Genomic DNA, 72089 nt, shown 5'->3' on the forward strand with positions numbered 1-72089 from the left:
TCTTCCCCTTGCTATCGGGGTTCCTCAGGGATCAGTCCTAGGTCTGCTTCTCTTTTCTCTCTACACAGCCCCTATTGGACAAACCATCAGCAGATTTGGCTTCCAGTACCATCTCTACGCTGATGACACCCAATTACATACCTCTGCCCATGACATCACCCCTGCTCTAATACAAAACACCAGTGATTGTCCGGTGTCTCTAACATCATGTCCTCTCTCTATCTGAAACGGAATCTTTCTAAGGCTAGATTCACGCGAACATATTAATTTTGCATCCACAAAGACCTTAGCATTTTCCCTGCGTTGCAGTTCTGTGTGGCATCAGTGTGTGTTCCATGTGGCATCCATTTTTTATGTCAGTGTTGGTGAACATTTTTTATTTATTTATTTATTTCTCTGCATTTCTTTAGCAACTAATGCGTGAATCACGGACAGCACACGGAAATATTGACTTCGATGGGTGCGTGATCTGCAAAAACGCAGCAAAATAGGACATGCAGTAAGTTTCACGCAACAGAAACACGCTGCGTGAAAAATCACGCATGGCTGAATAGCCCCATTGAGTTGCATAATATACAACGTTTGTTTGAATAAGGCCTAAAACTGAGCTCCTTGTGTTCCCACTAACATCTACTAACGGACCTAAACCTGATGTCTCCATCTCAGTGTGGCACTGCCATAACTCCTAGGCAGCATGCCCGCTGTCTTGGGGTTATTTTTGACTCAGATCTTTCCTTTACTTCACACGTCCAATCAATTACACGCTCCTGTCACTTTCACCTCAAAAATATCTCCAGAATCCGCTTTATTCTTACTTACTGACTGATTCACTCTCGTCTTGACTACTGTAACTCATTACTAATCCGTCTTCCACTCACTAAACTCTGCCCTCTCCAATCTATCCTTAAGTCAGCAGCAAGGCTCATCTCTCTGAACATCCGCTATACCAACGCCTATACCCTCTGCCAGTCACTGCACTGGATGCCCATACTCTTCATAATTAAATTCAATCTTATTACTCTCACCCACAAAGCTCTCCACAGTGCTGCACCACCTTATATCTCCGCCCTCATCTCTGTCTACCATCCTACTCGCGCCTTACGTTCTGCCAACGACCTTTGATTAACATCCACCATAATCCGAACCTCCCACTCCCGTCTCTTAGATTTTTCTCAAGTGGCAACAGTCCTCTGGAATTTGCTACCCCAGACAATCAGATTAATTCCCAACATCTACAGTGTTAAACGTGCCCTGAAAACACATCTTTTTAGACCGGCCTATAACATTCCCTAATCTGACTACTTTCACTGGCCCCCCTTTTACATTAGTCCTGAGAATTTGAACCCCTTCATTCAGCAGTATCCCCCAGACTCCTTGCACCCTAATGCACTTCATGTCTATCATACACGGCTGGTGACTGGCTCATGCAGCTTTATGTGCACTACCCTATATGTATAAAAGATGGCTGGACCATTGTACTTTTTTACATTTTGTGTCTCCCTTATTTCATCATGGATTGTAAGCTCTTGTGAACAGGGTCCTCACTCGTCTTGTTTATTTTGTATATTCGTTTTGTCACTATGTAATGTCTGATATTGTCTGTACATGAACTCTCTAAATTGTAAACTGCTGCGGAATATGTTGGAGCTATATCAATAAAGATTATTATTAATATTATTTTATGCATTTTACAAATGCATATAATAATAATGTTTTGGGGAAAACAATTCTTGTCCATGGGCTGTGTCTGGTATTGCAGCTCAGCCCCTTTCAAGTGACATGCAATACCAGACATAGTCTAAGAACAAGAATGGCGCTGTGACTGTCTTCTTCCCAGAAAACTTATTTTATATAAAGGAATGTGCAGTTGTGTTCCAAGGATGATGGGGGTAATAAAATACAAAGTTTATTCCTAGGAGTTTATGTTATACCTGTTTCTGTCCTACAACTTCTACCATTGACATGAATAAAAACCCTGAGAAGAGGTGATAGAATTTCTAGCTCTCAGGATCTCATGCGGGCATTCTATCAGTGTATATGTTCCTTCAGCTTGAAACTCATTCAGACAAGCAAAGAAGGCACATGTAAGTTTCTACCAGAGTAACATATACAAGACTGACAAACAAAAAGGGGAAAAAAGATAGGAGACCGGGTGACTAAAGACTCCTCTCCATTTCCTCCAAAACAGCCTACAATGTGCGAACCTTCCTGCTACCAATGACAGAGTGTGGTTCTAGAGGACAAACTGCCTCCCTAATAGGTTAACAGGAACATTCATAACATTTTATGACAAATGCCCTGATGATCTATAAAGACATTAAATATTTTCTTGAAAAGTACTAACCTAAAAAAATATTTTTATGAATGCATAAACGGGTTTGCCCATCACGGACATTTATGGCATATCCACAGTATATGCCATAAATAAATGTCATATAGATGCAGGTCCCATCTCTAGTATCCGTACCTATCTCTAGAACGGGGGCCCCCTAAACCCCGTTCTACCTTTCTCGGCTCCCGCTGCCTCCTGGCCACTTCCTGATTAGATGGCCAGGAGTTACGAAAACAGCGTAGCTTGCTGAGATATACTGTTTCTGTAACTCCAATAGAAGTGAATGGTAGTTATGGAAGCAGCGTAGCACACAAGCTACACTGTTTGCATAACTCCCGACCATATAATCAGGAAGTGGCCGGGAGGCAGTGGGAGCAGAGAAAGGTAGATCGGGGATTAAGGGGGTCCACGTTCTATCTGACATTTATGGCATATCCTGTGGATATGCCATAAATGTCCGTTATGTGCAAACCCCTTTAAATAATGGTTTATGCACATGGTAAAGCTGTGTATGGAGACCCTGTATGTTGGCAGATAGAATCTATCCATTGCAAACCAATAGGCAGAGACAGTATGAGCCCCTAGCAGGCTATAGACACTCTATTTTGGACTAATAATAACACAGTGTGAGGACTAACTCAGGAATTTATAGAACAACAATATACATTCTAGAATTGAAGGGTCTAAAACAAAACACAAAATGCTAAAAAAATAAATAAATAAATAGGTAAGGGCCTGTTCACATCTGTTTTGGAGGCTCAGTTGAATCGATGGACACCACAACAGAAACCTGACGGAACCCGTCGGGCGCCAGTTCTCTCTGTTGTTCAATGGATCTGGCGCTTCCGCTATTAACTTGCTCTGCTCTTCTGACAGAGCAGAACAATGGAATGGCCCAACGCAGATGTCAACAAAGCCTAACACTCCAATAATTCTCCCTACTCTTTTGACATGGTATATTTTATAGTGATGCTGTTATCATGTCTGCTCTTGAGGATGCTAATGCTGAATCTATTCACCCCAACTCTAAAATAAAATAATTAGAATGCCGGCTGCTGATGTTTTTATTTGACCATTTTGTAATGAACCTTCTTGCACCATTGAAGTTATGAACAAAGTAAAACTAAATAACTTAATAAACATGCAAATAAATAAATAAAAGATCCTAAATAATAAAGCCCTTTACAGTCTCTAGCACTGCTACAGTATGTTAGTGTTTTGGACATCACCTGACAATCTCTCCGTTTTTTAGCTACTGTCTCCCATAGGGATGCACGATGCATCGAAACTTTGATTCTGTTTCGATACTTTGCATCCCCCAACGGTTCGATACCGTTTCATGTATTTCGATACTAAGCTGCGCCACCGCACAGCTCAGTATAGTAACACATGAATGTATGAGAGAGTGGCTGCAGCTGTGTGATACAGTCATTGCCGCGCTCCTGAGTCCTGGCAAGTGCGCGCCGTCAGCATGAGGTAATGCTGCCGGCGCTGCACTAATGATTGCCGGCACTGAAGACAGAACATGGCGGCCGCACTGCAAAACACCCCTGTGTTCTGTCTTCAGTGCCTGTGCCGCCGCTCATTAGTTTAGCGCCAGCCGCATCACCTCATGCTGACCACACGCGCACGTACTGTCAGGAGCGGGGAAATGGCTGTATTACAGAGCTGCAGCCCCACTCTATAACGGCGGAGATCTGAGAAACCTCATCTCTGCTGCTATTCCCCAGAATGCTGCGATCACAGCGGACTGCAGCATTCAGGGGAAAGTGAGAAGGGGGGATGCCCCTGGATCACGTCACAGGGAATTCCTGTGACGCGATCGAGTGCCACACCATATATGTGCAGACAGCCCAGGGTCTATTGTAGGACCCCAGGGCTGTCTTACCATATTTCCTGTTGTTAGGGCATACTTAGGTATGTCCTAACAACTGCCTGTGTGCTATCCGTCCACAGGCTAATGTACTGTAATATAGATATATGACAGTACATTAAAGTTTAAAAATAAAGTAAAAACATAAAGTAATATTACATTTTAAAAAATACACATACGCCTTTTTTTTTACAATAAACATTAAAATAAGTCTCAATACATAAAACATACATATTCGGTATTGGCGCGACCGTAATAACCTGCACAACAATTTGTTTGCGTTATTTATGATGTGTACGCTATAAAAAAATAAAATAAAAACTTTTCACTTCTTAATGTAAGGCATGCGATGAATTTAACCTCCATGCGCCTCACATTAAGGCTGGATTCACACGAGCGTGTGCATTTTGCGCGTGCAAAAATGCAGTGTTTTGCGAGCATAAAAGGTACATAACAGCTCCATGTGTCATCACCATATAATGCGTGGCTGCATGATTTTCGTGCAGCCGCCATCATTATGACACTATGTTTGTAAACAGAAAAGCACGTGGTGCTTTTCTGTTTTCATTCATACTTTTTACTGCTGTTGCGCGAATCACGCGCGTCACACGGAAGTGCTTCTGTGTGCTGCGCGTGATTTTCACGCACCCATTGACTTCAATGGGTGCGTGATGCGCGAACAACGCACAAATATAGGACCTGTCGTGAGTTTTATGCAGTGGACACACGCTGCGTGAAACTCACGGACAGTCTGCACGGCCCCATTGACTAACATATGTCCGTATGAGGAGCGTGAAAATCACACGCGTTGCACGGACGTATTAGACGTTCGTCTGAATAAGCCCTAATAGTAATTAACCCCATCATGTACCTTACACATTAACCCATTATGACTGAGAAACATGATGGGGTTAATTACTATTAATGTGAGGCACGTGGAGGTTAAATTCATCATCACACCTCGCGCCTCACATCAGAAAATGGAAGAACTTTTTTTTTTTTATTACTGTTGGCAAAGTATCGGATTGGTATCGAAATCGCAATACTAAACGAAGTATCGGTATCGAAGTCCAAATTCTGGTATCGTGACATCCCTAGTCTCCCATATGCATAAAACGTATGCTAACACAAAGTGCCAGTGTTGTTGTAGCAACCAATCAGAACAGTGTATTCATTTTCACATCTGATCTAGAAAAATGAATGGTTGTAATGAGCATCACTAAAGGATTTTTTTTGCAAGACGCAACGCCCCTTTTTATGCATGAGGGCTTATGTTTGCGTGTAGACATGCAATTTGTGTGAGACTAAGTTCACATATGCGTTGGAGGCTACGTTCGGAACCTCCATCACAAATTCTGTAAATTTTAATAGGATAAAAACCAGTGCATGCAGCACTTTTTTGCCTTCAAAAGGACAGACACCTTGACAGAACCCAACAGCCCCGTAGTAAGTCAATGGGGTCTCTCTGGTGCCGCTAGTATCCGTCATCTGACGGATCTGGCACTGCATCGTGACTTCTGTTATAAGCGCAAGCCACAATGCAGATGTGAACAAAGCCTAAATCATTCCCATCTGTTAGGCTCACTGATACTTAACACTCCAGAATCATTGAGGTCATGTGACGTTTTTTAATGTTAATGCAAGGCAAAAGTGTAGCAGTTGCCCATGGCAACCAATCAGGTATGTACTTTAATTCTCCAAAGGGTCTCTGAAAAAGAACAGCTGCAATCTGATTGGTTGCTATAGTTTATTGCTTTCCTTTGCATTAGCTTAGCTAAATCTCCCCCACAGTCTCCAGGGAGAAAAAAACTACTCTATATATGGGCCTTATTTATCAACACTGCGTAACAGAAAAACTGACCTTGTTGCCCATAGCAACTAATCAGAAATGTGCATTTTTTTCTTAAACTGAATTGAAAAATGAAGGCTGTGATCAGAATCTTGAATTGGCAAAGCAAGCGCTTTCCAGAAATTAATGATTTTTTCCATGTTACCTAAATTTTCAATGTAAAGCTAGACACAGCTATTCTCAGGTCTTTTCAGAAATGTTCCATGAGTATAAAGTCTGGGCTCAGGCTAGGCCACGCCAGAACATTCACAGACTTGTCCGGGAGCCACTCCTGCATTGTCTTAGCTCGGTGCACAGGAGCGATATATTGATCAATCTCCGGAGCAGGTTTTCATCAGGAATTTCTCTGAACTTTGCTTCATTTATCTTAGCTCCAATTTTTACTAGTCTCCCAGTTCCTGCATCTGAAAAACACCCTAACAGCATGATGCTGCCACTATCAAACTTCATTCTATGGGTGGTATGGGCGAGGTGATGAGCGCTGCCTGCTTTACTCCAGACATGACATTTGGTATTTTGGCCAAAAAAGTTCAAGCTTGGTAACTTGAAGCTACTAGGCCCCAATGCCACATTTCTAACAGAGCCCCCCACCCACCATGCACCATTAAAAATACTTCTTATGTGGCAGATCAACCTCAGGGCCGCCTAGGCACCAGGGCCTGGGTGCGACTGCTATCTCTACAGCCCATATAGCTACGCCCTGATCACACCTTTAATACATTTTCACAAATTTTGACAATCCTGATTTTGATGTCATTGCGGTTTTTTTTCTGTGTCAATTAATAATTAAAAAAAAGAATTTCATCCATTTTAGACTGTAACATAACAAAATGTGGAAGTGAAGAAGGTCATAACGGTAGTGTAAACGGAGTCTTAGGCTGGGTTCACACAGAGTTTTTTGCAGGCAGAAAATCTGCCTCAAAATTCCGTTTGAGCGCCGCAGGCAAAAAACGTCGCAAAATACTTTCTCTGTCTCCCATTGATGTCAATGGGAAGTCAGAGGCGTAAGCACCCGAACATAGGGCATGTCCCTTTCTTTTCTCGTGAGCCGGTTTTTCCACTCGCGGGAAAAAAACGCCTCCGCCTCCCATTGAAATCAATGGGAGGCATTTTCGGACATTTTTTGACGCAGTTTCCGCATCAAAAAACATGTAAAAAAAACTGTGTGAACTGGCCCTTACCTTTTTCTGACGTTTTCTGTTTAATTGTTATAAAGAAAATATTTTCAATGTAAATCATTGAACATGAATGTACAGCAAAACTTCTCAGAAAGACCCTTTCTTTTAGAAGAGCTCCCCTTTATCTAGACTAGATTTTCTGTGACAGATTTTCCATTCCATCATATCCTATAAATACTGGCCATCTTCCTTGAGAGGATCACCGCTCTAGAAAACCATTTTATAATACAATTTACGGTCGGTTACAAGATTTCAGATTGTTATGTATCCAGATAGTAATGTTGATAATTTAGTCATTTAATGTAAATAATAAAAATACTTTCCTTCCTCTAAGCCAATCTCAGTTTATGTTCCAAGAACTCTGTCGCAACAAAATGTCTTTGTCTCCAATAACTACTTACTAAGCGTCTCTGGTAGAGTGTCATTTCTACTCTCTGTTTCCCAAAATAGTGGATGTTACGGAGATTTTTTTTTCCCCCTCTTTTCTGCTAAAAGTTAGTAAGATGAAGAAATCAGAATGGGTCTACCATGATATGATGCATTTTGACAAGACATGACTATCTCCCCTGTGGGAAAATGGACTTCCGGTTGATACAAGCTGACATAAAATCTTACAGGGCTTTGTGTAGCACATCACATCAGCTCTTAAAGTTTATATGAGTCACAGTTGCAAATTAAGGACCTACCAAATACTACATTTTGTTAAATATCATTAATGTGTATACAGATTATTGAATTTTAATAAATGTTATTCATTTATCCGCTGTATATCTGTAGGGCTTTCAAACATTGTTTGACTTGAAAAGGTAAGGATTTCGGGTTGTAAAGGTCAGCATTGCCTATAATACATGGAAAGCCATTCTTTTTATGATCATAAAAATTTACATATGGATGAATTTGTCAGCAGAGTAAGGGCCTGTTCACATCAGCGTATGGTTTCCGTTCGTTGGTTCTGTTCAACCTTTCCTTCGGTGGAACCAATAAACAGAAAGCCGAATGGAAACTATAGCTTCCGTTTGCATTACCATTGATGTCAATGGTAATGCTTCCGTTGCAGTTTGTTTCCGTTTGTTTCTGTTCCGTAAAGTTGAATTTTTTTTTTGCGGAAACAATAGTGTAGTCGACTATGTTATTGTTTCCATGAAAAAACAGAACGTAAACAAACGGAAACAAACTGCAACAGAAGCATTACCATTGCAAATGGAAGCTATAGTTTCCACTCGGCTGTCCGTTCATCTGTTCCGCTGACCGAAGAGATGAATAGAAACCCCAATGGAACCCAATGCTGATGTGAACAGGCCCTAAGGCCACTTTCACATGACAGTGTTTTAGTAAGTATTTCTTATCAGTATTTGTAAGCCAAAACTAGGAGTGGATCATAAACAGAGAAAAATTATATTAGAAATATTTATACCTCTGCCGTGTTTTAGATCTACTGATGCAAAATACTAACCAAAATATGCAATTGTGAATGAGGCCTAACTGCGCCCAAACATATTATATGTAAGTCGTTTGAACCTAGTGATTTCTGCAGGGCGGCTGACTATCTAATGTGTGGAGGAATGGCAGATTTTGGGGAAAGAAGGATCGGGTATGTTGGATTTCAATTAGCCTGATGCTTTGTTCCCGTAGGAGATGTCCCTCTCCCCATTGAAAACAGGGTTGAACTAAGCGTGTATGGGGTAGTCAAGTTGGGAGCAATAGCTGCCAGCTGACTGCTATTGTAAGTTTATGAACATCTTAGTAAGTGTATGGGCAATTTACAGGTGAAATAAGGCTGCATGTTAGGATCGGTATTAATGCTGCAACCGCTGGATGTGCATGGTTCTACTGAGATGAACTGTGTATAGTCTGATCCAACAGTACCTTCTGTCCCCTATATCTCACTAACCTATGAATGTGGGGAATAAGAAGTAGGAGATAAATAGCAGAGAGCATAATCTGATAATAACGGATTTGCTTGTAGTCTGTTACCATGGAGACATATAAGTCTCCAGAGAAGCTGTATACACAAAACAGTAGGATATTTCTAATCAAGACTATTTGCAAAGTTACTTAATTTTCTTTTTTTGATGAATTGGAACAATAAAACATATTGGTTGAAAAGGTGGACATATACTGGAGGATCTGCCACATTTCCTAACATGCCTGTTATAGTAAATACTTATAATCGAACAATTGAGTGTTACCATTCCCCTAGTCAATAGGTCAATATGGTGTGCCCCTACACAGTCTGACAATGTTATCAGTGATTAGGTAGTGCCAGACTGTGTAGGGACATGCCTCATTGGCAAAGGGAAATGGTGAAACAGAGTTGTTAATTTAGGCATACATCTCCAGTAGAAACAATAGAGGAACAGCACAACACAGTGTTCTAAGGAAAGATGATTCAGAATTGCTAGTTTATCAAGAATTGAAGTATTTACTAAAACAGACATGTCAGAGGAGTGGGCTCTTTAGCCCCTTTCCGACCACCCCACGTAGATTAACGGGCTGCAGCACTGGTCCTTGTACCTGCAGCCCATTAATCTACGTGTGCTCCTAACAGAGTGCACAGGCACTCCCCGCAGCCCAGCATCTCTCAGTGCTGGCTGCTACTAGCAGCCTTAGTACCAAGGGAAGACATCGGGTGGGATCACAGCCGTGATCCTCGCCGATTAACCCCTTAACCCCTTCAGGACGCAGCCTGTTTTGGCCTTGTGGCACAGTCGATTGTCACGTAGCGGGTTTGTGGACCCACTAGGTCGTACCGCCGTAGCAGGGAGGCAGCTGGCCAAACAACAGGGAAACCCAGCAATACAATGTCCCGCACAAGGGTACCTGGATAGTCCAGACAGTGGCCGCAGCTCTGGTACAGATGGAGATGTGTGCAGCAGGTAACGCCAAACGTGGCGGATGACACAGGTGCCGCAGGTTGCGCCAGACGTGGCAAATTCCTCCAGACGTGGCAGTTGACACAGGTTGTGGCAGATGACACAGGACGTGGTGGATGGCACAGAAGCCGCAGGTTGCGCCAGACGTGGCAAATTCCTCCGAACGTGGCAGATGACACAGGTTGTGACACGACTCTGACACTAATAGGCACAGGAACAAGAACAGCACCCGATACAGGAACAGGTAACAAGGCACGGGTAACAACTGGAACGGGAAACACTAAGGGACCATTTGCAAGACAGACTTGGGATAACTAACAACGCTCAGGCAAGGATCAGAAGGGCTGGGGCCTTCTTATAGACCAGGAAATCATGGGCCATTGATGATGATGATTTCCTGATGTGCGTGCGCTGGCCCTTTAAAGCAGGGCATGAGCGTGAATGGAGCGGAAGTGAGGGCTGGTGTCCCCTAGGAAGGAGATGGGGACCAGCGCTTATGGATCCATGGCTGCGTGTGTCAGGAGGTGAGTAAACCCGACGGCCCGTGGCCATGGACGCTACACCGATTTTTTCAAATCGGACATGTGTCACGTTATGTGGTAATAACTTGGGAATGCTTTTACCTATCCAAGCAATTCTGAGACTGTTTTCTCGTGACATATTGTACTTTATGATAGTGGAAAAAAGTGGTCAATAAATGCAATATTTATTTGTGAAAAAAAAAATATTGAGAATTTTTTTTTTCTAAATTTAAATGTATCTGCTTGTATAACAATAGTAATACCACACAAAATAGTCACTAGTTCACATATCCCATACATCTACTTTATGTTTGCATCATTTTTTAAACATCCTTTTATTTTTCTAGGTTGTTACAAGGCTTAGAACTTTAGTAGCAATTTCTCACATTTTCAAGAAAATTTCGAAAGGCTATGTTTTCAGGGACCAGTTCAGTTCTGAAGTGGTTTTGAGGGCCTTGTATATTAGAATCCCCAATAAATCACCCCATTTTAAAAACTGCACCCCTCAAAGTATTCAAAACAGCATTCAGAAAGTTTCTTAACCCTTTAGGCGCTTCACAGAAAATAAAGCAAAGTACAAATGTACAATGTACAAATTTCTTTTTTTTTTTGCCGAAATTCATTTGTAATAAAAAAAAATCCTATAACACAGAAGGTTTTACCAGAGAAGCGCAACTCAATATTTATTGCCCAGGTCCTGTAGTTTTTAGTAATATCCCACATGTGGCCCTAGTGCCCTAATGGACCGAAACACCGGCCTCAGAAGCAAAAGAGCAGCTACAGGATTTTGGGGCCTCCTTATTTTTAGATTATGTTTTAGGCACCATGTCGGGTTTGAAGAGGTTCTGTGGTGCCAAAACAGTGGAAATTTAAGGAATTTATCTAGGGGTATAGTTAGCACTTTGACACCATATGTATTTTGCTATAATTATTGGAGTTAGTCTGTGAAAATGAAAATCTACTTTTTTTATGAAAAAACATAGAAATTTGTATTATTTACAAGGAATAAAGAAGAAAATGCACCCCAACATTTGTAAAGCATCTTCTCCCGATTACCTAAATATCCCATATGTGGTAATAAACTGCTGTTTGGACCCACGGCAGCGCTCAGAAGGGAGGGAGCACCATTTGGATTCTGGAGCGCAGATTTTGCTGGATTGGTTTTTAGTGACATGACGTGATTGCAACGCCCTGGAGGGAACAAAACAGTGTAAACACTCCAAAAGTGACCCCATTTGGGAAACTACACCCCTCAAGGAATTTTTCTAGGGGTATAGTAAGCATTTATACCGCATGTATTTTTTGCAGAATTTAGTAGAATTAGGCCGTGAAAATGAATATAAACATTTTTGTCCACTAAAATGTTAAATTTTTTCATTTCCACAAGGGATAAAGGAGAAAAAGTCGCCCTAAATTTGTAACGCAACCTCTCCCGAGTATGACAATATCCCACATGTGGTAATAATTATATTTTTTTTTAATAGAAATTAATTAACCTTTGCAGGACTGATCCTTTTTTGCTTTTCCATTTTAGTTTTTCACTCCCCACCTTCCAAACGCCATAACTTTTTTATTTTTCCATGAATTGAGCGGTGTGAGGGCTTATTTTTGGCAGGACGAGCTGTAGTTTTTATTGGTACCATTTTTTGGTACATACAACTTTTTGATCACTTTTTCTTACATTTTATTTAGAGCTTTGGTGACCAAAAAACTGTGATTTTGGCGTTTTAAATTCTTTATTTTTTACGGCGTTTATAATGCGCTATAAATGACAATTTTACTTTATTCTGCGGGTCGGTACGATTACGGCGATTACCATATGTATATAGTTTTTTTATGTTCTGCAGTGTTTGCACAATAAAATCACTTCTTTATAAAATAATTTATTTTCTGTATCACTATATTCTGAGAGCCGTATCTTTTTTATTTTTCAGTCAAAAAAGCGGTATAAGGGCTTGTTTTTTGCAGGACGGGTTGTAGTATTTATTGGTACTATTTTGGGGTACATGTGACTTTTTGATCTTTTTTATTCTATATTTTGGGAGGGGTTGTGACCAAAAAATAGTGATTCTGGCATTGTTTTTAGTTAGGTTTTTTTGCGGCGTTCACCGTGCAGTAAAAATAACATTATAGTTTTATAGATTGGGTCGTTACGAACGCGGTGATACAAAATATGTGTACTGTTTTTTAACGGTTTCATTTTTTTCCTATAATAAGAGACTTTTGTAAAAAAAAATTATGAACTTTTTTTTTACATTTTTCTATAATTTTTACCATTTTCTTTTTTTACCTGCAGCTCTGATCGCTGCTAGAATACATTACAATACCTAAGTAGTGTAATGTATTTAAACTGTCAGTGTGACGTCACAGTCACTCTGACAGTTAGGCCTTATTCACACGAACGTGTTTAACGTCCGTGATACGCGCCTGAAAATCACACGCGTCGCAAGGACCTATGTTAGTCAATGACATTCCGTTCAGACATTCCGTGATTTTCACGCAGCGTGTGTCCGCTGCGTAAAGCTCACGACATGTCCTATACCTGGGCGATTTTCGTGCATCACACACCCATTGAAGTCGATGGGTGCGTGAAAATCACGCACAGCACACGGAAGCACTTCCGTGTATCGCGCAACAGTAGATAAAGAAATGAAGGAAAAAATAAAAGCACTTCCTTCATTTCTTTTTCTAAACAGCAAAACCACGTGTCATAAGGATGGTATATGCGTGAAAATCACGCAGCCACGCACCATTCACTGATGACACACGGAACTGCAATGCGCACAAAACGCTGCGTTTTTGCGCGCGCAAAACGCACACGTTCGTGTGAATAAGGCCTAAGTCTACGAGGATCAGCCAGAGGCTGGTCCTCATAGGCTTGCATACATGGCAGACCTGGAGGCCGTTATCTGGCCCCCAGGTGCCATCACAAGCATCAGCAGCCCCCACAATTGCATGGGGGCTTCTGATGTGCTACAAACCCCCTACATGCGGAGATCGCAATCGAGCTCCACATTTAACGGGTTAATTGCCGAAATCAGCGGCAATGAGCCGCTGATCGGCACCAGTGGAGTGTTAGTTGTCAGGGACAGCTGACGTCCCGGTTCCCGATGCACACTGTCACAGACACTGTCACCGACAGTGTGCATTGCGAACAGCAGTGACGTCCTGTCTGTCACGGAGTGCGTTAGTGGACCCACTAGGACGTACCGCCGTAGCGGGAAGGCAGCTGGCCAAACCACAGGAAACCCCAGAAATACAATGTCCCGCACAAGGGTACCTGGATAGTCCAGACGGTGACCGAAGCTCTGGCACAGATGGAGATGGTTGCAGCAGATAACGCCAAACGTGGCGGATGACACAGGAGCCGCAAGTTGCGCCAGACGTGGCAAATTCCTCCGGACGTGGCAGATGACACAGGATGTGGCGGATTCCTCCAGACGTGGCGGATTCCTCCGGACGTGGCAGATGACACAGGACGTGGCAGATTCCTCTGGATGTGGCAAATGACACAGGACGTGGCAGATTCCTCTGGACGTGGCAGATGACACAGGACGTGGCAGATTCCTCTGGACGTGGCAGATGACACAGGAAGTGGCAGATTCCTCTGGACGTGGCAGATGACACAGGACGTGGCAGATTCCTCTGGACGTGGCAGATGACACAGGACGTGGCCGATTCCTCTGGACGTGGCAGATGACACAGGACGTGGCACGACTTGATACTAAGGCAAAGCACGGGAAATAGGAACGGGGAACAAGGCACGGGTAACAACAGGAACGGGAAACACTAAGGGACCATTTGCAAGACAGACTGGGAAAACTAACAATGCTCAGGCAAGGATTAGAAGGCCAGGGGCCTTCTTATAGACCAGGAAATCATGGCAGTTGATGATGATGACTTCCTCCAATTTGCGCGGACACAGCCGAACGGAGCGGAAGTGAGCGCTGGCGTCTTCTAGGAAGGAGACGGGGACCAGCGCTCACAGATCCATGGCTGCGGGCGTCGGGAGGTGAGTAAACCCGACGGCCAGCGGCCATGGACGCTACACTGTCACTCTGACAGGAAGTCTATCAGGAGACTAGTCCTGATAGGCTTCCATACACGGCAGACACGGAGGCCATTACTTGGCCTTCGGTCGCCATGCTAGCCATCTGCAAACCTCACAATTTCATTGTGAGGTCTGCCGATGTGCTAGAAACCCCTAAAATGCGGCGATTGCAATCGATCACTGCAATTAAGGGGTTAATTGCTGAAATCAGCAGAAATAAGCCGCTGATCGGCATACAGTGGAGTGTCAGCTGTCAGGGACAGCTGGCCTCCCGGCCTCCCGGTGCACGCTATTGGCGACAGTGTGCACCGAGAACTGCGCAGTAACTGTACATCCCCGTGTGCTAAGACACTGGCCACCAGAACGTACAGTCAATAGCGACTGCCACATTTAAAGAGTTACAACAACATCGGCACCCGCTACGCGATTGTGGGGTGCCGATGGTTGCTACGGCAACCGGAGGCCTAACAAAAGGCTCTGGGTCTGCCTTCTACGGAAGGCCAGAGGCAGGACCTAATACGCTGCCTGTCAGTGTGAAAATGAAAGGTATTCCCTGCAATGCATAAGTACTGCAGGGTATTATAATAAAGATCCAACAGTTGGATTTTCAAGTCCTTAGTATGACTAAAAAAAAAAAAGTTTAAAAAAGTTTTAAAATTTTTTACAAAAATAAAAAAGTAATTAGAAATACATGAAAAAATAAACTATGCATAATTGGTATTGCCTTGTACGTAACGGCCTGAACTATAAAAACATAATGTTATTTATCCCGTACTGTGAAGGGCATAAAAAAATAAAACAACAATACCAGAATCGCTATTTTTAGTCACTTCAGCCCCCCAAAAATTGAATAAATATGGATCAAAAAGTCGCATTTACCCAAAAATGGTACCAATAAAAACTACAGTTTGTTCCGCAAAAATCAACCCCTCACACACAGCTTTCTTGATGGAAAAATAGAAAAAGTTATGGCTCTTAGAATATGGTGACAAAAAAACGTAATTTTTTTAAAACCGTGATTTTATCGTGCAAACACCGTAAAACATTAAAAAACTATATACATATGGTATCGCCGTAATCAAGAATAAATTAAATATGTCATTTATAGTGCACGGTAAATGACGTAAAAAAAAAAAAGAATAAAAAAAAATACGTTTTCAAGGTCCAATTCCACTAAATTCAGAAAAAAACCTGTGGGATCAAAATGCTCACTATACCGCTATATAAATTCTTTTAGAGCTGTAGTTTCCCAAATAGGGTAATTTTTTGTGGGTTTCCACCGTTTTGGACCCGCAGGGGCTTTGCAAATGCGACATGGCATCCGAAAACCAATCCAGCAAAACTTGAACTCCAGAAGCCAAATATCGCTCCTTCCCTTTTGAGCCATGCCATGTGTCTGAACAGCCGTTTCATTACCACATATGGGGTATTGCTGTAATCAGAAGAAGTTGCTTTTCAAATGTTGGGGTGTTTTTTCTTCTTTATGCCTTGTAAAAATTGATAATATCTTAGTTGTATTGGAAAAAATTTAATTTTCATGTTTATGGCCTAATTCCACTAAGTTCAGCAAAAAGAACAAAACGGTGGGGTCAAAATGCCCACTATACCCCTAGATAAATTCCTTGAGGGGTGTAGTTTGCCAAATGGTGTATTTTTGGGGGTTTCCACTGTTTTGGCACCACAAAACGTCTTCAAACACGACATGGTGACTAAAATACAGGGTGGGCCATTTTTATGGATACACCTAAATAAAATGGGAATGGTTGGTGATATTAACTTCCTGTTTGTGGCACATTAGTATATGGGAGGGGGGAAACTTTTCAAGCTGGGTGTTGACCATGGCGGCCATTTTGAAGTCGGCCATTTTGTATCCAACTTTAGTTTTTTCAATGGGAAGAGGGTCATGTGACACATCAAACTTATCGAGAATTTCACAAGAAAAACAATGGTGTGCTTGGTTTTAACGTTACTTTATTCTTTCATGAGTTACTTACAAGTTTCTGACCACTTATAAAATGTGTTCAAAGTGCTGCCCATTGTGTTGGATTGTCAATGCAACCCTCTTCTCCCACTCTTCACACACTGATAGCAACACCGCAGAAGAAATGCTAGCACAGGCTTCCAGTATCCGTAGTTTCAGTTGCTGCACATCTCGTATCTTCACAGCATAGACAATTGCCTTCAGATGACTCCAAAGATAAAAGTCTAAGGGGGTCAGATCGGGAGGCATTTCTTCTGCGGTGTTGCTATCAGTGTGTGAAGAGTGGGAGAAGAGGGTTGCATTGACAATCCAACACAATGGGCAGCACTTTGAACACATTTTACAAGTGGTCAGAAACTTGTAAATAACTCATGAAAGAATAAAGTAACGTTAAAACCAAGCATACCATTGTTTTTCTTGTGAAATTCTCGATAAGTTCAATGTGTCACATGACCCTCTTCCCATTGAAAAAACTAAAGTTGGATACAAAATGGCCGCCATGGTCAACACCCAGCTTGAAAAGTTTCCCCCCTCCCATATACTAATGTGCCACAAACAGGAAGTTAATATCACCAACCATTCCCATTTTATTTAGGTGTATCCATATAAATGGCCCACCCTGTATATTCTAATAAAAAGGAGGCCCCAAAATCCTCTAGGTGCTCCTTTGCTTCTGACGCTGGTGCTTCAGTAAATTACGACACTAGGGCAAAATGTGGGATATTTCTAAGAACTGCAGAATCTGGGCAATAAATATTGAGTTGCATTTCTCCGGTAAAAGCTTCAGTGTTACAGATATAAATGGATTAAAATGGATTTTCTAAAAAAAAAAAAAAAAAAAGAAAATGTATAAATTTCACCTCTACATTGCTTTAATTCCTGTAAAACACCTAAAGGGTTAAGAAACTTTCTAAATGCTGTTTTGAAAACTTTGAGGGTGAAGTTTTTAAAATTGGGTGACTTATGGGGGTTTCTATATATAAGGCCCTCAAAGCCACTTGAGAACTGAACTGGTCCACAAAAAAATAGTTTTTGGAAATTTTCTTGAAAGTGTGAGAAATTGCTGCTAAAGTTCTAAGTCTTGTAATGTCCTGGAAAAATAAAAGGATGTTCAAGAAATGATGACAGCATAATGTAGACATATGGGAAATGTTAATTAGTAACTATTTCGCGTGGTATTACGATCTGTTTTACAAGCAGATACATTTAAATTGAGAAAAATGCTAATTTTTGCACATTTTCTCTACGTTTTGGTGTATTTAAAAAAAAAAAAATGAATTCATCGACCAAATTTTTCCACTAACATAAAGTACAATATGTCACGAGAAAATATAATCTCAGAATCGCTTGGATAGGTAAAAGCATTCCAAAGTTATTACTACATGAATTGACACGTCAGATTTGAAAAAATCCAGAAGGCCAAAACAGGCTGTGTCCTGAAGAGGTTAAAGATAACTTTAATTTTCAGTAGACAAAATCTATTTATAAAAAATATACTAAAACTGAACAATGCTGTCATATGTTTTTTAAGTGTAACCTGCTCAGTTCAGCCTCTTGTGCGGAAAGACTAGGACTGTCTTTGTAAATTTTTCTGTATTGGCCAAAAGTTCCCATAGACACAGTCAATTAAAAATATATGTGCAAAGAAGGGTCTTGTAAAAATTTAATGAGAGGAGAGGGCATATTTTAGGAGAATTTCTTGCCAGGTCTGTGTTCCCTCTGCAGAATTTCTGCGCTAGCTCAGAGCTCTTATTCTTTGGATAGCATCTTATACTTTTTTCTAATACTTTCTAACTCTCTTTCTTTTGCATAAACTTTGAACATTCTGCTACTTTGATCATTATGATAAATGTAATACCATCTAGAGTAGTATGTAAATTTCATAGTGAGAAGTTGTTGGTCTTGTTTGTGCAATTCACATTTTTGCATGGGCCTTCTCAAATTCTTATTTATGTTGCATATCTTGTGGCATTAGAAAACAATTGGGAGCCTATACAGTTGGATCCTATTGCATTTTAATAATATCTTTAAAAGAAGCAAGGCTGCGCTATCCTGTCCTGTAAAAAAACTGTATTTAGAACTATATATATATATATATATATATATATATATATATATATATATATATATATATATATATATTAGCAGCTGCTCTCCTAATCCTATTAATTTGTCTGGCAGAAACCTTCCTCATTATGCTTTTATCTGAACGAGCCCGTCTGTGCTCTGAATCAGCCACAAATCTTTTCACAGTACGATGATCACGCTTAAGTTTTCTTGAAATATCCAATGTTTTCATTCCTTGTCCAAGGTATTGCACTATTTCACGCTTTTCGGCAGCAGAGAGATCCTTTTTCTTTCCCATATTGCTTGAAACCTGTGGCCTGCTTAATAATGTGGAACGTCCTTCTTAAGTAGTTTTCCTTTGATTGGGCACACCTGGCAAACTAATTATCACAGGTGTCTGAGATTGATTACAATGATCCAAAGAGCCCTAAGACACAATACCATCCATGAGTTTAATTGAAAAACTAATAATTAAATGTTTATGGCACTTAAATCCAATGTGCATAATAATTTGGAACACGGTGTATATATATATATATATATATATATATATATATATATATATATATATATATATTTATATGTATATACATACAAAGAATGGATGAAGAAGCAGCACTCCAAAAATATCAAAATGGTTTATTTACCACCACATCTTGGTGCAACGTTTCACCCTCACATTGCAGGCATTTTCAAGCATAACATCATAGTGATCACAAGGTTTAAATAGGGAGCACAGCTCATTAGGAAACAAGTGGAATTCTGTCATAAAATGTCTAGAAATAAAAGTCCTAAAGTGCAAATGCAGCGCTCAGTGATAATGCTGTGGATGAATACACAGCGGTGCTCAGCTTTTCCGAGCATGCTCGGGATTTAATTATCCCGCGAGACGTTGGTTAGGCGATTCCAATGATCCAATAGCCAACATTATAGTGACGCACGCGTGTTATGAGTGTCAAGATGCCGAATACAGCATGTACTCACTTATATGGCTTATAATGGCTTCCAACTAAAAGGGTGAGTGACAGTTTGCTTTTAATTAGTATAAATATATACACATGGAATCAATCACTGATGAGCTTTGGATGTTTTGGACATTTTATACATTTTCACTGTATGTAACACTGTATGAATTTCTTTTACTTTTACTAGGGAAAGGGCTGTCCCTTCTCTCTATCCTGCACTGATAGAGAGAAGGGAAGCCCTCTTCCCCTCAATACGCAACGGCTAGTCCGCATCAATTTAATGCCCATTTTAGGCAAAGCCGCAACAGATTCTGTGCGGAATTGATGCGGACAGTGGCGGAAGAACTCCACCACGTCTGGGCATACCCTATCAGTGCAGGATAGAGAGAAGGGGCAGCCCTTTCCCTAGTAAAAGTAAAAGAAATTCATACTTACCCATTTTTTTTTTTAAATAAACTTTATTTAACTTTCATTGGTTGATTTTTTTTTAGTTCCACTAGGGGACTTTACAATATGATTGCTCGATCTGCTATTATAATGCTATAGTATACTCAGTATATCAAAGCATTTTTGCCTGTCTATGATAAACTAGATGAATCACTTCTAGCTGGGAAAATGTCCATAATACAGTGTCATACAGAAGCCCTAGGACTCAGTGTGCTGCTGTACAAGCAAGTTGTACATGAGGCCGTATACATGATGCCTTAGGCTATGTTTACACGTCACAGTCAATTTGCATTCTTTTCTTAAGAATTTTGCAAAAAAATGTCTCAGAACTTAAAAATGTTTAAGACATCATGTTTTTATTTGTCTACACCAAAATGTTTTGTTTCTTTTTTGGCAGGACACATAGGATTTTCTTATTATGTAAAATTGGAGCAAATGTTAATTCAGGTCTTTTTTTTTTAGAAAAAAAATGGTTGGAAACAGGAAAAAATTTAATGTTTCCTAAGGTTTTTCATTGTTTTAGGGCAGTTTGTTCAATGAATAATAATAAATCCAAAACATTTCCTCTTGTTATCCTGCACATATCAATGTCAAATATGTGTATATTGTGTAACGTATGATGTTGCTATAGCGCCGAGAACAAAAACCCTATTTTAGCTTTAAATGTGTCTCCCTCCCTTCCTTAGCTTTAGATGCAGCATCTGTACATGGATGATAATCATCCAAGTACAGTAATATTTTAGCAAAGAGGTAGTAGCAGATAGGGCCGGCATAAATGACTAAAATTACTGTCTGGGTGTAATTATTTTATGTTTTGGGCATTGTACATTCTGCCTGACAGTAACAAATTAATGTGTTAGTACCTGACGCCCATGCAAAATGTTTAAAAATAAATGTGTGTGAGTTTGAAAAGGTTTGGAGTTTTTTTTTGGGAGGGGGGGGGGGCTCTGTTATTTAAAAAAATAAAAATAAATTTCACTTAACTTTTTTTAGTTTTACTGTATTTATTTATTATTTTTTACTATAGGGGCACAGGTTAGTAGGGAACACATTAACTATTTTTTTCCTTCTGTCCTCTTATACAGATCACTAATAACGCTCATATAATGGTAACAGCCTGTTCGATGACTGTTTCTAGTGATCTGTATAGCCAGACTTGCAGAGAAGATGCAGATAACGTCTTCCCTGCATGTCTCCAAGCCCCCCTTTGCACAGGGAATCCCTGTGACATCATTACTGATGTCACAGGGTTCCACTAGCAATCACCTGAAGCAGTGGCTTCTGCTTTCAGGAAAACAGCACGCAGTATGAGCATGTGGTCTGGGTTTTTTCTGACAGGAAACTGATTATTTCAGCTCCCTGTCACAGTGCAGGATCGGGCTGCTCCTGCCGATGGCACTGCTTGCAGGAGCGCACAGTGCCATCAAATACAGCAAGTAAATGAACAGTCTTCTGGCACAAGGACCAGTCCTTTAGCCCATTAATTTACGTGGTTTGGGCAGGAAGGGGTTAATGGATAATATAAATGTATAACTTAAAATTTGTTTTTAAAATATATTAGTTTAAGGATACAGTTGCATAAACAGAATAAAATATAGCTGATTCAATATAGCTTGCATTGATCCCGAGAAAATGTAATTTCAGAAAAGGTTTACATATTTTAGTTAAAAATCTGATCTTAAAAAGGGTAATAAATTCCAACCACATAATGTAGAAATATTTTATTTGACTCCTTTAATGATTACATACACCAGCGGAAATGTAATCTAAAAATGTAATAAAGCAGCAGACCTTTTTATTTTGATTTGTTACAATTGAGACAAGTGGATCCTCTTAAGTTGATCATACATGTGAAATTATTTGCTTTTTTTAATTCCTAATGTGATATCATTGTTGTGTGATTGTGAGATACTGCGCTTTTAAGCACTCAGCTTTATTGCATTGTGATGAGGGGATTTTTCTGTTTGTTTTAGTGAGCGAGAGGTAATTGTTTTTATTGCAATGGTTTTCTCTTCAGAATAAATGAGTATATTTACTAGTAAAATTGTTCTATTATATTTAGTTGCATACATACTGTAGAGAACGGGTGACCCCATAGTATTGGCCACTTTCAGTTGCTGCTTGACACCACCATGCACCTATCTACCCACAACAGGAGGACATTGTGCCCCAACCCTATATACATTTTCCACTTCTATTGCGGCACCTATAGAGACCACATCCTGGGCAGGTTCTCAATCATTACAATAGGGGCAGAAGCAACCTGGAATTGCTCCCCCTTTCCAGGGGCCCCAAAGCATCCACATGGACTGCCTCTATGGTACGCAAACCCTTGATTAGACCCCGACTCACTAATAAAATGTATGTTCGCATTCTCTAAGTATTGTGCTGATGCAACTTAATTATGTCTCAGGTGAGATATCTTATGTATCGGGCTGTCACTGTGAGTGATTGTCAGTGCTTCCCTGTGTGTATGTACTGTATACATATCTATTAATATACAGTCATGGGAAAGTTCTATTCTATGTTTCTAATTTATCAGGCCATAACATTGTGTGGTCATCGACGTTTATAATAAAACAAATAACCTCTGGTGACAACAAAACAGCACGATCAATTGTATATTGTTAGGCTGGGTTCACACAGAGTTTTTTTCAGGAGGAAAATCTGCTTCAAAATTCCGTTTGGAATTTTGAGGCAGATTTTCCTCTGCCTGCACGCCGATTTTCACTGAGTTTTCGCCTGCGGCCATTGAACGCCGCGGGCATAAAACGCCGCGAAATACGCTTTCTCTGCCTCCCATTGATGTCAATGGGAGGTCAGAGGCGTAAATGCCCCTAATACGCCTACAAACATCTGCCCATTGCCTGCAATGGGTTTTACGATGTTCTGTTCCCACGAGCCTTTAATTTACACGTCGATGTCAAAATACGGCACTTAAAATGACGGCTTGTCAAAAGAAGTGCAGGACACTTCTTGGGACGTTTTCGGAGGCATTTTTCATTGAGTCCATTGAAAAACAGCTCCAAAAACGGCCATAAAAAAACGCAGTGAAAAATGAGAGTTGTTAAAAAAAAGTCTAAAAATCAGCAGCTGTTTTCGCATGAAAACTGCTCCGTATTTTCAGACGTATTTTGCAACTGCGTGTGAACATACCCTTAGACTTTCAGTAAGCCATTCCAACACCTGAATTATTTTTTTCTTTAGGCATTCAGATGGCAATTTTCTGATCATTGCCCTGTTGCATGACCCAATTTCAGCCCAGCTTAAAGGGTTATTCCCATCAAGTCATTTATAGCATATGCACGGGTTATTCCATAAACGTCTAATAGACGTGGGTCCAAGGTCTGGGACCTGCTACTATCTCTAGAATGAGGGTTAATGAAGAGGTGGCCGCGTACAAGAAGGCTTTTACGTAACACCCATAGGAATCTAAGGAGAGATCAACTCCCTCGATTCTCCGCCTAAATGCATATAAATGTCTTAGATGGGAATATCCCCTAATGCTATTGGAAAAGAACACCCCACATTTGTCTAAAGAATATTCTGGTATAGAGTCCATGGTTGTCTCAATGTCTGTTAGTTTTCCATGTCATGTGGCTGCACATCAAGCCCAAATAATAAGCCCTCTGCCGCCAAGCTTGACAGTTGGTATGATGTGTATGTGTTATATGCTGTGTTTGGTTTTTGCCAAATATGACACTCTTCACGATGACCAAACATCTCTATCTTGGTCATGCTGCCATAAGCTTTTTGGGTAAAAGGGTATTTTTCCTACAGACGTGCCATTCCTTACCTTTCATCTTGGCTCGACATGTCCCGAGATGACTTGAGCAAGATGACCAGCTTTGAAAAAGATTTTTGCAATACTGTGTTGGGAGTTGTTTATGCTATACATGTCTATATGTGGTCACCCTGTGGTTGTGGTGTGAATTGAAGCGTGTTGAGGGTTTTGCTAGCATGTCGCGATAATGTATTGAATTTGAATCATGAGAAATCCTTAACGAAATTAGCGGGAAGTTAAGGGTGAACACATCTGCAGCTACCCATTCATAAAAGCCACAGTAGTTAAAAGAAATTCTAATTCTGCTATCATGAACATAAAAATATATAATAATAATTAATGTGCTTACAAAAGCCTGTGGGTCACGTGTTTTTGCTTTTGGATTTTTCTTTATATCTGAGTATTAAATGGTCTGATCTTGGACTGACTTTTCTGGGACACCCAGTACTTGGGAAGATTGGCAAGTCTTGAAGGCTCTCCATTTGCTAATAATCCTTCTCACTGTACAATGGGGAGTCTCAATCAATGTTCCCTCTAAGTCTTGTCAGCTCCTGAGCGGAGCAGTTAGGGAGCAGGACAAGCCTCCATCAATGGTGGGCAATCTGATGACCAAAAGGAATACCCCCAGTAAACGCTAATATAGCGACTAAATAAGAGAAGAAGAAATTACTTATGAATTACTTTTTTAAATACTATAATATTACAAGTACACCTGTAAAATAGACAGTTCTAAACACCAATAATACGCATCAATGAAAGAATCCCTCTCTTACACCACTGCCCCTGTAGATAGCGCCACACACAGCCCCAGTAGATAGCACCACACAGACCCCTGTAGATAGCGCCACACAGACCCCTGTAGATAGCGCCACACAGACCCCCTGTAGATAGTGTCACACCCACTCCCTGTAGATACTACCACACAGAGCCCCCCCGTAGATAGCGCCACACAGCCCCCGTGTAGATGGCGCAACACACAGCCCCCTGTAGATAGCGCCTTACAGCCCCCCTTGTAGATAGCGCCACGCAGCCCCCTGTAGATAGCGCCACACAGCCCTCCCCTTGTATATACTGCCACACAGCAAACCCCCCTCCCCTTGTATATAGTGCAACACAGCACCCCTCTCCCCTTGTATATACTGCCATACAGCAATCCCCCCCTGTATATTACCACACAACTCCCTAAAAAACAAATGATTGTACTTACCTTGCCCCGCTCTTGCGACGGACGGAGCCTCTCGGGCTGGACGCATGTGCAGACCGTCGTGATAATGTCACGTTATCACGCCAGCCTGCGCAGGGAGTATTCCCAGCGCCTTATAGGCTGCAGGCTGCAAGTGAATGTGGCTGTCGCTAGCACCGTAGCTCCCTCCGGTGCTAGCGACACCACTGCATCCGCCTGCCACCCGTGACAGTGCGCGGGCTTTAACCTTTAGTGAGCAGGCGGACTGTGGAAGGTGCGCGGCCGCGCAGCCGCACAGCCGCACACCTTCTAGGTTACACTGGTCTCAAATTGATTGGAGATTACATTAACCTCTGCCCAGATTAATAAGCAGCAACAATAGCTTTTCTGAGGTCATGGTTTGTGTCCTTTCTTTGCTCCTGCACACTAAACGAACAAAAGATCTGCTTTAATAGAAGACGTCCCACTTCTTGATGATTAACTGATCTTATGCATTTGACAAGTACAGATGTAGCCAACCAGGCTGCTAAACAATTGTGGAAGTAAGAGGGGTGTACTTATTTTATACTGTTGGTTTACTTTTTGGAAAAAAATTACTACATATTGAAATCACCAGAGGTTATTTGTTTGTTTATAGAAGTTAGTGAGGACCGCACAATTATTATGTAGGCCATAATAAATAAAGTGGACGGAGGGTGTACTCATTTTTTTTTTTTTACCATGGTTGTATATATACAGAAGGAACACAACTATATGCACAAATATTACTCAGTGAATCAGTGATGATAGCGGTCAGCTGAACGATTGTACATTTGGTCATGCTGAACTTCGGGGACAGTGTATGTATGTGGGGGACGACGACGCTTTTGTGAAACCCCTGCTTTGGGCAGCAAGAAAGTCATGAGAGTTCAGCAGTAGTTTAACATGAGTAAATGTTACTTTGCATTTTGTTGGAATGAGGTATTTCCAATAACTTTTCAGATGTCTCATGTAAAACATTATATAACACTGTAATTAACACGTTCCAAAAAATTGAAGTCAATTTCCGATTAGCAATCAGCATTGAGTCCCAACTTCCATTTCAAAACAAAATAAATATATAAATGACGACAGAATACAAGGAAATAGCGGTTATATAAATAGCTATTCTTGCGGCAACAATTTTAAGAAGTATGCAATACTTTAAATATTTAGGTTGATCCTCATCCAATGTGACAAGTCACTTTAAAATTCAGTCTATTTTCACAGAATAAGAAAGACACATACTGTATCTAAGGCATTTACATTGAGTTCTCGGCAAAATGTACCTATTAAAAGATTATATTTCCTAGCCAAATTGTTATTTTGAATAACTGCATCAAATAATTAAAGAAATGTGTGTGTGTGTGTGTGTATGTATGTATATATATATATATATATATATATATATATATATATATATATATATATTTATTTATTAGACACGAGTAAACCATAAGATTAAGTGAGCACGTTTTTCGTGAATCAGTTTCAGTGTGAATCCACATTAGAATGGTTAAGTCCATTGATCTGAGTGACTTCGATTGAGGCATGGTCATCGGTGCCAGACTAGTCATAGGCAGTATTTAAAAAACTGCCAACCTTGTTGAAACGTGTTAATTACAGTTTTAGGTCCTGTTCACATCAGCGTTGGCTTTCTGTTCAGGGGTTTCGTCTGAGGTTTCTGTCGGGTGAACCCCGCAACGGAAAGTCAAACTGAAACCACAGCTTCCATTTCTGCGCTATTGATTCCGTCGGAAAAACGAAAACCTGCCCGAACAGTGACAAATGGAAACCATTAGCGATGTTTCCGTCACCATTGATATCAATGGTGATGCAAACGGAAGCTAAAGTTTCCATTTGACTTTCCATTGCAGGGTTCCACGACGCTAACCTCCGACGGAACCCCGGAACGGAAAGTGAACGCTGATGTGAACAGGCCCTTATATAATGTTTTACATGAGACTGGAAGTCTGAACATTTAATGGAAATAGCTCATTGCAACTCGATGCAAAATAACATTTATTCATGATGCTTGACTATTGCTGATTTCTCATGACCAGAAGAATTGCCCTTGGTATGTAGATATAATCAGCTACAGCAGGGCTGGGACAAGCTCTCCCGGTGCCCAAAGCAACCCCCCCCCCCCCTGACATAATGCACAGTGCCAGAAGTTCAGCATGATAGCTGTCAAATGGACAATTGTTCAGCTGACAGCTATCAGCCCTGATTCACTGAGTAATATTTGTGAGCAGGGCCGTCATCAGGAATTTCAGTGCCCCATACAGCTAAATTGTCTGGGCCCCCGTACCGTGGCACTGCCCGTTAACGATACTCCGTCCAGCACCATATCACGCTCTTTGTGTGATACATAACTAATAACTTTTTATTTGGCCGAAAGATTTTGAAGCCTGCCACCATGACAAGGTAGACTCTTTTGGCAGGGCCCTACTCTACTCTAACGTAAAAATATATAGACTTTATTTCTTTTTCTGCAGATTTAATGAATATATTACTTAAAGGGGTTTCCCAGCACCTAAAAATTGATGCCCTGTCCTCAAGAAAAGCCATCAATAGCTGATGGGTCGGGGACCCCTCCGATCAGCTGTTTTGAAGGGAGTGCAGCGCTTGTACGAGCGCTGCTTCCCCTTCATTTCTACTTACTCACTGAGAATCGTCGACACAGATGTAGCGCAATTCAGAGTATTGCAGCCTTCTCACATTCACTTAATTGGGAGAGGACTGCAATACTGTGAATCGCCGCTACATCAGGGTCGACGATTCACAGTGAGCAAGTAGAAATGAAGGGGTAGCAGCGCTCGTACCGACCCCAAAACTATTGATGGCCTATCCTGAGGATAGGCCATCAATTTTTAGTGACTGGAAAACCCCTTTAAAAGGAACCTTTTAGCACATTTCCTGCTGCCCTAACAATGGACACAAGCCAGTGCTAAAGCTATGACTTCTCTAAAATGACGCGGCACTTTAGAGTCAGGCTGGGTTCATACGACCTATTTTCAGACGTAATGGAGGCGTTTTACTCCTTGAATTACGTCTGAAAAAACGGCTCCAATACGTCGGCAAACATCTGCCCATTACTTTCAATGGACTTTACGATTATTATTATTGTGCCGACGACCTGTCATTTTACGCGTCGCTGTCAAAAGACGGCTCGTAAAATTACAGCCTTGTCAAAAGAAGTGCAGGACACTTCTTGGAATGTTTTTGGAGCCGTTTTCTCATAGACTCCACTGAAAACAGCTCCAAAAACGGCCGTAAAAAACGCTGTGAAAATACAGCGAAAAACGGCGCGAAAAACGCGAGTTGCTCAAAAAACTTCTGAAAATCAGGGGCTGTTTTCCCTTGAAAACAGCTCCGTATTTTCAGACGTTTTTTGTTAAGCGTGTGAACATACCCTCACACATAGTTTAGTTTAATCAGTGCACCTGTCACTATATCATACTGCCCGCAGTTAGGGCAACATTGACAGGCCGACAGGTTCACATTAACAAAATAGAAGATACAGGATTTGTTTTGGTACAATCTTAAAACCCCATCTATGATCAAGAATAGATACATAAGAGCAGAGGAGAAAAAGGTTGTTAAAACAGTGGCATAACAATTGCGGTCACAGGGGGGCGGGTCGATCTGGAATGGGCGAGCCCCACTTAAAACCGGATCCTCGTATTTAACAAAGTGTTAGGATGGTGTATGCTGTCTCTTATATAATTTCCTAATGCTGCCCGGCCGGCTGTGGCAGTGGGCCTTGTGTACCAGTCCACGAAGGCAAGAGGAGTGAATAGTGGGGAGTAAATTTTTTTACATTTTTATTTTGGGTTTGGGGTCCATGCTTAAGGTAGACGAGGCTATTCAAAAGTGTGGCATGGGGCCCAGCATACAATGTGATATACTTACATACAGAAGATTATTCTTGACAACCCTGTTGCTGTCTTCCTCCGTCCTCCACTGACGCGCTGTCAGTGATGATGTTGCTGCAGCCGCAGACCCTGTCAAGGACACAGCAGGAGAAGTGTCAGAAGAGATAGACACAGCGCTGACATCATCGGTGCTTGTCCTTCCGAGAGCAGTGAAGGAGGTGGGGGCATGCCTCAGACTGGCAGGCAACGCTCTCCACATGCAAGCCTGAGACAGTAGCAGCCATCTTGGATCCCGGACAACTGGGACCAGAACGAGGGAACAGAGTGGGAAGCAAGAAAGTCAGGCCAGTAGGTAGGTTAACAATAATTTTACAGTTTAATTCTTGTTTGTTTTTTTTTTAGTTCATAAGAATGAGGGTCCCAAACCCCCAGATCCTCCTCACTGCACCCCCCACAGTGAGGGGGACATTAAATTGAGCGGCGGTCAAGCGTGCATGCTTCCATTTCATTCAAAGTGTATGGGAATGACAGAAACAGCATTGTACATGCTTGACCGCCGCTCCGTACAAGCTCCGCCTGCATGGGAGTGCAAGTTTTATTTTACGCAAAATGCCCAAAATGTAAGGCTGGGTTCACACCTGCGTTCAGCTTTCCGTTATTCTCCTCCGTCAGAGCAGAACGGAAAAATAAGAAGCGCCTGTTCCGTTGCACAACGGACAACACCTGCCGCCAACTAAACCCATTGACTTTAATGGGTTTTGTCGGATTTCCATTGGGGTGTCTGTGGTTTTAATGAAAACAATAGGGCAGCATGCTGCACTTTTGTATCCGGTATTCTTGGTCAGATCTGCAACGCAGATGTGAACAAGGCCTAACACAAAAGTTTTGTATTTTTTTAAGCTGGTTTACAAAAAAAAATAAAAAAAATTACAAATTCTACTGGGCTAACTGCCTATTTAGAGACAGGCAGCAGCTCTAGGAGCTCATAATAAGGCTGGATTTACACGAGCGTGTGCGTTTTGCGTGCGCAAAAACCGCTACGTTTTGCGCGCGCAAAAGGCACTTAACAGCTCCGTGTGTCATCACCATATGATGCGTTGCTGCGTGATTGTCGCGCAGCCGCCATTATTATGACCCTCTGTTTGTATGTTTGTAAACAGAAAAGCACGTGGTGCTTTTCTGTTTTCATTCATACTGTTTACTGCTCTTGCGCGAATCACACGCATAACACGGAAGTGCTTCCGTGTCCTGCGCGTGATTTAGAGGCACCAATTGACTTCAATGTGTGCGTGATGCGCGAGAAAGGCACAAATATAGGACATGTCGTGCGTTTCACGCAGCGGACATACACTGCGTGAAAATCACGGACTGTCTGCACGGCCCCATAGACTAGCATAGGTCCGTGCAAGGCGCGTGAAAATCACGCATTACACGTTCGTGTAAATAAGCCCTAAGGGACACACTAGGCGGATATGCTGAGTAAAACTACACAGCTTATCCGCCCCGGTAGCCGCAGGGAATTCCGCCAGAAAAACCGCACCAAATACAGTAGTGGTGCAGGTTTCGTGAGGCATGTCCACTGCGGAAATCCTGCAGGGAAACAAAAACTTTACTTACCCCGGCCGTAGTCTAGGCGACGCGTCTCTCACTTCTGAACGTAGCCCCGCCTCCTGGGAGGACGCTGTAGACCATGTGACCACTGTAGCAGTCACATGGGATGAAACATCATGACAGGAGGCCGGGCTGCGCTAAGAACAGAGGATCGCGTTGCCTAGACTACGGCCAGAGTAAGTCTAAACTTTTTTATAAATTTTAAATAAAAAAATACTTTTTTTTTTCTCATTTTTGCGGCAGAACCACAGCATTTCTGCAACAAAGGAGCAGCGATTCCGCAGGATAAAATTGCTGTGGCTTAAAAAAAACACACTGCAGGTAAATTTTTTTCGCTGTGTGTGGATGAGATTTGTTCACATCTCATCCACTCTGCTGCTACAGTTATACGCTGCAGATTTTCTGCAATAAAATGTGTTGCATAAAATCCGCAGCATTCATGCCTAGTGTGTTCCTACCCTAACAATAAGGCCCAGTTCACAGAGTTTTTGGGCTTTGATATTGACTCGGACAATGCGTCAGAATCAGCGCCAAAAAACTTCCAAAACCGCCTTCCATTCATTTCATCTGAAATCTAAGGGGGCCAGTCGCGGAAAAAATAAAAAGCAGCACGTCCTTTCATGCCGCGGTTCCGCCTCTGACCTCCCATCGAAGTCAATGGGAGGCAGAAAATTCATTTTTCGCTGCGCTTTCTGTCTGCGGTCCTAAACCGGCGCGGGCAAAAAACGCAGCAAAAGACGCGGCAAGATAGTGGGGGCAGGTCAAAATCTGCCTCAAAATTCTTTAAGGGTGTGCGTGGCTGCGCGTGTCTGCGCGCGGGAGCACGCGGCCGTACGTGGGTGTGTGCGGGCGTTTGCAGGTTCGTGCAGTAGCTCGCGGGTGCGAGCAAGCAGTGTTTGACGGCCAGGCCCCCATGACGAGAGGGGGGGACCGCAGCTCACAACTTTCTTTTGGTGAAAAGAATGGGACCCATCGCAGGGGCCTGTTTTTTTTTCTACCAAAGGCAAGTCGCGGCAGTTGCCGGGCCCCCTTTCAATTAGGTTTGGCCGGGGCCTTACAGCAGTACCCCTAATACCTCCCTGATGGCGGCCCTGTTTGTGAGTATAGTTGTATCCCTTCTGTGAATTTTTGGCCACAATTCTTCCATGAAGACCACTTTTGGCCAGACTTCTCTGTAAAGTAGATGGGTGTACCTGGGTCGACTGGATTCGGCCAGTTCTGAGCTGATGGCACTGCTGGACATCTTCAGATTTCGAAGGGAAGTAAGCATGATGTGTCTTTGACCACTGCATCTATGGTCCTCAACATTGTCCGTTTCTTTTTGCTTCTTCAAAAGAGCTTGAACAGGACATCTTGAAACCCCAGTCTGCTTTGAAATCTTTGCCTGGCAGAGACCTTACTGATGCAGTATAACTACCTTGTGTCTTGTTACTGTGCTCAGTCTTGTCATGATGGACCTGTGACATGAAACGGTCTTCCGCAACCTCACCTTTGTACTTTGTAGAAGAGTTTGGCTGTACCTGATCCATTTTTAAGCCTGCTACACAGCTGTTTCTGTTACAGTTAATGACTGTGTTTCAACTGACATATGAAAATGATGGTCATTATCACCTGTTTTGTATAATTGATTAACCATACACCTGACTATAAGCCTACAAAATCCATGACTTTGTGAAAGTGTACCTAGAAGAATTGATGCAGTTTTCAAGGCAAAGGGTGGTCACATCAAATATTCATTTGAATTAGATTTCTCTTCTGTTCATTCACTTAGTTTTTTTTTAATCATTTAACAAAATACAATTAACACTTCTGTTTTTGAAAGCATTCTTACTTTGCAGCATTTTTCCTTTGAGGTTCCATAACCTACCCCTCATGACGCGATGGTGGGGTGACAACGGTTGTCATGGCAGCCTGGGGGACTAATGAAGGCCCACATGTCTGCCATATTTGTACTCCTATTAATCCCTGCCAGAGGTATGTCAGAATCACAATACATTAGAATTTCAGTATATCATGCATGTGATCCAACGCTGGTTCAGGTTCCCTAGGGGGACTAAAAAAAGAGTTAATACAGTTAAATAAAGTTTTTTTTAAAATATAAAAATATGAAAAGTTACAAAAAAAAAATTCCCATTTTCCACCAAAATCTATGTAAAAAAAATATTAACATACAGATGTAGCCGTCTTTACCTTGACTTTAACGCATTAAATACACAGTGGAAAGATCTCTTATCTTGACTTTTTCAATGACTTTTTAATGACTTACGTTGTGTGATATCAGAGTCAAGTTAAAGATGGTTACATCCGTAACTGGTATCGCTGCATCCATAAATGTCCGATCTATGACAATATAATATAATTTAACTCGCATGGTGAACGCCGTAAAAAAAAAAATGTAAACGCAAGACTGTGTTTTGGTTACTTCATCGCCAACAAAAAATTATTAATAAGTCTCATTTACCCCAAAATGGTACCAATAGAAACTACATCTCGCTACACAAAAAAAAAAAGCCCTCACACTGCTCAATAGCCGAAAAATGTAAACGTTATGGCTTTCAGAATATGGTGACACAAAACAAATTTTATATTTAATAATGAGTTTTTTATTTGAAAAAGTAATAAAACATAAAAAACTATATAAATGTGGTATCCCTGTAATTGTATTTACTCACAGAATAAAATTAACACGTCGGCTTTACTTGTTTTTTTTTTCCCAGTCCACCCGACAAATTATTTTTCCAGTTTTCCAGTACATTATATGGTAAAATAAATGGTGCCATGAAAAATTACAACTAGTCCTGCAAAAAACGAGCCCTCATGCGGCTACATTAACGGAAATATAAAAAAGTTATGACTTTTGGAAGGTGGGGAGGAAAAAGCAAACATAAAAATCCGAAAAATGGCTCCAGAGGGAAGGAGTTAAACAAGCTATTATAATACATTATACCTCATGGATGTTACTTTTCTTTTTCTTTGCATTGTATTTATCTTGTTTGAGCAGCAGTTTGTGCTCCAGAGCTTTTATTCCTACTATTTTAAAGAATGGAAACACTTGCCTGAGGAAGTCATCTGTTCGGTTTTGAAACACGTAGTCCTATGATTATTATTTATTTTTTTTAAACGGATTCCAGTCTTTGTCCTTCATCCAGCAGCACCCAAATAGCCTTGTTTTTCCACTTTATTTAGGCTACCTATTGCAGATGCAGGTTTGCCAACCGGCCAATGGGGACCTGCAGTTTGTCCTAAACTGCTCAAAGCTACTGTACAGAGTTGGGCCTGTTGATAGCACATATCACCCAGGTGAGCACTCCCTCGGTTCATTCTCATCATACCAAAAGATTTCTTCACTATGGAGCGCTGTACTTTTATTTCTTAAACAGGTCCCCTCTCTTTATGTCTCTTGATCTTGAGTATGTTATTTCTGTAGTGATGCTCCTGGGCCTTCTGTGACTATTTGAATCCATACACAAGGAGTGGAGACTTTAATGCTGAGGTAGGAATGTCCATCCAATGTTTAATAAATAGAATGAGTGCTGCACTCTATATATATATATATAAATATATATATATATATATATATATATATATATATATATATATATTTATTTGGTAGGCATAAAATCCATCAGTGTATGACATGATCGTCCATGGCTGGCCAAAACTACATGTGCATGACATGATTGGCCAAATTCGGCACATCAATTACCATTTTGCTCTGGCCGTAGGGAGTTTTTTCTAAGACTTACACCTCGATCAGCCAGTTTGTTCTTTACTGTTGCTGGTGGGATCGTTTGCTATGCGGCTGATCATTGTCCTGTGTGTATGGCCGGCTTTCATGTACACTATCTTGGCACAAGTGTAAACAATGTTTTGCTTACGTTGTTTGATCTCTAGCTAACGTATTTTCCTGCAATTTCATTTCATTCTATCATCTGCCCCCCCCCCCCTCTCGCTTATTTTTTGGCTTGTCATATACTGTATATAGTGGATGAGATGCAACCTGGGCACTAGAAAGGCCCATACTTTCTTATGTGGCTTGGAATAAAAAACAACAGAGGTTTTCTTAGATTCTTCTGGTTTAATCAGCGCCAACCCACTACATAACAACAAGAGACCACAGACCTCAATGTGAAAAAACTAAACTTTCTACAAAACAGCATGTTTGAGGGGTTGGTTCTGAATTAATTGATTAAGATGAAAACATTGCTGACCTTTACTGAGCTGTCAAAATGAATACAGCTTTAAAATAATGCTTGTTTGTTATTATGTGTAATGCAACAGCTTGAATTGTACACAACACAACATGGAACAGTCTGTGTTTACAGCCAGCCCAGTTCAAGTTATCAAAATATTCTGCCAAAAGGAAACATTGAACTTATATACCATTTTTTTTATAAACTTGTTTCTTTATAAAAAAAAAATCATTTTCCAATGAGAGGTAAGGAAACATCAGATACATACATACAGGTGAAAACAGAAGCCTGCATATCATTAACAAAGAAAGCATCGTAACAATGTAGAGAGCGGGCTTGATAAATAATGGGGCAGTAGTCGGAGCAAAAACTGATGCTGGTTAGTTATACACAATAGAACTACAGCAGCTTACTTAGCCGTCGCTTAACTATATGCAAGTAGCTAGGGGAGGGGGTCATGGCGTATTACTTAAGCAGCTCACAGGATCAAAGCACTGTATTTCGGGACGCCTGATAGCATGATAAAGAGTCAGCTAGGTTATCTGGACTACCTGATAATATTTGGTCACATTGGGAACTGCCAACATACACAATTTGTGTGCTACCGAAGATACTTCAATGCCCAAATATTGGGATCTCGGCGAACAATGGGCACATTGTTTGTTTGTTTTGTCAGAAATGACAACCTCCTTATTTAAGTTTTTAGATCCATGAAACCTTTATTATGACATTCTTGCCTGTGCCCATTAAAATTACTGATAGTGATATAAAATACTCATATAAGGACATATATTTTTTTTTCTACATACATCTACTAAATTCTGGTGACAATTTTTTGTTACAAGAAGAATATTTCCCCAAAGGGTTGCCTCAGTCAGAAACCAGGTCAATCAGAAACCAATAGAGTGAGCCCATAAGTTTTTATTTTGTGTTAAAAAGACACAACCGTGTGTTGAAATAGTGATCAATCCTCGTACAAGCAAAAATGCTCCACAACGATGCACTTCACAATCGTTTGATGACAATAAAGGATCTATCCAAGTTGTTACCACTGGAAAAGTTTTATGTTGCTCCTCGTCTTGTCCCGGCAGTACAACACTACAAGGTGAGAGCATTTGCCATCTAGATCTCATAAACTGTCTCTGAATTTTCAGTAATGCACTAGGAGCGCTCCTTGGGTATTTTTTCTGTCTTTTATATATACTCTCAATTAGAGCGACACTTCCAACAAAAATATATTCTCCAAAGCAGAGAACTATTTTAAAGTAATAATGCAGAAAAACTGTTTAACCCCTTAATGACCGGGCCATTTTGCACGTTAATGACCAAGGATTATTTTTAGTTTTTTCATGGTCGCATTCCAAGAGTCGTAACTTTTTTTTTATTACGTCGACATAGCCGAATAAGGGCTTGTTTTTTGCGGGACGAGTTGTATTTTGTAATTGCACCATTTTTAGATGCTTACAATATATTGATTAACTTTTATTAACTTTATTTTAGGAGAGAATTGAAAATAAGCAGCTATTCCAGCATTAATTTTCACGTTATAAATTTACGCCGTTTACTATGCAGCGTAAATAACATGTTAACTTTATTCTATGGGTCGGCACGATTACGGGGATACCAAATATGTAAAGGTTTTATATGTTTTCCTACGTTTGCACAATAAAAACCCTTTTAGAAAAAAATTACTTGTTTTTGCATCGCCGCATTCCAAGAGCTGTTATTTTTTTATTTTTCCGCCGATGTGGCCGTATGTGGGCTTGATTTTTGCGGGCCAATGTGTAGTTTTCATTAGTACTATTTTTGGGTACATAGGACTTATAGATTAACTTTTATTTTATTTTTTATGGGCGGAATGGGAGAAAAGAGAGAATTTTGCCGTTGTTTTTTGCGGTTTTTTTGGACGCCGTTCATCCGGCGGTTTAATTAATGTGTTCATTTTATTGGTCAAGTTGTTACGATCGCTGGGATACCATATATGTGCATGTGTTATTTGTTTTGACACTTTTACTGAATAAAACCACTTTTTGGGCAGGAAAAATAGTTTTATTTGATTTTGACTGTAATTATTTTTATTTTTTTTCAACAAACTTTATTTAACTGATTTACATTTTTTTTTTAAGTCCCACCAGGGGACTTCACTATGCGATGTGCCGATCGCATATATAATGCTTTGGTATACTTAGTATACCAAAGCATTATTGCCTGTCAGTGTAAAACTGACAGGCAACCTGTTAGGTCATTCCTCCGGCATCGCCTAACAGGCAGTTGCGGAAGACAGACCTGGGGGTCTTTGTTAGACCCCCGGCTGTCATAGAAACCCGACGGCGACCCGCGATTTGTTTGTGGGGGTGCCGATCGGGTGACAGAGGGAGCTCCCTCACTCTGTCAAACACATTAGATGCCGCTGTCACTATTGACAGCGGCATTTAATGGGTTAAACTGCCGGAATCGGAGCGTGCTTCGATTCCGGCAGTTGCAGCAGGAGCCAGGCTGTGTATAACAGCCGGGCTCCTGCCGCTGATCGCATGGGTACGCTGTCAGTACCCGCGCGATCACAGGACGGATATATCCGTCCTCCTGCGCGAACTAGCAGCTGCTGAGGACGGATATATCCGTCCTTCGGCGTTAAGGAGTTAAACCACAAATGTAAATAAATACCAATATTGTGAGTTTGTACTATATATATTGTCTTTATATATGTCACAACCAAGCGGAGGCCCCTCTTTATGAAGTCCATATGCCCTAATAGGCAGGGCTTTTTTCTAGCTTTTCTGCTGCCTGAGACGAAAATTGAAATGCCGCCCCCCAGATCTTGATTGACATCCCCCTGGCTGTCGTACATCACTAGCAGCATCACAAAAAAAAAAATCATACCACCCATTATCTCGCTGCAGATCATACAGTGACTACAGTGCTGATTAGAGGGAGAATAACCATTTACATTAAGTGACTCACAGGTGATGTCTTCTCAGATTCTACTTGTTCTTTTTCTCTTTTCTTCTCCATCCGGTCAAGTCCTCTATGATGACTTCTCCTGGCCACAACACATTTCTACAGTTTTCTGCTCAGATGTCCTCAGCTACTCACTTTAGAAACATTTCTGCACCTATAAACAAAGATATAATTCTCATGGTGCCACACCCTATGTCCCTAAATATAATAGCACCATACAATGCACCTCTAATTATAATAGAACCATGCACTGTGTCCCTGATTATAATATCACTATACACTGTGCCCCTGATTATAATAGCACCATACACTGTGTCCCCCCCACACACACAGTGCCCCATGTAGAGAGTGCCCCCCATAGAGCCCTCTGTAGATAGTGCCCCACCATAGAGCCCCCTGTAGACAGTGCCCCTCCATAGAGCCCCCTGTAAACAGTTCCCCACATAGAGCCCCCTGTAGACAGTGCCCCACATACATAGTGCCCACTATAGAGCCTCCTGTAGATACTGCCCCTCATAGACCCACTGTAAATAGTGCCCCCTGTAGATAATAGTAGCCCCTGTAGATAGTGCCCCACAAATAGCCCCCCTGTAGATAGTGCCCCACATTTAGCCCCCCTGTAGATAGTGCCCTACATATAGCATCCTACAGATAGTGCCCCACATATAGCCCCCCTGTTGATAGTGCCCCACAAATAGCCCCCCTGTAGATAGTGCCCACATTTAGCCCCCCTGTAGATAGTGCCCTACATATAGCATCCTACAGATAGTGCCCCACATATAGCCCCACTGTAGATAGTGACCTACATACACCCCACTGTAGATACTGCGCCATATATAGCCCCCACATATAGCCTCCCCTGTAGATACTGCTTCACATATAGCCTCTCACACTTTTAACAGAAAAAAATAAAACTTTACATACTCACCTAAATTTGTTCCCGCGCCGTCCTCTTGCAATACAGGCCTGCCCTCTTCTGAGCAGGTCTGCTGGGGCTGAACCACGCAAGTGGCGCAATGACGTCACTGTGCTGCTTGCCTGGTTAAAAGGTGCTGAGTGGTAGGGCAAGTCATTCTGCCCTGCCAATCAGCACCTTTCAACGACGCAAGCAGTGCGATGATGTTATCGCGCCGCTTGCATCGTTGAAAGGCACTAATCGGCAGTATGCCTTACCTTGTCATTCAATGGCGAGATTACATCATCATGCCGCTCACGTCACTGAAAGGCGCTGAATAGCGGGGCACGGAACGTGCCCCGCCATTCAGCGCTTATGAATGTAATTGTATCTGTGTCCTATAGATGCAGGTACAATTATAGTGTAGGAGGGGGTGGTGGCGGCTGGTTTCAGTGGCGCCGAAGCCCCCTCAGATAGGCAGCAGGCCGCCGCCTGAGGCGAGATGCTCATGTCGCCTCATGGATGGTGTAGCCCTGCTAATAGGGCATATGTTCAGTATTTGTTATAATGAGACAACTCCATTAAATTCTTCCTGACATTTGACATAGGGTTACGTCATTGCTGGGAAGGGGAAGTATGGAGCAAGCTCACAGGCTAAGCCTGCTCCATACTTTGCGGGTGTCGGCTGTATGTTACAATAAATGGTGTTGTGAAAAAACTACAACCAATCCACAAAAAAAAAAAAACACTCCGTCTATATTGAGGAAAAAAGTTATTGCTTTTGGAAAGTAGGGAGGACAAAAATGAAAAAGAAAATAAAAGAAAATGTCTGTGGTGGCCGACTACTGAGTCTCAAAAATGTACATGGTATTCAGTGTTAGTATATCAAATCTTTATACAATCATGCAGTGTTTAGAAAGATCAGACCAAAGGAGTGCTACATGAGTTTATTTCCACATAAATGCACTAAGCTACTGACTTGGTGTTTCCTGCAGCTGTATAGTTATTCATCTCTTATTTACGGTCTAGTGAGTGAACCCACGTGGCACCAAATGTCAATGTCTTACCATCCCTTTGCAAAAAGGATATATTATATATAGGATGTGAGTAGTTTGATTCATGTTTTTCTGACAAGTTTGTTTTGCAAATTTTCTGTTCCATAGAATACATTGGGAAAATTGATTTGTCTTTTATTTGCCAATACATTCTAAAGGCCAGCGAGAATCGATGAAACATAGGTCGGAGAAAAAGTGTCTCACGTCTACTTAGAAGTAATGGATGTGCTTACCAGTGCTGGCCACATGACAGGTTGTATTGAAACTTTTGCTATCTATATAATTGCAATGCAATATATATTATGGAGTTTCCCGTTCCTTCCAATATATCGGAGTCACTCCTACCTTTCTAGAATAAACTTATGTTAAGGAGAACTGAAGAATCAAAGGAGAATGGATTTTTCCATTTGCTAAACTCTAATCAAAATGTAAATACAATTATCACTGATTTGCTCATATATAGTCAATGTTAAATACTTTTGTGTAAAAAAAGACAAAGGTATAGTTGGTATGATACCTTTATAGCCAATAAAGGTTTCATACCTACTATACTTTTGTCTTTTTTGACACAAAAGTATTTAACATTGCATATTGTTTCTGGCTAACACGGTACTACACTATTTTTTACTGTACTTACTCATATATAGTCAAAACCCAAAACCAAAGATAATAAACTACCAAGAAACATGGAACAACAATTCATGACTAACACAGCCAACCACTTATATCTTTAGAAACTCTCTCTATAGCTCTAGAAACTATAATGTAAAACAGTGGTCTAAAACTCGTAGATCCCCATCTGCCATAAAACTACGAGTCCCATCATGCCCAGATAACCACAGACTGGCATGCTGGGAGTTCTAGTTTTGTAACAGCTGGAGATCCACAAGTTGCAGGACACTGATGTACAGTATATAATAGACAAATTAAGTTGTGCACATATTTTACAAATATACAAGAGATTAAAAATATTTAAACTAGATTGCTGTTGTGCATATTGTGTATCAATTGTTGTTGTTGTTGTTGTTGTTAAAGTCATAAGGGTTAAACATATCATATGTGCTAATTTCATAGAAAAATTCTCCCGGAGTGATCATTAAAGACAAGCAGTGCATCAGTTCCATGGTCCTTTGCGGCAGAGCTATGAGAAAAGGCTTCCCATACATTAACTGTCATTTCAGAATGACTGCACAATGCAATCCCTTAAGCTTCCAATGATATCCTTCTGACAGACTCCTAATCTCCACAAATTGTTGGTAAGAGCTTCATTAAATCAGCCTGTCAGCAATCCTGGCTCTCACCACTGTAATTCAAAGAGATTCACTCTGAGTGTGTGATCCCATGGAAAATGAAATGTTTTATTCCCAGTATTACTCCAGATTGATGAGATGAGTTAGTGGTTTCCGCATAGGTGGCAACTGTCCCTTATTTACAGGAAAGTCCCAGATTATCTAGATATCTGTCTGTCACCTACTGGTGATATATACTTTTATTTATATATATATATATATATATATATACAAAAGAGAAGACAGCAGCACTCACAGAATAAATGTGAATCGGGTGCCAGCAAAAAACGTCCCGATCCTCGGACGTGGTGTATATAGAAGAAAGAAAAACTTTGCGGCACTCCAATTTGAAAAAATGGTGGTTTATTCAATCCAAATATAACAGCAACGTTTCAATCCTACATTAGGATCTTTCTCAAGCCTATATATATATATATATACATAAAAACAAATATTTTTTTTTAAATATAAGTCCTTTTTATAATCAAATCCAAATTACTATAATATAACTGCTCTTAATAAGTAACCTAAGAGTTATTCCATGCGATTAAGATTTTTGTCCGGGTAGGTTCACACATTTAAGTACATATTATTTTAATTATTATTGTAACAAAGTATGTAATTTAAAGTGAATGTTGTAACGTCTATGGCCGAGGGCCGTCGTTCAGACTTACCCTCTGACGGCCCCGGCCATGGACGCCTGTCTTCTCGCGCCATCTCCCTCCAGGGAGACGCCGGCACTCACTTCCGGGTTCTGGGACTGTTTCCCGCAGGGCGCACGTGCCCCCGCGTGCACGGCCTTAAAGGGCCAGTGCGCGTCCAGCTGCTATTAATCCGTAACTTAGCCTAGAATGCTGCTGGATTATAAAAAGGGCTCTGCCCACTGGATCCTTGCCTGAGCATTGTTGTATACCTAAAGTTTGTCTTACAGGTGGTCTCCCAGTGTTTTCCAGTTCCCAGTGCTACCCGTACCTGCTACCTGTACCCTGTATCCCGTGCTACCGTGCCTCTGTGCCATCTACAGTGAAAGTCAAGACATGTCTTCCGCTGCACCTACTGTGCCATCTACAGTGAGAGTCAAGTTGTGTCACCACTACTGTCTACATTGAAATCAGGTACCCTTTCTGACTATAGATATTGTTTTGTACCTAGTTGGCCAGCTGCTATCCTGCTACGCGGTACTCCAAGTGGGTCAACACCACGTGCCGTGAAAATGTGCACCTTTTAACACCATATCTATTTTAGGTCCAACATTTTGTGCTTTTTATGTCATTATAATGGTCAGATCTCAGTTTTTCTGAAACAGAGCTTCAAATCCCCTGCATAGACATAGAACAAAAATGATAAAATTCTGTCTGCAGCAACCACTAGGGAGAGCTCAGTAGTTTACTGCACACTGTCTTCTTATTGATTTCAGTGTATAAACATTATTTGATATGGGAATGATGCTAGCTGTTAACTATACACAATACGGGGATAATCCACTCTGCAAGGTTATAGTTTATGATGTCACAGCGGTGGAATACTGCACAAAGTGATGTCATTGTACAAAGATAATGCATACAATAATGTCATAGTATAGACTCAATGCACAAGGTGATGGTATAGTTCAGAAATAATGCACATAAATGATGTAACATTGGGATAATGCACAAAGTAACATCACAGCATAGGAATAATGCATAAAACAGATACACAATACAGACTTAATGAACCAAGGTGCATCATAGTACTGAAATGCCCTTTCCATGCTCTCCTAGTGATCTTAATTAAATTTTCCATTCTCCCTTTTTATCATCCATAGCCATCACGTGCTCCATATCATCTCTGAGTGGTGGTGGGCCACCATAGCAGCTGCTATCGCATGGCTGCTTCCCTGGAAGTTACAACCTAACAGGACATATGAATGTAAGAGAGCAAGGTCCCCTACATACAATGCTTCTAATAAATAACAGTACCAAAAGCGACTCGCCCTCTATAGGACCCTTCTCATGAGGGCATCACATGACAGCCCATTCATTTCAATGGGACTGTGTATTGCTTAGTTTACACTACAAGAAAGAAGGACTTTTTGACAGCTTCCTCCAGGGATAAGAGCTTATTGAGGGGGTCCTAGCAGAAGAGTCCTCTGGATTACATCTCAATTGGGTGATCTGTAACACAGATATGGGCTGTACAAACCTCACATTCCTTTAACTTCTTTGTAATATTTGACATCTAAATTTATTACCCAGTCTAAAAAATCCCTTCAATCTTCTTCTTCAATTTGATCATCAATTCATCAATGTTATGAAGGTAATAAGCCTTGGGGGAACCAACTAATTATGAAGTTCAGTTACCAAAAGCAAATGTCACGTTGGGTTCGTGGACACACTGGGCCGTACCGCCTTGGCGCTGCCCCTTTAAGAGCGGGCACGAGCATGCGCGCGCACCCTACAAGACCTGGCCGAGGTGAGCAGAAGTGACCGCTGGCGTCTCCTGAGGATTAGACTGGGACCAGCGCTCGCAGGCCCATGGCTGCGGCCGTCAGGAGGGGAGTGAGCCTGACGGCCCGCGGCCATGGACATGACAGCAAAGTGCATGGGAAAAAGGTTTGAAATGTGTGATGGATTTTTGGAAGGCTACAAATATTATACATTTTATCTTTTAGTTAAAGGGCTTGTCCGGGTATTTTATATTGATGGCCTATCCTTAGGATAGGTCATCAATATCAGATCGGTGTGGGTCCAACTCCCGGGACCCCCACCGATTAGCTGATTGATGGGGCAGAGGCATTAGTTGAAGCAGCCTTTTCCCAATTTACAGGCACTGCGTCGTAGAGTTCCGTAGTGGCTTTGCTTGGAATTGCAGTTTCGGTCCCATTCAAGTGAATGGGACTGAGCTGCAATCCCATGCACAGCCGCTACGGAAGTGAATGGCGCTCTGCCTGGTAAACACAAAAGAATCCACAGCTACAAACGCCGTAGACCCTTTAGTCAGCTGATCAGTGGAGGTGCTGGGAGTCGATCTGATCTAATATTGATGACTTATCCCAAGGATAGGTCATCAATATAAAATGCCCAGACAAGCCCAACAAATACTACTTTACACACACACGCACACGAACATGCACACACACACACATATACACATATAAATACATTTTCCAGAGTTATTTTATATAATAGGTTGTATCATATTATAAACAGTTACATACAGAGAGAACGTATGTTACAAAGTGATAACATAGAGGTTTAAATTACATATGCATTGTGAACAATTTTGCACAGATGTTATGATATTACCATATTGGTTTGTGGCAATTCTCATATAACTGATGGGTAATCCCTCTTAGGCTAGAAGAGCTTGAAGAACTGATTCAGCCTTAATGCCTTGTGGGGGAAGGGAAGTTGACCATACTGAGAATATTTCATGCTCATGTGGTTGCTAATGATTTAGTCTCTCTGGATCATTATTCCTCAACAGCATAACAGACATTTAATAATACAACTTTATAGGGGTCGGAACGTGTGTTTTTCGAATGCAAAGCACGATATCTTCTGCTTCAGTTACCACTATGAGGAGCTTACTTAAGGTTTATTTATTGAGCTTTCGCTGCATTCAATAATATATCGATATACAGTACATTAAGGGGGAAATTTATGAACGGCTGAATGCCAGTATTATGGTGATAAAAAGGCGCAAATTATGGTGCACAGGTTTTTTCCATTTCCGCCACCTCCGCTATTTAAAAAAAAAAAAGTGGATAGCGCTCATCATAAGGAGACAGGGACACCCTGGGAATTTGTGCCAGAAACTGGGGTTAGTTATAGCGATAATCTACACTAGATTGTAGCTGGCGTACAGTAGATTTCCTTTTCTGCTGCACGGACAGCAGAAGATGAAATACATTTTTTAAGAGATGCTTCTTACTCCTGTGGACTGCAGACTGAGACTGGCATATGAAACACTAGTTGCAGTAAATATGCCCCTAAGTCCTTCTAGTGGTGGCTGCAAGCTGAGATAATTTTATCATTCTGTGGTGGGGGGAGAAGTAGACTGTGGGGAGAGGACTAGATTTGTTAGAAAACAGCAATGAAAATGTCCAAATAATGTCAAAATAATGTCAAAATAATCGCATTTCTGATACCAAACGTGGCAATTTGAAATGCAAGTTAAAGTGTATGTTCACAAATGCCAGAAATTTATAGCAAAATAAATCCCCAAAAATTCTTCAAGTATGTAAATTCAAAAAAGCCAATGTCTGAACACGTAGGACTCCTAATGGGAGTTGGTCACAGGGTATCAAAAGAAGGCAGAGTTACTAAATGGGTTCTTTAGCTCTGTATATACAACAGAAGAAAGAGCAGCTGATGTAGCTGGTGACAGTGCTGTTAATACATAAATTAATATACTGAATAGTCTGAATATAGATATAGTCCAAGGTAAGTTAAATAAAATAAATGTGCACAAGGCCCCAGCACCAGATGGGTTACACCCTAGAGTTCTTAAAGAGCTTAGTTCAGTTATTTCTGTCCCCCTTTTCATAATATTTAGAGATTCTCTAGTGACTGGTATAGTGCCAAGGGACTGGCGCAGGGCAAATGTGGTGCCTGTCATGGTTTGTGGGTATGTGGACCCACTAGGCTGCACCGCTGTAGCGGGGAGGCAGCTGGCCAAACAACAGAGCACCCCAGTAATACAAAGTCCCGCACTAGGGTACCTGTATAGTCCAGACAGTGGCCGGAGCTCTGGCACGGATGGAGGTAGGTGCAACATGTTACGCCAGACGTGGCGGATTACAGCAGGAGCCGCAGGTTGCGCCAGACGTGGCGAATCATACAGGACATGGAAGATGACACTGGACATTGCAAATGACAGTAGGTGCAGTAGACACGACTCCAACACTAGTAGGCACAGGAACAAGAACACAGCACAGGATACAGGAACAGGTAACAGGGCATGGGTAACAACTGGAATGGGAAAACTCTAAGGGACCATTTGCAAGACAGCCTTGGGAAACACTAACCACGCTCAGGCAAGGATCAGAAGTGCAGGGACCTACTTATAGTCAAGGAAATCATGTGAGTTGATGATGATTGTTTTCATGTGCGCGCACTGTCCCTTTGAGAGCGGGCACGAGCGTTCCCGTGCACCCTACGGGACACAGCGGACCGGAGCGGAAGTGAGCGCTGGCGTTTCCAAGGAAGGATATGCGGACCAGAGCTCACTGATCCATGGCTGCGGGCGTTGGGAGGTGAGTAAATCCGACGGCCCGCGGCCATGGACGCTACGGTATCCCCCTTCTTACGCCCCCTCTTCTTGGGGCCAGAGCGAGAGAGGAACTTCTTAATGAAAGCAGGGGCATCGAGGTTCTCTTCCGGCTCCCAGGACCTCTCCTCAGGACCAAACCCTCTTCAGTCCACCAAATAGAAAGTCCTTCCTCTGAACCTTTTGCAGTCCAGGATCTCTCTCACCTCAAACGCATCAGAAGAACCGCTGTGAGCAACTGGGGAGCTGGAAGTCTTGCTGTAGCGGTTCAGGACCACTGGTTTCAGGAGGGACACATGAAAGGAGTTAGGGATTCTGAGGGTAGGAGGCAGCCGTAGCTTATAGGAGACAGGGTTTATCTGTTGCAGAATCTCAAAAGGACCGAGGAACCTGGGAGCAAACTTGTATGAAGGCACCTTCAAATGAATGTTCCGTGAGCACAGCCAGACTTTGGTACCTGGAAGATACTGAGACAGCTCTCTTCTTTTTGTATCCGCTTTTTGCTTCATGCGATCAACTGCCAGCAAAATAGAGGACCGGGTCTGTTGCCAGATTTGCAGAAAGTCCCCAAATGCAGAGTCAGCAGCGGATACCTGAGATGTAGTTGACACTGGAAGAGTGACTCTAGGAAGTTGACTGTCCACAATGTAAAATGGAGTGGAAGTGGTGGACTCGCTTGTGTGGTTGTTGTACGAGAACTCGGCCCATGGAAGAAGCTGTACCCAGTTATCATGCTGTAAGGAGATGAAGTGGCGGAGATAATTCCCCATTATCTTGTTGATACTCTCGACTTGCCCATTGGACTGGGGGTGATAGGCTAAGGAAAAGTCCAATCTCACATCCAGGAGTTTACAGAGGGCTCTCCAGAACTTTGAGGTAAACTGAACCCCTGATCAGAAAGAATGTGAAGGGGCAAGCCATGCAAGCGGAAGATATGCTGAATGAAGAGACTCGCCAGTCGGGGAGCAGAAGGTAGGCTGGTCAGCGGGATAAAATGTGCCATCTTCGAGAACCAGTCCACTACCACCCAGACAGTGTTGCACCCTGCTGAGGGAGGAAGGTCTGGGACAAAGTCCATCACAATGTGCTGCCAGGGTGCATTGGGTGCAGGCAGAGGTTGAAGCAGGCTGGCAGGCTTGGAGTGAGTACCCTTGTTAGAAGCACGCACCGTGCAAGAAGAGACAAAGTCCACAACATCTTTGGGTAGTGTGGGCCACCAGAAGTGACAAGCAATCAGGTCTCTGGTTTTACGAACACCAGTGTGCCCAGCCAGTGTAGAAGTGTGTCCCCAGCGGAAAATTCTTCTCCTGTCTGCCAACCGAACAAAAGTCCTCCCCGGAGTGATGTTTCTAACCTGTAGAGGATTGGCAGCGACAATGCAGGACGGGTCTATGATACTTTGAAGGGACTCCACAGTGTCATCTGTCTCAATTGACCTGGACAGGGCATCTGCCCTCACATTCTTGTCAGCGGGACGGTAGTGGAGCACAAATTGGAAACGGGTGAAGAACAGCGACCACTCCTCCAGAGCCAATTTGATGGCCAGTAGCTCCCGATCCCCAATAGAGTAATTGCGCTCTGCAGAAGAAAAAGGTCTTGAGTAGTAGCCACATACTACTGCCTTTCCTTTGGCGCTCCTCTGGAACAGAAGTGCACCTGCATCGGCAGAAGAAGCGTCCACCTCCAATGAAAGCTGCCGAGATACGTCAGGAGGATGGAGGATCGAGGCTGAAGTGAAGGCTTTTTTGAGACTAATAAATGCAGATTCTACCTCTGGAGTTCACACCTTGGCGTTCACACCCTTCTTGGTAAGGGTAGAGATGGGAGCTGTCAGTGATGAGAAGTTTGGGATAAACTGCCGGTAGAATTTGGCGAATCCCAGGAAACGCTGTATGGACCGGACGTGGCCACTCCAGGACAGCTCTCACTTTCTCAGGATACATTCTCCCTTAATCGTAGTAGAACTTGACGGACATGCCTCCGATGAGTCGTCAGATCTGGCGAGAAAATCAAAATATCATCGAGATAAACTTCAACACAGAAATAGAGGAGATCTCGGAAGATATCATTAACGAATTCCTGGAAGACAGCGGGAGCATTACACAGTCCGAATGGCATCACCAGGTATTCGTAGTGCCTGTCTTGGGTTTTGAACGAAGTCTTCCACTCGTCCCCTTGACAGATTCGGATCAAATTATAAGCCCCATGCAAGTCTAGTTTAGAAAAAATTCTGACTCCTCGTATACAGTCAAACAGTTCAGATATAAGTGGCAACGGGTATTAGCTCTTGACCGTGATCTGGTTGAGACCACGGTAGTCAATGCAGGGTCGAAGGGATCTGTCTTTCTTTTTAACGAAGAAGAACCCAGCCCCGGCCGGGGAGGAAGACTTTCATATGAAACCCTCTCCAAATTCTCCTTGTTATAGGCTGACATGGATAGAGACTCTGGCAATGAGAGAGGATATACCCGTCAACGGGGGAGAGAGGCATTAGGAACCAGTTCAATGGGGCAGTCATAAGTCCGATGTGGAGGCAGCGTCTCAGTCTCCCTTTTGCTGACGACATCTGCAAACTGAGCAAAATGGGGGGGCAGTCCCGCCAATGACTGAGGCAGAGGAGGCAGGACAGGTTGAATCTGCAAAAGACAACGACCGAGGCACTTGGAGCCCCATTGGAGAACCTCTCCAGAACTCCAGTCCAGGACCGGGGCATGCAGTCAAAGCCCAGGCAGGCCCAGCAGAACAAGATTGATGGCCTTGGGCAAAACAAGGAAAAAAATTAGTTCAAATGAAGGACTCCAACCTGGAGCTTCAACGGCTTGGTTTTAGAAATGATTGGATCAGGCAGAGGCAGTCCATTCACTGAGGCAACAGCAAAAGATGTCTCCAGGGGAACTGTGGGCAACTGGAGATGATCCAATGGCTCCTTTTGGATGAAGTTTGCCGCGGACCTGGAGTCTAGATAGGCAGAAACCCAATGCGTTCTCTCGCCGGATACTAGGGTCACAGGAATAGTCAACTTGGAACAGAATGCTTTATTTGGTAACGTTCCACCTAGGGTTGTCTCTCCAACCAATCCTAGGCACTGGGTCTCTCTGGCCTCTGGGGACACAGATGCACAATATGGCCTCCGTGGCCGCAATACAGACAAAGTCCAGAAGTGCGTCTGCGTTGTCTCTCCTGGGTAAACAATTTGACACGGTCATTTGCATAGGATCCTCTGGTGGGACGACTGAGGAGGATAGTAAGGATTGCAGGAAAGTAGAATGTAGCCTAGGAAATCCTCTCTCCCGGAGAACCTCTTGAGAATGCTCCCGGATCCCCATGTCAACCCGGGTGGCAAGTAGGATGAGATCGTCCAGGGTAGATGGCAGATCGCGAGCGGCCATCTCGTCCTTAACCCCCAAAGACAATCCCTGCCAGAATGTGGCCACCAAAGCCTCATTGTTGCAGGTTAATTCAGCAGCCAGGGTACGGAACTGAATGGCATACTCGCCCATGGAGAGGTCTCCCTGATGTAGGGTCAGCAGGGATGCAGCAGCCGAAGAAACTCTCCCAGGTTCCTCAAAGATCGAGTGGAAAGTCCGTAAGAAGCATTGCAAGTCACGAGCCTCTGGTCCCTGATGTTCCCACAAAGGATTTGCCCATGCCAGGGCTTTGCCAGTAAGGAGAGAGATGATGAAGGCAATCCTGACATCATCAGAAGAGAAGGCCCTGGCATGTAGTCTGAAGTGTATCTGGCACTGATTCAGAGATCCCCTGCAGGTCCTCGGGTCTCCGTCATAGCGTGGAGGTAGCGGCAAGAAGCACAGGGGATCGGCATTGGTACAGACAGGAAGTGTAGCAGGAGGTACAGCAGGAATGGGTTCGGTGACGACTTTGGTTGGAACAGCCAGCCGATGGGCAATGGTGTCCACCGACAGGAGGAGTTGGTCTTCCGTGACTGGAGGTCTTGCATCTCGGCCAGCATGGCTTGTGTCGTCAAGGTCTCAGGTTGACCAGCGGGGTCCATGGCCTGAGCGTACTGTCATGGTTTGTGGGTATGTGGACCCACTAGGCCACACCGCCGTAGCAGGGAGGCAGCTGGCCAAACAACAGAGCACCCCAGTAATACAAAGTCCCGCACTAGGGTACCTGGATAGTCCAGACAGTGGCCGCAACTCTGGCATGGATGAGGTGGGTGCAGCAGGTTATGCCAGACGTGGTGGATGACAGCAGGAGCCGCAGGTTGTGCCAGACGTGGCGAATCACACTGGATGTGGAAGATAACACTGGATGTGGCAGATGACACAGGATTTGGCAAACGACAGCAGGTGCAGTAGACATGACTCCAACAGTAGTAGGCACAGGAACAAGAACACAGCATGGGATACAGGAACAGGTAACAGGGCACGGGTAACAACTGGAACGGGAAAACACTAAGGGACCATTTGCAAGACAGACTTGGGAAACACTTACAATGCTCAGGCAAGGATCAGAAGGGCAGGGACCTACTTATAGTCCAGGAAATCATGTGAGTTGATGATGATGAATGTTTTCATGTGCGCGTGCTGGCCCTTTAAGAGCGGGCACGAGCTTGCGCGTGCACACTACGGGCCACAGCGGACCGGAGCGTAAGTGAGCGCGGTCGTCTTCTAAGAAGGAGATGGGGACCAGCGCTCACTAATCCATGGCTGCGGGAGTCGAGAGGAGAGTAAACCTGATGGCCCGCGGCCATGGACGCTACAGTGCCTATTTTGAAAAAGGGCTCTAGGTCTTCCCCGGGTAATTATAGACCAGTTAGCTTAACATCAATCGTGGGAAATTTTTTTGAGGGGCTATTGAGGGACTATATACAGGATTATGTGACAAAAAATAGTATTACACGTGACAGCCAGCACGGTTTTACTAAGGACAGAAGTTGTCAAACCAACCTGATTTGTTTTTATGAAGAGTTGAGCAGAAGCCTAGACAGAGGGGCCGCTGTGGATATAATGTTTTTTTACTTTGCAAAGGCATTTGACTCTGTCCCTTATAGACGTCTAATTGGTAAATTAAGGACTATAGGTTTAGAAAGTTTCGTTTTTAATTGAATTGAGACTTGGCTCAAGGACTGTATCCAGAGAGTTGTGGTCAATGATTCCTACTCTGAATGGTCCCCGGTTAAAAGTGGTGTACCCCAGGGTTCCATGCTGGGACCACTATTATTCAACTTATTTATTAACCCCTTAAGGACACAGCCTGTTTGGCCTTCAGGACACAAACAATTTTTTCAAATCTGACATGTTTCACTTTAAGTGGTAATAACTTCGGAATGCTTTTACCTATCCAAGCGATTCTGAGATTGTTTTCTCGTGACACATTGGACTTTATGTTACTGGCAAAATTCGCTCGATACATTAAGTATTTAATTGTGAAAAACACCAAATTTTAGCGAAAAATTGCAAAAATTTGCATTTTTCGAAATTTATATGTATCTGCTTGTAAGACAAATAGTAATACCACACAAAATTGTTGCTAATTAAAATCACCCATATGTCTACTTTAGATTGGCATTGTTTTTTGAACATCCTTTTATTTTTCTATGACATCACAAGGCTTAGAACTTTAGCAGCAATTTCTCACATTTTCAAGAAAATTTCAAAAGGTGAATTTTACAGGGACCAGTTCAGTTGTGAAGTGGATTTTAGGGCCTTATATATTAGAAACCCTCGATAAGTCATCCCATTTTAAAAACTTCACCCCTCAAAGTATTCAAAACAGCATTTAGATAGTTTATTAACCCTTTAGATGTTTCACAGGAATTAAGGCAAAGTAGATGTGAAGTTTTCAAATTTCTTTTTTTTTTTTTGCAGAAATTAATTTTTAATCTATTTTTTTTGTAACACACAAAGTTTTACCAGAGAAACGCAACTCAATATCCATTGCCCAGATTCTGCAGTTTTTAGAAATACCCCACATGTGGCCCTAGTGCACTTATTGACTGAAGCACAGGCCTCAGAAAAAAAGGAGCACCTAGAGGATTTTGGGGCCTCCTTTTTATTAGAAAATATTTTAGGCACCATGTCGGGTCTGAAAGGCTTTTGCGGCACCAAAACAGTGGAAATCCCCCAAAAGTGACCCCATTTTGGAAACTATACCCCTTGAGGAAATTATCTAGGGGTATAGTGTGCATTTTGACCCTGCAGGTTTTTTGCAGAAATTATTGGAAGTAGGCCGTGAAAATGAAAATCTACATTCTTTCAAAGAAAATGTAGGTTTAGCTAATTTTTTCTAATTTCCACAAGGACTAAAAAGAGAAAATGTACCACTACTTTTGTAAAGCAATTTCTCCCGAGTAAAACAATACCCCACATGTGGTCATAAAAGGCGGTTTGGACACACGGCAGGGCTTAGAAGGGAAAGAGCGCAATTTGGCTTTTGGAGCTCAAATTTAGCAGGAATGGTTTGCGGAGACCACGTCGCATTTGCAAAGCCCCTAAGGGACCAAAACAGTGAAAACACCAGAAAAGTTACTCCATTTAGGAAATTACACCCCTTGAAGAATCCATCTAGGGGTGTAGTGAGCATTTTGAACCCACAGGGGTTTCATAGGTTATATTAGAATTGGGCAGTGAAGATAAAAAAAATCCTTTTTTCCAATAAGACATAGCTTTAGCTCAAAATTTTTCATTTTCTCAACAAATAAAGGAATAAAAGAACCCCAACATTTGTAAAGCAACTTCTCTGGAGTACGGCAATACCCCATTTGTGGTCATAAACTGCTGTTTGGGCACATGGCAAGGATCAGAACAGAAGGAGCACCATTTGGCTTTTGGAGCACAGATTTTGCTGGATTGGTTTCTTGACACCATGTCACATTTGCAAAGCTCCTAAGGTACCAGTACAGTGGAAACTCTCCAAAAGTGACTAGATTCACCAAACTACACCCCTTGAGGAATTCATCTAGGGGTGTAGTGAGCATTTTGACCCCACAGGTGTTTCATAGATTTTATTAGAATTGGGCAGTGAAAATTAAAAAAATCCTTTTTCTTCTTTAAAGGAACAGTGTCATCACAAATAATTTTTTTATATGTTAAAGATGTTAGTGCTTTAATAAAAACGTTTATTTTCATTTGTGTGTTTGTGTTTTACTGTTTCTTATTTTTACACTTTTTCTTCCCTATGGGGGCTGCCATTTTTTGTTCCATTTCTGTGTGTGTCGATTAACGACACACACAGACATGGAATACGGCAGCCACAGTCCCATAGGGACTGCGAACGGCTCCCGTCCCATTGACTGCCGTGTACGGCGTCTGTGTGGGAACTGCGCATGCGCCGCTCCCACACAGTCCTATTCGAAATTGGCGCCGTCCGGCGCCATTTTCCTGTGGACCGGAAGTCGCGGCCGGACAGTAATATTACTACTTCCGGTCGCGGCTTCCGGACTTGTGCACATGGAACAGCGGCAGCAAAGGGAGCGGACGGGCCGGAGGGAGCCGCGGCGGCAGGAGCAGGTAACAGATTTCAATGTATGTTAGTGTTTGTGTGTGTTTACTACTGTATGTAAACCTACTACACTGTAGGTTACCTCAAAAAATGGCGACACACAGTGTAGGAGGTTAAACCTTTCAAACCCCTCGTTTATCCCGGCACTAGCCAGGATAAAGGAGGGGGGGATGCTGAGAGCTCACTAGAGCGAGGGCTTTTAACCCAATGTTGCAATGCTGCAATTTTGGGAACTAGCTCCATCTAGTGACCAAAAATGGGTAGTATTATAAATTAGAAAAAATTTATAATATTTCCTGACTCGCGAAAAAAATAAAAAAAATTTGAACAATGTTTAATCACCCACACACTAAATGTTTAATTTTTTAAAAAAAAACATGTTTTTCTGGCAACACATTCCCTTTAAGACGTAGTTTTAGCTGAAAATGTTTCATTTTCTCAACAAATAAATGAAAAAAAGCACCCCAAAACTTGTAAAGCAACTTCTCCTGTGTACGGCAATACCACATATGTGGTCATAAACTGCTGTTTGGGCACAGAGTAGGGCTCAGAAGAGAAGGAGCACCATTTGGCTTTTGGAGTACAGATTTTGCTGGATTGGTTTCTGGGCGCTATGTCGCATTTGCAAAGTCCCTGTACGACCAAAACAGTGGATCCCCCCCAGAAGTGACCCCATTTTGGAAACCACACCCCTCAAGGTATTCACCTAGGAGTGTAGTGAGCATATTAACCCCACAGGTGATTGGCAGAAATTGGTGTGCACTCGATGTTGCAGAGTGAAAATGGGATTTTTTTTCCATAGATATGCCAATATGTGGCGCCCAGCTTGTGCCACTGGAGACACACACCCCAAAAATTGTTAAAAGGGTTCTCCCGGGTATGGCGATGCCATATATGTGGAAGTAAACTTCTGTTTGGGCACACTGTAGGGTTCAGAAGGGCGGTAGCGCCATTTGGCTTTTGGAGCATGGATTTTGCTTGTAGTAGTTTTATTTGGAGTCTTACTGGTGTTTCCGTTTATAATGTGGGGGTACATGTAAGCCGGGCGGAGTATATAAGGGGCATAGTCAGGTGGTATAATAATGGGGTATAAAAAACCAAAATAATCCATAGATATTTTTTACGCTGTGACACAATCCTTTCTGCACAGGCCGGTGTTGCACTAATAAATGGTCCTTACTTATTCCCCTTTTGGTCCACACTCGGGATCTTTGCAGTTTGAGGATATTTGCTGCAAAAGTGTTGTCCTGGTATAATACGGGCACCGTCGCTTCCAGCAGATATGTTTGGGCCCTCCCCTTCCTGGTTCCCTAATTTTAGGGGCTTGATAATTCGCCACTTGAAACAGAAGAAACGTTCCCCTCGGGCCGGCACAACTGCATATTTTTATTTCCTGGCTTATTGGAGCCTTAACTAATTTTTTAATTTTAAGAATTGCTGTTTTTTGATTATTTTTATACAGCGTTCACCACGCATTATAAATGACATGTTACCTTTATTCTGCAGGTCAATCCAATTCCGGTGATACCTAATTTATAGCACTTTTTATGTTTTACAACTTTTTGCATAATAAAAATACTTTTGTAAAGAGAATGGATTTTTTCTGTCGCCAGGTTGTGAAAGCCATAACGGTTTTAATTTTTTTGTCGACGGAGCTGTATGAGGGCTTGTTTTTAGCAAGACGAGTTATAGCTTTTATAGACACCATTTTTGGGTACATGCGACTTTTTGATCACTTTTTATGTCAATTTTTGGAAGACAAAGTGACCAAAAAATAGCAACTATGTCAGTATTTATTTTTTTTTTTTTTTACGGCGTTCACTGTGCGGAATAAATAACATAATATTTTTATAGTTAAGGTCGTTACGGTCGCAGCGATACCAAATATGTATGGCTTTATTATTTTTTTCAATAATAAATTACTTGATAAGGGAAAAAGGGCGATTGTGTTTTATTTTATTACTTGAAACTTTTATTGTATGTTTTACAACTTTTCTGTTTACTTTTTTTACACTTTTTTTTTACACATTTATTTAGTCCCACTAGAATGTCCAACTGTTTGTTTGATGTCCTAATACATTGCACTACCTATGTAGTGCAATGTATTGGAACTGTCAGTTGTTCACTGACAGCAAGCTGATCAGGCTCCGCCTGCCTCTAATGCCTCTAATGGCAGACATGAGTCCATTGTTAGGGCTCCTGTTGCCATAGTAACAGTCGCCAGCCTTGCCATCGCATGGCAAGGCTGCCGATTTGCTACAAACCTCTAGGATGCAGCGATCACAATGGATCGCTGCATCAAAGGGGTTGATGCCAGGAATCGGAGCTAGCTCCGGTTCCTGGCGATAGATCGGGGTGTTCGCTGTAACATACAGCGGACACCCACTGCTGAGGACGCCGGCTCAGCTTCTGAGCCGGAAGCTGAGCCGGCGCCATCTTGCCGATGGTACCGGAAGCCTCCTGGGCCCCACCGACGACGGGACACAGGAGGATTCCGTTACAGGCTGACCGGGAGGTAAGTATTAGCCCTCCGATCGCCTTTGCAGCCACCGGCAACCCAGCGATCACGTTGCTGGGGTGCCGGTGGCTATAAACTCCTCACATGCTGCGATCTCTATTGAACGCAGCATGTGAGGGGTTAATCGGTCGGATCGGAGGCTAGCTCCGGTCCTGGTCGATACCTCAGGGTGCCAGCTGACCTCCTGAGCCAGCTCCATCTGTTTCACGTAATGTTACGTGGAATTGCGGGAAAACACCATCTCCCATCACGTAACTGTACGTGAAATTGCGGGAAGGGGTTAATGATATAGAGGATGGGATTAATAGCACTATTTCTATTTTTGCAGATGACACCAAGCTATTTAGTATTGTTCAGTCTATAGAAGATGTTCATAAATTACAAGCTGATTTGGACACACTGAGTGTTTGGGCATCCACTTGGCAAATGAGATTTAGAGAAATGTAAAGTTATGCATCTGGGTACCAACAATCTGCATGCTTCATATGTCCTAGGGGGAGCTATACTGGGAGAATCACTTGTTGAGAAGGATCTTGGTGTATTTGTAGATCATAAACTAAATAACAGCATGCAATGTCAATCAGCTGCTTCAAAGGCCAGCAAGATATTGTCGTGTATTAAAAGAGGCATGGACTCGCGGGACAGGGATATAATATTACCACTTTACAAAGCATTAGTGAGGCCTCATATACAATATGCAGTTCAGTTCTGGGCTCCAGTTCATAGAAAGGGTGCCCTGGAGTTGGAAAAAATACAAAGAAGAGCAACTAAGCTAATAAGGGGCATGGAGAATCTAAGTTATGAGGAAAGATTAAAAGAATTAAACCTATTTAGCCATGAAAAGGGATGACTAAGGGGGGACACGATTAACTTATATAAATACAGTATATGAATGGCACATACAAGAAATATAGTGAAATCCTGTTATATGTAAAACCCCCTCAAAAAACAAGGGGGCACTCCCTCCGTCTAGAGAAAAAAAAAGGTTCAACCTGCAGAGACGACAAGCCTTCTTTACTGTGAGAACTGTGAGTCTATGGAATAGTCTACCCCAGGAGCTGGTCACAGTATCTACATTAGATGGCTTTAAAAAAGGCTTAGATAATTTCCTAGAACAAAAAAATATTAGCTCCTATGTCAATGTATAGAATTTTGTTTAATTTCTTCCCTTCTCCCATGCCTTGGTTGAACTTGATGGATATGTGTCTCTTTTTTAAACTGTACTATGTAATACTATGTAATATGACTGTTTCAAGGAAAGCAGGTGATTTGGAACTTTGCAACATAAAAATTGAGCACAAACCCCATTAAAGAATATTATGAATTTACTCATACCTAGAAACAAAATAATATTCATAGTTTGGGTAACACTTTAGAATATAAAAAATACAATTTCCCAGTACTTGTCACTAGGGGAGCTCACTGCAAATGATTTTAAGCAGCTCCGATAGGCCAGTGTTTTCAGGCGTATATCGGGGGAAAATAAACGCCTCGAAATACGCCTTGAAAAACACTAGTGAAACATGTACAAAAAGTTTTCCCAGTGAAATCAATGGGGAAAAGGGGCGTTTAGTTCAGCGTGGCGGTTTTTTACGCCCCCGTTTTAAAAAATGGCGCGTAAAAAGACGCCATTTTTAAAAAAAAAGGAGCATGTCACTTCTTGAGCGGTTTTTGGAGCAGTTTTTCATAGGGTCAATTGAAAAACAGCTCCTAAAACTGTTAAAAAGAAAGCCTAAAAAATACGTCTTCTGCTTCAAAAATGGCTGGAAATTAGAGGCTATTTTCCCTTAGCTCTGTAAGTTTCAGCTGTTTTTAATTGTGTGTGTGAACATACCCTTAGGCTACAGTCAGATGAGCATTTTCAATTTGAGCTCGTAAAAAACGCAGCGTTTTTCAACATTTCTTGTCCGTGTGCATTGTGTATTGGCATTAGTGTGCTTTGTGTGTGGCATGCATTTATCAAGTCTGTGCCAGCACTTCATTTTTGAAGGGCTCATTCGGACGAGCGTAATAATCGTCTGTGTGCTGTGCGTTGAAATAACTCACAGCACACGGATCAATTGATTTCAATGGGGCTATTTAGTCATGCGTGGGTTTTCACGCAGCGAGTGTCCATTGCATGAAACTCACTGCATGTCCTATATTGGTGCGTTTTCACACACCAAGTCGCCCATTGAAGTTTATGGGTGCGTGAAAACCACGGACAGCACACGGACAACATCCATGTTACACACATCAAATACATAGAACAGCATAGACATAAATGTAAAAAAAAATTAAGTGGTTGCACGGACGTGATAAACGCATGCCACACGCAAAGCACACTGATGCCAATATGCAACACACACACGGACAAGAAATGTAGGAAAAACTGCGTTTTTTTAAGCATGCAAATTGGACACGCTCGTCTGAATGTAGCCTAAGGGTATGTTCACACGGCCTATTTTCAGCTGTTTTTCGGGGTGTAAACGCCCCGAAAAATGGCTAAACATATGGAGGCTAAATGCCTCCAAACATTTGCCCATTGATTTCAATGGGAAAAAATGTTGTTTCGTTCCCACAGGGCTTTTTTTTTACACGCCATTTGTAAAAATGCAGAATAAAAAAAAAGTGCATTTCACTCCTTGAGCTGTTTTTAGAAAAACAGCTCCAAAAACGGCTGTATAAAACGCATCAAAAAACGCCTGATGCATAAAAAACGGCTGTAAATCAGAGGCTGTTTTCCCCTGAAAACAGCTCCGTATTTTACAGTAGTTTTTTTGTTAACATTGTTAAAGAGGCTCTGTCCCCAGATTATAAATGCCCTATCTCCTACATAATATGATCGGCGCTGTAATGTAGATAACAACAGTGTTTTTTATTTTGAAAAACTATCAATTTTGAGCAAGTTATGCGCAATTTTAGATTTATCATAATTACTTTCTTACTAGACAACTGGGCGTGTTTTTACTTTTTTACCAACTGGGCGTTATAAAGAGAAGTGTATGACGCTGACCAATCAGCGAGATCACACTGTGCAGGCACATACTCGCACATTAACTTTACCAAAGTGTTTTGGGAGTGAATAGACAATGCCTCGAGCCAGGATGCGATGTCTATTCATCACTCCTGACACGTAAATTTTCTGTGAATGACAGCACACGTGATCTCGCGAGGTCATGCCGTGCTGTGTGAGTTAAGTCCCACAGAAACTTTACCGAAGTGTCGGGAGTGTGAATAGACATCACGTCCTGGCTGGAGGTGATGTATATTCACTCCCAAGATACTTCGGTAAAGTTAATATGGGAATATGTGACTGCACAGCATGATCTCGTGAGATCACGCTGTGTTGCGAGTACTGCTAAAAATGAATGGAGAGAAGTGTATGACGCTGATTGGTCAGCGTCATATACTTCTCTTTACAACGCCCAGTTGGTAAAAAGTAAAAACACACCCAGTTGTCTATTAAGAAAGTAATTAGCATAAATCTAAAATTGTGCATAACTGGCTCAAAATTGATCAGTTTTCAAAATAAAAAACACTGTTGTTATCTACATTACAGCGCCAATCACATTATGTAGGAGATAGGGCACTTATAATGTGGTGACAGAGCAGCTTTGAGCATGTGAACATAGCCTAAGGGTATTTCCCTTTGAAATCAATGGGCAGATGTTTGGAGGCATTCAGCCCCCGTATTTTCAGCGGTTTTTCAAGGCGTTTACGGCCCGAAATACAGCTAAAAATAGGCCATGTGAACATACCCTCACTCTCTCTGGTGGCTGCAGGCAGCTAGAATTGTTACATTTAGCTCTCTGGTTATATGAAAAGAAGCAGGAAATTTGGAGTTCAGTAACAGAATAGCCAAACTCTATAAAGATATGCAATGAAAATTCTCAGCAACTAAATCTAAACCTAAAAAAACATAAATGAATGTTTATAATTTTAGGTACATGGTAATAGAATGATGCATAACATAAGTAAATATTCAGTTTTTATGAAGTATAAAACAAAGTTAGGACTATAATTAAAATAACGGACAATTTAATGATTTTGGATCAATTCCACTCATCCTGCAGTACAAAAATTCTAATGCTGAACATTGTGTAGTCAAAATTGTGCTCAAAATCTGAAATAATAGCAACAAATGACACATACAAATTGTAATACACTGGAGAATGAGAGTTAGGACTTATTCAGACGAACGTTGTATATGTCCGCGTGCTGTCCGTTAAACCAACTCAATGGGGCTATTCAGACATGCGTGTTTTTCACGCATTGTGTTTCCGCTGCGTGAAACTCCCTGCATGTCGTATTCTAGTCCGTTTTTGCGGACCACGTGCCATTGAAGTCTATGGGTATGTGAAAATCACGGACAGCACACGGACGTCATCCGTGTGCTTTCTGTGTTTCACGCAACAGTTGCTAAAGAACGGCTGAGAAAAAAAAAAGTGCACCAACACTGACATAAAAAAACTGATGTCACACAGAAGAAATACTGATGGCAAAGGGAACAACAACAAATGAAAAACAGTGAGTTTTTTTACACATTAAAAATTGACACGTTCGTCTGAATAAGGCCTAAAATGTGAAAAATCTAAGCCTTAGATAGAGAGGGTGAACTTAGGAATAAAATAATTGTCATATGTCTAGATGTGAGCAGGTTGCAATATTACGGCCTCCTACACATACAAGTGTAAATATGTAAATACTTAAAGTGTACCTGTAAAGATAAAAATCTTTTTATATGTGTTCCTTTTAACATAATAAATAACTTTTCAATATATTATATTTACCTTACTGCAAGCGTTAGCCTGCTTGCTGTTGTCACGTAGGGTTTGTGGACCCACTGGGCCGTACCGCCTTGGCGGTATGGCAGCTGGCCAACAGGGAGCAGGTCAATGTCTATAGTTCTTATAGGGTACTTGTGGCAGCTCGGACAGTAGCAAGGCAGGCTCGCCTGGGACTAGGCAGCAGATAGACGTCAGGCGTGGCGAAGCAGCTCAGGCATGGTATACAGCACGGCATGACTTTGGCTCAGCACAGTACTTGAGCAGGATACTGCAGAATGTAGGGAATAGGAACAGGAACAGGAACACACTAGGAGACCATAGCATAGACAAACTAGGGAAACAACAACAACGCTCAGGCATCGAAGCAGGGGGCTGGACCCCTCTTATAGTCAAGGTTACTCACGCCCTGATGCTTCATCAAAGTCCGGTGCGCGCGCTGCCTCTTTAAGAGCAGGCACGAGCGTGCGCATGCACCCTACGGGATCCGGCTGAGGCGAGTGGAAGCGAGTGCTGGTGTCTCCTGGGAAGGAGACTGGGGCCAGCGCTCGCCGACTCGTGGCTGCGGCTGTCATGGGGAGAGTGGCGCTGATGGCTCGCAGCCACGGACATGACAGTATCCCCCCTCTTACGCCCTGCCTCTTGGACCAGAGCGAGAGAGAAACTTTTTCAGATGAGTAGGAGCATTGAGGTTCTCCTCTGGCTCCTAGGACCTCTCTTCAGGACCAAACCACCTCCAATCCACTAAATAAAAAGTCTTTCCTCTCACTTTTTTGGTGTCCAATATCTCCTTAACCTCAAAGGTGTCTGATGGACCGCTGGAGGCAACCGCAGGGCTAGGAGTTTTGGTATAGTGGTTCAGAACCACAGGCTCCAGGAGGGAGACATGGAAGGAGTTGGGGATCTTGAGGGTAGGAGGCAGCCGAAGCTTGTAGGCGACAGGATTGATCTGCTGTAGGATCTCGAAAGGTCCGAGGAACCTGGGAGCAAATTTGTATGATGGCACCCTTAGTCGAATAATCCCAGAAGACAGCCAGACCTTCGTGCCAGTGAGGAATTGATGAGGTTCTCTTCTCCTTGTGTCAGCCTTCCGTTTCATGCGGTCGACTGCCATAGGATGGAGGATCGAGTCTGCTGCCAGATCTGCAGGAAGTCTCTAAAAGCGGAGTCAGCCGCTGGTACCGCAGAAGTATCGGGCACCGGGAGAGGAATTTGTGGGTGTTGGCCATAGACAATGAAGAACAGTGTATTTCTTGTGGACTCGCTGGTGTGATTATTATATGAGAACTCAGCCCATGGAAGCAGCTGCACCCAGTCATCATGCTGCTTCGAGATGAAGTGGCGTAGGTAGTTCTCCAAGATCTGATTGATCCTCCCGACCTGACCATTGGACTGAGGATGGTAGGCTGAGAAAAAGTCCAACTTCACACCAAGGAGTCCGTAGAGGGCTCTCCAGAACTTCGAGGTGAACTGAACCCCCCGATCAGACACAATATGCTGTGGAAAGCCATGCAGGCGGGAAGATGTGTTGGATGAACAGCTTGGCCAGCTGAGGAGCAGAGGGAAGACCGGTCAGAAGAACCAATCTACCACCACCCAGACAGTACTGCATTCTGGCAGAGAGATGCAGGTCCGTAATAAAGTCCATAGCTATATGCTGCCAGCGAGCATTGGGCACAGGCAATGGCTGGAGCAGACCAGCAGGTCTGTAGTGAGCGACCTTGTTGGCTGCACATACTGAACAGGAAGAAAATAATTCGATAATGTCCTTGGGCAGCGTGGGCCACCAGAAATGATGAGCAATCAGATCCTGGGTCTTACGGACCCCCGCGTGACCTGCCACTCTATAGGAGTGTCCCCAGCGGAGGATTCTTCCACGATCAGCCAGACGCACAAAAGTCCACCCTGGAGGAATGTCCCCAACTTGCAGGGGATTGACAGAGACAATGCAAGACGGATCAATAATGTTCTGTGGAATCTCCATGGTGTCTTCCATCTCGAAAGACCTGGACAAGACATCAGCCCTCACATACTTGTCGGCCGGGCGATAATGGAACTCAAACTGGAACCTGGTAAAGAACAGTGACCACCTTGCCTGACGAGGGTTCAGCCATTGGGCCGTCTGGAGGTAGGTCAGATTCTTGTGGTCTGTAAAAATTAGGATCGGATGAGCTGCACCCCCTAGTAGATGTTTCCACACTTCCAGAGCCAATTTGATGGCCAGTAACTCCCGATCCCCAATCGAGTAGTTGCGTTCTGTGGAAGAGAAGAGCTTAGCGAAATATCCACATACCATTGACTTGCCCTTGGGACCTCTCTGGAACAGGAGTGCACCAGCACCGACAGAGGAGGCGTCCACCTCCAACGAGAACTGCAGAGAGACATCCGGGTGATGGAGGATAGAGGTTGATGTGAAGGCACTCTTCAGGCTATTGAATGCGGACTCTGCCTCGGGAGTCCACACCTTGGAGTTCGTGCCCTTCTTAGTGAGGTTAGAGATAGGAGAAGTCAGTGAGGAGAAGTTTGGAATAAACTGTCTGTGAAAATTGGTGAATCCCAAAAAGCGCTGTATGGCCCTCAAGTCTTGAGGGTGTGGTCATTCCAGGACAGACTTTACCTTTTCAGGATCCATCTCAAGACCTCGATTCGAGACAATCTAGCCCAGGAAGGGTAGAGCATCTCTGTCAAACACGCACTTCTCCAACTTGGCGTACGGACGATTCTCCCTTAACCGTAGCAGAACTTGACGGACATGTCTCTGATGCGTCATAGGATCTGGAGAAAAAAATCAAGATATCATCAAGATAGACCACAACACAAACATAGAGGAGGTCACGGAAAATGTCATTAATGAACTCCTGGAAGACCGCGGGAGCATTACACAAAACGAAGGGCATTACAAGATATTCATAGTGTCCATCACGGGTGTTAAATGCAGTCTTCCATTCGTCACCCTGGCGAATCCGGATTAGAATGTAAGCCCCACGCAGGTCTAGTTTAGAAAAAATCTTGGCACCACGTATACGATCAAACAGTTCAGAGATCAGTGGCAACGGATATTTATTCTTCACCGTGATCTGGTCGATACAAGGACGAAGAGAGCCATCTTTCTTTTTGACAAAGAAGAATCCGGCTCCTGCCGGGGAGGAAGACTTTCGTATGAAGCCCCTCTCCAAGTTCTCTTTCACATAGGTGGACATGGATAGAGTCTTTGGCAAGGAGAGAGGATATACCCTACCACGAGGAAGGGATGCACCAGTAATTAGTTTGATAGGGCAGTCAAATGCCCGATGTGGAGGCAGTGTCTCCGCCTCCCTCTTGCTGAAGGCGTCCGAAAATACAGCATAATGACCCGGCAATCCTGCCAATGACCGAGGCAGAGAAGGCTGAACCGAACGAATCTGCACCAGGCAACAGGTTTGACACTCAGGGCCCCACTGGAGAACCTCTCCAGAATGCCAGTCTAGGACTGGGGCATGCAGTCAGAGCCAAGGCAGGCCCAGCAACACAGAGTTAACGGCTTTGGATAGGACATAGAATGGCAGAAGTTCCAAGGGAAGGGCCCCTACTTGGAGCCTCAGCGGCTTGGTCACAGCTATAACTGGGTCTCTGGCAGAGGTAGTCCATTTACTTAAGCAACTGTCAATGGGCTCTCCAGAGGTCTGGTGGGTAATTGAAGAAGGTACACCAGGTCTCTACGGATGAAATCAGCAGAGGATCCAGAGTCCAGATAGCAGAGACCTGAAGCGTTCTCTCGCTTGACACTATGGTCAGGGCCGCCATCAGGGGGTATTACTGGTACTCCCGTCAGGGGCCCGGCCACATGGATGAAGAAAAGGGGCCCGCCGGGCTGTCACCCCCTCCCCCCACGGTCTGTTGCCCCCCCACGGAACGCTCACGGGCCCCCCTCGCAACGCTCGCGCCCCGCCCCTACTAACGCCCGCGGCACCCCCCTAGCAACACCCGTGGCACCCGCTAGCAACGCTCGCGGCACCCCCTGCATACCTGTTGTAGCTTCACTGGAAGGGGAAGATGCAGCATGTGCTGAAGATCCGTGTGGAGATCCCGCCCCCCAGCCAGCTCCTCTATACTGCCGACCGGACCTGCAGGCTGGTGAGTATTTTCCCCTATCCTTCCTGCTTCCCATCCCCCTGATCCCATTTGTAGTATGTATAAAGTTGCTAAAAATGTTTTTTGGTATTTTTTCGTTTTCCTAGCATTTTTTTTGCCGCAATTTTCGTAATCGCGGCAAAAATGGCGCAGTTTTGCCGCGATTATATAAAAATCGCTGCAAAACCGCGTGATTTGTGCCGCAATTACGAAAATTGCATAAAAAAAGGATACAAGACATGAAAAGTGCTGTTAGGCTATATTCTCATAGTGCGGTCAAATCACGTTTTTGCCGCGATTTTGCAAAAATGGTGGCAAAAAAATGGGATTTCACCGCACTGTGTAACTAGACTAAGGTCTTATTCAGACGGCCGCGTTCGGTCCGTGACATACTGAGCGTGTATCGGCCGTATTTCCCAGGCTGACCACAATTCATGGAGCCGGACACCTAGCATCATAGTTACCAGTGTTGCTGGGAGTCCCTGCCTCTCCGCGGGAATACTGCCCCATATTGTAATGATGCTTTCAGTACGGGACCGGGGACAGTATTCCGACGGGAAGGGAGGGACTATGATCATAGATAACTGTGATGCTAGAAACCCGGCTCCCTGAACTGTGGTCGGTCCGGGAAATATGGCCGATACACGCTCCGTATTTCACAAACCGATCATGGACGTCTGAATAAGGCCACTTGCTTGCCTCCTATTTTTGGTGCGGATTGCGCACTGAAAATTCACTACAAATTACAATATAAGGCTGGGTTCACACGACCTATTTTCAGACGTAAACGAGGCGTATTATGTCACGTTTTACGTCTGAAAATAGGGCTACAATACGTCGGCAAACATCTGCCCATTCATTTGAATGGGTTTGCCGACGTACTGTGCAGACGACCTGTCATTTATGCGTCGTCGTTTGACAGCCTCGGAAAAAGAAGTGCAGGACTCTTCTTTCAGACTTAATTTGAGCCGTTCTTCATTGAACTCAATGAAGAGCAGCTCAAAATTTACGGCTGTCAGAGAAGCCTCGCAAAACACGAGGAGGAGCATTTACGACTGAAACGAGGCAGCTGTTTTCTCCTGAAAACAGTCTGTCTTTTCAGACGTAAATGCCTGCTATCGTGTGCACATACCCTTAGGCCTTATTCACACGATCGTGTTATACGTCCGTGCTACTAGCGTGATTTTCACTGGCGTCGCACGGACTTATGTTAGTGAATGGGGCCGTTCAGACTGTCAGTGAATTTCACGCAGCGTATGTGCGCTGCGTAAAACTCACGACATGTCCTATACTTTGCCCGTGTTTCGCGCAGCACGCACCCATTGAAGTCATTGGGTGCGTGCAAATCGCGCACGGCACACAGAAGCACTTCCGGGTGTAACGCGTCATTCGCGCTACAGCTGATAAAGAAGAGAAGGGAAACATAAAAGCCCCTCCTTCTTTACTGTGTTGTAACATCAAAACAGAGTGCCATAATGATGCCGGCTGCGCGAAAATCACGCAGCCACGCACCATATGCTGATGCCACACCAAACTTTTGCTCGCGCAAAACGCAGCGTTTTTTGCGCGTGCAAAACGGACACGGAATCCCTGGCCAGAGCATTGTCGACGCTCCGGCCGTGTACTCAGGCTTTGCAAAGCTTCGGACGTCACTTTACGTATATGGAAATCAGGAAGAGCGCCAGACTCCCTAGGCAGAGCGCTAGTAGAAGGCTCCAGCTCTGTTCATGGGCAGTCACTTCAGGAGTTTCCCCTGGGCCATTCCCCAGTCGACGTATCCCACTGTATGCCCAGGGGCGTAGCTAGGGGGGGCAGGCGGGGCATGTGCCCCGGGTGCAGTTCAGAGGGGTCGCCAGCGCCACCTCCTCCTGCACTATAATTGTACCTGTGTCGCAAGGACACAGGTACAATTAGAAGCAATGAATGACCGGGCACGTTCCATGCCCGGCCATTCAGCGCCTTTCCACGAATGAAGCAACTGGTACCTTTTGTACCAGTGAAGCTTCCGTCGATGAAAGGTGCTGACTGACAGGGAAAGTCATCCTGCCCAGCCAATCAGCGCCTTTCATAGACGCTGTGTTCAACCCCCTGGAGACCTGCGCAGAAGAGAGCAGGTCTCCATGGCTGCCGGACGACGTGGGAGCGGGAATAAGGTGAGTTTGAATATTTTTTTTTTTAAATTGTAATAGCAGTGTGTGGCTATATCTGCGGGGGGGCGACTTTGTCTACACGGGGGGGCCTTCATCTACGGGGGGTGTCTATCTACAGGGGGGATATATCTACAGGGCTGGGCTATATCTACAGGGCTGGGCTATATACAGGGCGACTATATCTACAGGGGGGGGCTATATACTGGAGTGGGCTGTCTATAGAGCACCATATACAGGGGTGGGCTATAGCTACAGGGGGGCTATATAGTATATAGCCCCCTGTAGATATAGCCCACCCCTGTATATGGTGCAACATAGATAGCCCCCCCTGTAGATATAGTCGCCCTGTATATAGCCCAGCCCTGTAGATATAGCCCACCCCTGTGCCTGCTTTTTTTTTTTTTTACTCTATTACCACTGCCTTAGCAATGGGCGTTGTCTCATTGACAGCGTCCATTACTAAGACGGGGCTTAGTGTTAGTCGAGGACAATGCTAACACTAACTCCCCATTATTACCCTGCTACACACTGCCACCAGTGGTACTGGGAAGAGTCGGGTACAATCCAGTACCCAACCATCTGAAGTGATGGTCAGGCACTGGGGCGGCCACAGGCTGGTATTATGAGGCTAAGAAGGTCCAAACACCATGGTCCTTCCCATCCTGGTAATGATAGTCTGCTGCTGCTATGTTGTATCTGGCTGGTTATGAAAAATAAGGGGGACCCCATGATGGTTTTTTTTCAGTAATTTTTTTTTTTTTTAAAACAACCATTTTTCATAACCAGCCAGATACAACACAGCAGCAGCAGCCTAGCGCTACCGGGGTGGGAAGGCCCACAGTTTTTGGGCTTTCCCAGCATAATAATACCAGCCTGCGGCCGCCCCAGTTTCCGACCATCATTACAGATGTTTGGGTACTGGATCGTACCTGGCTCTTCCCGGTACCTCTGGTAATAATGGGGGGGGGGGTTAGTGTTAGCCTTTCCACCGGCTAACACTGAGGCTTTATTCAGACGAACGTAAAATACGCGCGTGCCCGTTGCCCGGACCTATATTAGTCTATGGGGCCGTGCAGACATGTGCGTGGTTTTTGCGCAGCGTTGCTCCGTTGCCAAAAAGGCACGACATGTCCGTTGATTCAGCGTTTTCAACGCATCACGCACCCATTGAAGTCAATGGGTGCGTGAAAACAACGCAGGGCACACGGAAGCACCTCCGTACGCACAGCGTTTTTCACGCAACACTTGTTAAGTCTATGTAAATGAGTTGAGCAGACTAGACAAAACAACTACAAACCAGGAAGTGGCTTTTCACTTTCTGAGCACATGCGCACAGTTTAAACTGACATCTGCAGCAATAGTAGTTTTTTTACCTGTAAAACCACCCAAAAACAACAAACACGGGCCAAAGTGTGACGTAACGTGAAATCTTGATGCGAACATGTGCTCACAGCAAGCAGGTGTTGGAGAAGGTGTCTTTTTGTAGGCTGCCCTCTCCATTACTCCACCCTCCGTTGTTTTGACGCGCGTAAAAAACGCATGCCATACGCGCGTTAAATACGCTATCACGCTGCCCAAACGGATGCCACACGCAATTCCAACGCAACCGAAACGGCGCGTTTTTCACGCACGCAAAAACGCAACGTTCGTGTGAATCCAGCCTAAGCCCCACTTAGTAATGGAAGTTGTCAATCAGGCAGCGGCCATTACTAAGGCAGTAGTAATAAAGTTGTAAAAAAAACACAGACACACAGAAAAAATACACACAACCCTAGTTAACCATTTTATTACAAAATTATCAAATCTGAAGTACTCCAATAACCGAACCCGTAAAAGAATCTAACACAAAAAACCTTAGTATCACATAAAAAAAACTTTTGACACCCTAACGCCCCTGCTGTGTATGTGTGTGTGTGTGTGTGTGTGTGTGTGTGTGTGTGTGTGTGTGTGTGTGTGTGTTATAATAAAAAAATAAAAATGACAGAATCGCTGTATTTTGGTCACATCATCTCCCACAAAAAATGGAATAAAAAGTGATCAGAAAGTCTCATGTACCCCAAAATGGTTCCAATAAAAACTACATCTCGCCCCGCAAAAAAATAAGCCCTCACACCTCTCAATCGATGAAAAAATAAATATGCCTGACAGAATGTGGCGACAAAACGCACATTTTATTTTTAACAATCAGTTTTTTCCTTGTAAAAGTAGTGAAAACATGAAAAAACTATATAAATTTGGTATCACTGCATTCGTCTTGACCCGCAGAATGAAGTTACTGCACTGCTGTTACTGCACAGTGAACGCCGTAAAAACAAAACCACCCAAAAACATTGAGGAATCGCTGTTTTTTTTCCTATTTTACCACACAAATATTTTTATTCCAGTTTTCCACTACTTTATATTGTACAATAAATGGTGCCGTGAAAATCTACTTGTCCTGCAAAAAACAAGTGCTCATAGGGCAATAATGATGCAAAAAGAAAAAAGTTATGGCTTTTGGAATATGGGGACGAAAAAACTAAAGTGAAAATTTTGTGTGTGTGTGTGTGTGTGTGTGTGTGTGTGTGTGTGTGTGTACACAGATACACATGATGCCAATATATATCATGATGCTATATATATTCATGATGCAGGGATCCAGTGATTGCAGCACTTGTATGTCTGTATATATCAGTGGTTCCCAACTGGGGTGCCACGAGAACCGTCCAGGGGTGCCGCGACACTCCGCTCATCCACTGCAAAAAGAAAAAAACGACAAGCTCCGCCCCCGACACTTACTCCAACTATGCTTGAAGCAGAAGTGACGCACGCACGCACGTTTGCTACAAGTACCACCCACCACTTCCCACTAGAAGAGCCTGAAGGAGGGAGAGGAGCCATTAACGCTGGGCAGGGTAAGTATTTTTTGTACAGTTTGTGAGCAATTGTGTGAGAAATTAAGCCAGGGGAATGCTGGAAGTTGTAGTTCTCTCCTCTTATACCTCTTCCCTGTAATGTCCTCGGATATCACATAACAGTCTGGACATGCTGGGAGTTGTAGTTCTCTCCTCTTATACCTCTTCCCTGTAATATCCTCGGATATCACATAACAGTCTGGACATGCTGGGAGTTGTAGTTCTCTCCTCTTATACTCCTCCCTGTAAATGTTCTCTGATATCACATAACAGTCTGGACATGCTGGGAGTTGTAGTTCTCTCGTCTTATACCTCCTCCCCGTAATGTCCTCTGATATCCCTTAATAACAGTCTGGACATGCTGGGAGTTGTAGTTCTCTCCTCTTATACCTCTTCCCTGTAATATCCTCGGATATCACATAACAGTCTGGACATGCTGGGAGTTGTAGTTCTCTCCTCTTATACTCCTCCCTGTAAATGTTCTCTGATATCACATAACAGTCTGGACATGCTGGGAGTTGTAGTTCTCTCGTCTTATACCTCCTCCCCGTAATGTCCTCTGATATCCCTTAATAACAGTCTGGACATGCTGGGAGTTGTAGTTCTCTCCTCTTATACCTCCTCCCTGTAATGTCCTCTGATATCACATAATAACAGTCTGGACATGCTGGGAGTTGTAGTTCTCTCCTCTTATACCTCTTCCCTGTAATGTCCTCTGATATCCCATAATAACAGCCTGCACATGCTGAGAGTTGTAGTTTTATACTCTTCTACCTCCTCCTGCAATGTCCTCTGATATCCCATAATAAGAGTCAACAGTCAATGGTCATTTTACTGTGAGTGGGGGGCTGATGGTGAGGGGGCTGATGGTAACTTTACTGTGAGTGGGAGGCTGATGGTTATTTGAATGTGAGTGGGGGGCTGATGGTCATTTTACAGTGACGGGGTCTGATGGTCATTTTACTGTGAGTGGGGGGCTGATGGTCGCCTTACTGTGAGTGGAGGGCCGAGGCTTATGGTCTCTTTACTGGGGAGCTGATGGTCATTTTGCTCAGGGGCTTATGGTCTCTTTACTGGGGGGGGGGGGCTGGTGGTCATTTTACTGTGAGTGGGGGGTTGATGGTCACTTTACTGGGGAGGCTGATGATCATTTTACTGTGAGTGGGGGGCTGATGGTCACTTTACTGTGAGTGGGGGGCTGATGGTCACTTCACTGGAGGGGGCTGATGGTCATTTTACTGGAGGGGGCTGATGGTCATTTTACTGGAGGGCGCGGATGATCACTTCACTGGAGGGGGCTGATGGTTCGCTTTACCTGGGGGGCTGAGGCTGATGGTCAGGCTGATTGTCACTTTACTGGAGGGGGCTTATAGCCACTTTACTGGGGGGCTGATGGTCATTTTACTGTGATTAGTGGGCTGATGGTCTTTGAGTGGTTTCCGCCTCTTACCTCCTATTGAAATTAATAGGAGGCATAAAATATCTGCGGCGCTAGTTTGGTGCTTTTTTGCCTGCGGTTTTTGCTTTAGCTTCAACAGCTTCAAAAAATGTGGGCAAAAAAAAAAAATGCTAAAAAAAGTGACAAACAACGCTGTCAATTCAAAATCCTAAAGGAATTTTGAGGCAGATTGTTTTTTTTCTGCCTTACAAAAAACTCATGCACGAGTTAGAAGCAAAGCATCCTGGGATATACAGTAAGGGCACAAGCTCTGGCTTCAATTCCCTTAGCTGATGTCACAATCAGGAAATGCCCGCCTATTTCAATATGCAGCAAGAGAAGGTTTCATATTTACTCTCTGACAAGCATAACGGCTGGATCACGGGCTAGGAAGTAGCTAGCTGGATAATATAGGTATCGTTGGAATTGTAGTGAAAGGCTCTATTCAAGTGTGCAAATTATTTTTAGGCAATGTCGTTGGAGGTATGCATTAAA

The 72089-nt window shown here is 43.0% G+C and overlaps 1 long non-coding RNA gene across 1 annotated transcript in view; it reads left to right on the top strand.

The window, feature by feature from the left end:
* Positions 1 to 71926: 71926 nt before the first annotated feature.
* The window catches only part of LOC142746106 (uncharacterized), a 2057-nt gene continuing 1894 nt past the window's right edge, over positions 71927 to 72089 (top strand). The window contains exon 1 of the long non-coding RNA XR_012881693.1: positions 71927 to 72008. This is a non-coding gene — a long non-coding RNA (uncharacterized LOC142746106). The remainder of the gene's footprint in view (positions 72009 to 72089) is intronic.

This window comes from Rhinoderma darwinii, chromosome 1 (assembly GCF_050947455.1).
Source record: "Rhinoderma darwinii isolate aRhiDar2 chromosome 1, aRhiDar2.hap1, whole genome shotgun sequence".
Classification (NCBI taxonomy): domain Eukaryota; kingdom Metazoa; phylum Chordata; class Amphibia; order Anura; family Rhinodermatidae; genus Rhinoderma; species Rhinoderma darwinii.